Source organism: Bubalus kerabau, chromosome 9 (genome assembly GCF_029407905.1).
Source record: "Bubalus kerabau isolate K-KA32 ecotype Philippines breed swamp buffalo chromosome 9, PCC_UOA_SB_1v2, whole genome shotgun sequence".
Lineage (NCBI taxonomy): Eukaryota > Metazoa > Chordata > Mammalia > Artiodactyla > Bovidae > Bubalus > Bubalus kerabau.
This window is the reverse complement of record NC_073632.1, coordinates 42,034,292-42,104,023: the sequence shown is the minus strand read 5'-3', so window position 1 is coordinate 42,104,023 and position 69,732 is coordinate 42,034,292. Positions and strand designations below refer to the sequence as shown.

The 69,732-nt window shown below is 39.7% G+C and overlaps 3 protein-coding genes across 3 annotated transcripts; 2 read left to right on the top strand and 1 right to left on the bottom strand.

Annotated features, from left to right (window-relative positions):
* Positions 1-11,332: 11,332 nt before the first annotated feature.
* TRAPPC3L (trafficking protein particle complex subunit 3L) lies at positions 11,333-50,543 on the bottom strand. The gene is made up of 5 exons (XM_055535111.1): positions 50,502-50,543; positions 46,583-46,680; positions 43,496-43,595; positions 14,849-15,034; positions 11,333-11,452 (listed from the first exon to the last, which is right to left on the bottom strand). Exons 1-5 carry the CDS (start codon positions 50,541-50,543, stop codon positions 11,333-11,335), a joined length of 546 nt encoding a protein of 181 aa, XP_055391086.1.
* Positions 17,659-28,343, top strand: CALHM5 (calcium homeostasis modulator family member 5). The gene is made up of 2 exons (XM_055535110.1): positions 17,659-18,302; positions 21,712-28,343. Exons 1-2 carry the CDS (start codon positions 17,763-17,765, stop codon positions 22,117-22,119), a joined length of 948 nt encoding a protein of 315 aa, XP_055391085.1. The 5' UTR covers positions 17,659-17,762; the 3' UTR covers positions 22,120-28,343.
* Positions 50,544-60,319: 9,776 nt separating the features above from the next.
* CALHM4 (calcium homeostasis modulator family member 4) lies at positions 60,320-65,621 on the top strand. Its single transcript, XM_055591467.1, has 2 exons — positions 60,320-60,877; positions 65,235-65,621. Exons 1-2 carry the CDS (start codon positions 60,320-60,322, stop codon positions 65,619-65,621), a joined length of 945 nt encoding a protein of 314 aa, XP_055447442.1.
* Positions 65,622-69,732: the final 4,111 nt, after the last annotated feature.

Sequence of the window (69,732 nt, the reverse complement as noted above, 5' to 3'; positions counted from 1 at the left end):
AATGAAATGACACATCTTGAGATTCACATTTAAGTTCCCCAACTGGCCCTACTGCCAGGGTGGCAGGCAGCTGGGACAACTAACACCAGGTCTGCAGTCTAAGTGGCAAGCCCACCAATTCCCTGGGGTGCTTTTAGCACACCAATTTAAAAATGCAAAATCCTTTAAGAATTGATTTTTTTCTCTTTCTGTCTTCCCCACCTTCTAAAGAAGGGCTGTGTATCTCACTTATCATTCCTGCCCCTCTATGAGCCTGAGTTTTAGTGCCAGGGCTCTCACACAAATCCAGTTTCACATCCTGAGTGGAATATAATTTCACAGGAATATCATTCTGGAATGATCTCACATCCAGCAGAGGCTGTGAACAAACTTCAGGCTTGTTCACTCACACCCAGAACCAAGGAGAATGCAGACCCCTCTCCCTTAAACAGAGAATGTGGTTGGGGCTCACAGCAAAGTCTACCAGCTGCCCATGGATATTATCCTGCCCACAGCCACCTGTCTGCTTGCAGACTGAAGCCTGGGCCCAGAACGGCCACCACCTCAAATTACTCTGCACGGTATGAGGAGAGACTCAAGAGAGCATCTGAGCAAACAGGCCTTGCCTCATAGACACTCCCTGTGTTCCACGGGAGAGATCTGGGTCAGGAAACACCAGCAGAAATGATTAACACTCCCCTACACAGTCCCATGAGAGAGAAGGATGTCCAGAAGCCAAATGTTAAGGATCCCTCCTGTACCTGCCTGCCATCCTTAACTCTCTCAGTTGCTATCCAACTCTATTGACAGAGTCAGAAAGCAGGCTATTTAACTCTGAAACTCAATGTCAAAGCCAGGTCTAGCTCAGTCCATCAGGGCTGAGATAAAGTGGGACCAGAGAAGAAATAATGTGCTTTCAGAAGCTTTCTAAAATCCTAGCTGAAAAATCACCAGGTTGTAATTTTTGGGAAAAAGTCCTTACTCCAATCTGTACCCCACTCCCAATGAATCTTCATAAAATGATCCAGAAGAGGAGAAAACAAATGAGTGGCCTGCAGGGTTATAAATCTAAAGCTACTTTAAAGTAAAATGTTTACTAAAATTAAAAAATGATAAAATAAAATCTTTCAGTTTGTTATTCTATGTTGAAGCCCATAATCTGCAAGTTCCACCAAAGTTCATATTTTATTCAATATGAGCAGAAAACCAAGGAGCTCCAGTGATTTGAGAAAAGTATGAAAGAAATCAAAACAAATGGAAAAAGTTACTGGAGGATGCAAACTGCACTTTGAAGAAAACTTAAAAAAAATCTTCCATTATAGATTTTAGAGATATAAGAGGAGACGCGACATATATGAGATGAGAACAGAATTGTATTAAAAACATTTAAAGACAAAGGAATTCTTGTGAATTAACAGCATGATAGCAGAAATTAAAAACTGCAATGGGAAGTTTGGAAGATAAACTTGAGGAAATCTCCCAGGAAGTAAACTATTAAGATAAAGAGATGGAAAGGAGAGAAAATAAAAATAGAGAACCAGTCTAGAATATCTAACATCCTACTAATAAGAGTCTAGGGGGAAACAGGAAAAATGGATAGAATAGGATAAGAAATCATCAAAGAAATAATTTGATATGTATTTAACCAAATAGATGATAGGTTTCTATATTGAAGAGTTCATCAGATGATCAGCACATTGGAAGGACACAGACCCAGCATGAGATGCATCATGGCACAATTTTGGAACAATGAGAATAAGAAGATCCTAAAGTTTTCCAGAGAAATAACAGACCAAGAATCCAAAATCAAATGGCACTGAATTTCTGAAAAACAGTTGGAAGCTTAATGATCATGTTTTCACAGACTTTGTCCCCTATTCAGTCTTTATCATGAAGCCCCTAAGGTATGCAGTTTCAGAAGAGGGAGGATTCTAAGAAAGGAAAGTCATAGGATCAAGGAAACAAGGGGTCTCATAGAAGATGGAGGACAAGGAAATCTTTATGACAGTGAGAGGAAAAGGCAAAAATTATGGTAAAATTAGCCCCTGATAATAAGATTAGCTAGCCCTGAGATTAGTTGAGGGCTAGAGAGGAAGTTGAATCATGCAAAGATGCCGGGATTCTTGGCCCCCAGAGGAGAAAATTTCAATCCGGGGCCAGAGACAAGGCTTGATCGCTTAGAGCTTTTGTGTAATAAAGTTTTATTAAAGTATAAAGGAGATAGAGAAAGCTTCTGACATAGGCATCAGAAGGGGGCAGAAAGAGTAACGCTGGCTCTGAGAAGGCAATGGCACCCCACTCCAGTACTCTTGCCTGGAAAATCCCATGGACGGAGGAGCCTGGTGGGCTGTGGTCCATGGGGTCGCTAAGAGTCGGACATGACTGAAGCGACTTAGCAGCAGTAGCAGCAGCAGAGAGGAAGTTAAAAACGTAACAAAATTATACCTTCTTGGTATTTTGAAGGAAAACCACTGAGGCATCTTTCAAATAGCATGTGGTGTTTTTAAAACACCTTCCTTGAGGAGATAGAGGTGGTTCATTGGTTAAGACTTTACCCTTCCACCGCAGGGGCATGGATTCGATCCCTGGTCAGGGAACTAAGATCCCACATGCCATGTGAGCAGTCAGAAAGAGAGAGAGAGAGAGAGAGATGAATTCCCTTTATTGATTGTGAGCTGAACTTAGTGACTCATTTCTAACAGATGGGAAAACAGTGGAAGCAATGATACTGGTGTCTTCAGAACTTAGGTCATAAAAATGTGCTGCCGCCTTTTCTCTCTCTCCTAAATTGCTTTCTCTGGTGGAGTTTAGTTGCCAGGTTTTGAGGGTGATGGAGCAGCCAGTGGAGAGGCCCATGTGGTGAGAAATTGAAATTTCCTGCCAGTAACCATGTGAGTGGCCTGTCTTGGAACTAAACCCTCCAGTTTTCATCAGCCTTCGGATGGCTACAGACTCTGCTGACATCCTGATCACAGCTTTGAGAGAAACCTTGAACCAGAATGAACCAGGGTTAAGTGTTAGTCACTCAGTTGTGTCTGACTCTTTGTGACTCTATGGACTGTAGCCCACCAGGCTCCTCTGTCCGTGGGCTTCTCCAGGCGGGAATACTGGAGTGGGTTGCCATTCCCTTCTCCAGGGAATCTTCCCTACCCAGGGACTAAACCTGGGTCTCCTTCATTTGCAGGTGGATTCTTTACCATCTGAACTACTAGAGAAGCCCAGAACGAGTCAGGGTAAGCCGCTACTGAATTCTGGACCCACAGAGACTGTGAGATAGCTAATTGTTATTAGGTAATTATTTTTAATTATATTAACATTTTTGGAAGGAAGAGGAACTAAAGGAGAACAAAAGAGTCTTTGAACCAATAGCCAGCTAAAATGGAGAAGAATCAGGATGGAGAAATTTAAGATATGTATTTTAACAGAGAATTGTCCAGTTTCAAACCTGGCATTCTGTCTTTATTTGGTCTGCAATCACAAAATTTCATAGGTTTAGTGGCTTAAACAACAACAAAAAATTTTTTTTTCTCACAATTCTGGAGGCTGGGAAATTCAGTATCAAAGTGCAGGCAGATTCGGTGTTTCTGAGAGGCCTCCTCCTGGTTTTCAGATGGTTGCCCTGCTGTACCCTCACTGGGCCGGGAGAGAGAGCCATCCTGTGGCTCTCTTCTTAGAAGAGAATTAATCCCATCATGAGGGCCTCACCCTCAAGAACTAATCTAACCCTAATAACCTGCCGAAGATCCCACCTCCAAATATCACACTGGGGTGAGGGCTTCAACCTAAGACATTCTGTGGGAAACCAACATAACCAACATTCAGTTCATAGATTAGTCTTTCTGCTAAATTATTATTTTTTTAAAAGTTTTCCAGTGAACAAATCAAGGAGACATTGGTGGTCTATTAAAGAAGCAGTGTCAAAAATATATTTTTTGTTTTTTTAGGATTGTAGAGACTTGAGCATACTTTTAGGCTAATGAGAAGGAACCATGTGAAGGTGAAGGCAGATAAGTGACTAGGAAAGGTTCCTGAGGAGCTAGTGGGAGCTACAGTGGGCCTGTGTCTCTACAGGCAAATCTATAGACTGGAAATTATTCATTAATTTCTCTTCCTGGGGTCTTCCTCCTGACATCAATATCAAGCTTTCAGGTGTCAGTAACCTTATTAATTTTTTGAAAAGTAGTACTTTCCAAATGGCTCAGTGGTAAAGAATTCACTTGCATTACAGGAGAAGCAGGAGACTTGGGTCTGTTTCCTGGGTCAGAAAGATCCCTTGGAGAAGGAAATGGCAACCCACTCGAGTATTCTTGCCTGAGAAATCCCAGGGGCAGAGGAACCTGGCGGGCTACAGTCCATAAGGTCACATAAGAGTCGGGTATGACTTAGCGACTAAATGATAACAACAAAGGATACTTTAGATAATCTCGAAGACCATGTTTGGTACTCAACTTTTATTTTTATAGCTTTTTCTATAAAATCTACCATCCCAAAGCTGAAATGAACTTTCTGGGTTATCACATGGTCTGCCTCCCTACCACCAAGCCAGATTTGCTGCAGACATTTTTACCTCTAAAAGGTAGCTACCAGGCATATCACTGTGTTCAGGTACATTTAACTTTTGACTATCAACTAGCACAAATCTTTGCCAAGAGATGGTTGGCCCAGTCTGTGCATAGAAACACCATCTTATTCAACTACTGGACCTGGAGAAGTTGAATTCTTGGCAAAAAATTTGCCCCTGGAGCTGTCTAAAGTGAGGCAACTAGTATTGGCCTCCTTTCCCCCATTCATTCATTTTGGTTTGACATCCTTAGGAGAGACCCCACCCAGCGGCTGTTTAGAAAAGTTTAAAGAGGCAATTTCCACCTCTTGAGGGGGTTGAAAGGCACACGGTTCACACCTGGAGCTCTTCCAGACTGTCTGAAATCTTTTAGGCGGCCATATGACAGTTATAGGTTACAAATTTTAGGGACTGCTGATAGTGGGGATGGGGATTTGCTTCTTTCTGTTATTTTTTAAAATTTAACTTTTGTTTTATGTATGGAGCATAGTTGATTTACAATGTTATATTAGTTTCAAGTATACAGCAAAGGGATTCGGTTATACGTATACTCTTTCTGTTAGTTTTAGAGTATCTCTGCAGCAGTAAAATTTATGACCATGGACATTTTTTACTTATTGGATCCAGCTTTCATACAGCTTTTCCTGTTTTTTTTTTTTTTTTTTTTTCCCTAATAGTGGCATTTGTCAGCTTTTTACAGGATTCTGTGTGACCCTTTGGAAAATCTTTCCCAAAGAGAAACTATGCCATTTCTTCTAATCTTTGGTAAAATAGTTTTGGAAGAGTTGGTCATTCAGCTCTGTGACTGTCCATGGCCATCCTCAGCGGTCACTTTTTGGTGTGTACCAACAGCAGTTTCAGAACACAGGGCATTCTGGAGCAACTTTGTAGCCACAGTTCTAATCATCACGAGGAAGAGCTCCTTAAAAGAGCCCACTGCCGAATCGCCCCATCTCCTTCCCAGATGGAGGGAATTTCGCTTATGATCCACGTGGAGTCTGAGGGAAGAGCACCCAGTGAGGCTGTTATAGCCCGGGTGTTGATGCCAGGGTGCAGGATGGTCCGTTAGGGCTCAGGGGAAGAAAAGGTGATCTGTATTTTCCCCTCAGGCTTGTGTACAGTCTTCAAGCTGAAGGTAGGGCGTTTTCTGTTTCTGGGTGTGAGTGCTGAGAGGATGGGCCATGACCTGCCCCAGCAGGTATCTTCATACAGCCTCTGCCCACCTCCATCTCCACAAAGACCTTGCATATTGCTTCAAGGCAAAGACTGAGGCCGGGGGTGACAAGCTGCATCAAGGTCTACCCCTCACGCTACCAATCCCACTCCTGTGTGTGCCCACGCTCACCATCATCACTTTTCTGAGGGGAAGGGTAGTCTTTTTGTTGTTTAGAGTCAAATGTTTTTCTTATGATCTGAATCTTGTCCGTTTCTACCTTCTAACAATCTTATTTTATCAATCCTTCTCTCTCTCCTGTATTTTTATGCCTGCATTCTTTAAAAATAAAAAGGAGAGAGCAAAAGCCCAACTTTATACCAACTATCCTACATCTCTTTCTACTTATGGTCAAGTTCCAAGAATCACCTGTCCTAGCATCTCACCTTGCACTGACCCTTCAACCTACCATAATGAGGCTGCTGCCTTCGTCTTGCCCTGTAGCTACCCTGAGACAAAGACCCTCTCCTCATCAATCCAGTGTCCCTTTTCTGGACTGATTTTCTTGGCTGTTCTATGGCATCTAATCCCTTGACCACTCTCCTCTCCTTGAAACTCTCTTGGCCTCAGTATTACCAGTTTCCCCATCTCCATCTCTGACTGAAGGTCCAGCCTCACCTGTGTTCTTCTTTCTGTGCTACCTCTTGAATGGTGATATTTCTCAAGATTCTATCTTTGCTCCTTGTATTTTGTCTTCTTTCTTTCATCTTTTGGCTGTGTGGTACAGCATGTGGGATCTTAGTTCCCCAACCAGGGATTGAACCCAAGCGCTCTGCTTTGACAGTGTAGAGTCTTAACTACTGGTCCACCAGGAAGTCTTGCTCCTTGTATTTGCTGAGGTCCATGCTCTCCCCGGATGTGGCCATTCTTATCCTCTGCTTTTACTATTGTTCATATACTGATGACTCCAAAGTCCATCTTCAATTCAGACTTCTGAGCTCCTCATATTTTTTGGATGTTTCAAAGGCATCTCAAGACTCAAAATACTCAAAGCTTGTTAGCTTCTTTCCTAAGCTGCCTCCTTTTCTTGCATACCTCACTCAGCCTCTGAAGTCTGATTGCCAACTCTCTTGACTTACTGCTTCCATGAATAATTCACTTAAGGCAGGCACATTTAGACCCTTTGTGGTTTCAGCTCCAGCCCCTTCTCTCTGTTACCGACTTAATACCTCACAGCTTGTTAAGAAAATGAAGTGACATACCACATAATTAACATGCCTAGCACCTGATAGAAATCTTAACTGAATTTTAAACCAAGAAAGCAGCCTTTCCAGGTGTTTCTGTTGTTTGGTATACACGGACCACTGGGAGTTTCAGCACTTCCTTTTTTAAGTCATTAAAATCAATGTGGTTCACAGGCTACACGGAAATAGCAAGTCACTAAATACAGTTTGCTGACTTGAAAGATTTAGGCCACTGGGAGGCTCCAGAAATTAGAAGGTTTTGACTTGGAAATCCTCAGGTGACTCCAGGTGTGATTTAAGTTTCCAGTAGAAATAGTTGAAGCAGCAACTTGAAATGTATGATTTTTTTTTTTTAAAGAGCTACCACTGATTGCAAATGTCTTCTTTCTATGAAATTTCATTTTTCTGGAACCTGTGCCACGTAGACACACACTATAATTCAGGTTCTATTCTCTGTCCTGTAACCTTTTCCTCTCTGTGAGGAAAAGAGCTATTGTCAATTCAAATTTTATTCCACTGAGCAATCAATCACGTAAAAAAAAAAAAGCATTGATAAAGAGTTATTCTCTTTGGTATTCTCCAGTGTGTTGCAAATTGTCTGGCCTATCACATATTTATCATGCCATGAACTTTGCTGCATTATTTTAACAGAAACCCAACTCTGTTTGCTTAAGGAATATAGTACATTTATTGCCTCATGTAACAGACAGGTTTTTTTTTCTTTTCAATCCATTCAGTCTCAACCCTTCCCTATGTCAGCAGTGGTGATTCTGGTCTGGCCAATGCCATGTCCCGATTGGCTTGGAACTAGGTGGGATTTTCACCCAGGAAAAAGCCACTATGCCTAGCTAATAGCAGTGGAGCTGGGGCTGTGGATGACTTACCCTGAAGTAGACACATTGCCTCATAAAATGGGGGGCACCTGAATAGAAGCATGTCGTTCTTTTAAGAGGGGTAAGATACAGTCAGCCAACAAATGTCCATTACATGAAGCATAGTGATCGAGAGAACTTAAAAAGGAAGTAAGGGAGTTGTAGGGACATTTCTTTGGAAGAAAAGGTGCACGCAGTGGCACTAGACCTCCTAGAAGAAAAAGAAAGTGGAAGACAAAAGAGACTGAAAGAAGAAAAGCAAAGAAAGATCTAAGTGGGAAAGACAGAGTCTGGGTATAAGGGAGAAGAAGGAATTATCCTAGGACATTTATTTCTTAACTGTTTTTAGTGAAGTATTTCCAACTGTTCATGTGCTTTGTTTAACCTCTCGTCTCTCTTTTTTTTTGTTTTTGTTTTATTTAACTTTACAATAACCTCTCGTCTCTTAAGGAAACACTTGAAACATAAAATTTTGCTTTTCTGTGGCTATGGCTTTTTTTTTTTTTTTTCAATTTTAGAGCAACTATTGCTGACTGAATAAAGACTACACGTTTCCTTCTCAGATCACAAATAGGTACCTTATACCGACTGCATCTCTCTACTATCTGCTGATTATTTGCCATAGCCACTATAGGATGACCACTAGTCATGTCCAGTTACAGTTCTGGAAGATTCCCAGAATAAGGAAGTACAGCAACTGGACTGATTCTTTAAGGAATATGCAACGAAGTGTAAAGGAAACTCAGCTCTCTTTTTTAAAGAGAGCATCCTTTGTTACACCAGGTTTCTAGGGCTGGGAGGCACCCTCATCAGGGACAGCTTCAGTGTTACTGAGAAGAAATGAATTAGACTCTGTAGCTGGTGGATGAAGCTGTGAACTATCACAACTACCCAGAGTCTATGGTCCCAAGTGGAGAGACACTAAGCAATGAATAATATATCTTTTAGCATTTACTGTATTACTTAACCAGAGAAGGCAAGTACTGGCACCCCGCTCCAGTACTCTTGCCTGGAGAATCCCATGGACGGAGGAGCCTGGTGGGCTGCAGTCCATAGAGTCACTAACAGTCGGACACGACTGAGTGACTTCACTTTCACTTTTCACTTTCATGCATTGGAGAAGGAAATGGCAGCCCACTCCAGTGTTCTTGCCTGGAGAATCCCAGGGACGGGGGAGCCTGGTGGGCTGTAGGAGTTGTAGGGACATTTCTTTGTCTATGAGGTCTCACAGAGTCGGACACGACTGACGCGACTTAGCAGCAGCAGCAGTGTTACTTAACATTGAGCAGATATTGGTTAAAGTGACCTCTTTGGTTATAAAATTTTAATATCATCTTTGCATGTCAAGCATCTGGGTTTCCGAATTTCTACTTTGGTCCTTCATAAACGAGGAGAGGGAACTTTCCACTTATTCTTGATAGTCCATTGTAACTAAAGAGATCCAGGCTTCCAATAACTAGTGGATGAAAGTGAGAGATTTGAGAAGACAATAAATAGATGAGCAGGCTGCTGAGAGACATGTGTCTGATTCCTGGCAGCTTTAAATGGTGAACAGGCAACCAAGGCAGGCCTCCTCGGCAAACAGCTGGGGAACCATTTGACGATGCCATTTGAATAACCCTAAATTACTCCTCTGTCCCAAACCTTTCTTCCCTTTTGGCTTTACCAAGATGATAGAAATCTCTGCATTGATCAAGGTTTGGGGTTCAGAGTGAAAGCTTTTATGAAATAAAGATATTATATAACTCTGTAGTTTATGCTGTGCAGTTTCCATGTTCTTTGTGTAAAGACTCAACTTCACACAAAGGCAATGAAGAGACACTTGGAGCCCAGCAGGTGGTGTGCAACCTTCCTTTACTAAGAAATGTTTCTGTTTTCTTGGATTCCCACTCTGTTTGCAGAGAGACACCATTTCATGAATCTTGGATGTTCTCCCTCCTCACCTTTTATCTTTTCAATTCATCTCTTCTGTCCCTCTCCATGAACCTGGATCCTTCCCACTTATTCTTTATGTTCAAGGTCGATCCCCTTTGACAGAGAATTCTGGACCTGTGTTACATAGTACAGCAACTGAAGCCACATATAGCTATTGAACATTTATAATGTGACTAGTGTGACTGAGGAAATGAATTTTTAATGTAGTTTAATTTTAACTAATTTAGATTTAAAAACTGAAACTATTGAACAACACTAAACACTGTTTTGTTGTTTTGGTAGAACTGCATTTCACTGTAAATTTACACTTTGAAAATTTAGCATTGAATTGAGATGTGCTAAAAGTGTAAAATACACATTAGAGCTCAAAGATTTAGTATAAAAAAGAATGTAATATATCGATAGTAATTTTTATATTAGCTAAATATTAAAATAATATTTTTGATAACTAGTCTAAATGAAATAAATTATTAATGTTACCTATTTCTTTTTATTTTTAATGTAAAGAATTTAATTAGAAAATTTATATATGAGTCTCATAATTCTATTGAATGGCACTTTCTAGATTCTCATTTTTCAGAAAGGAGCAACAATTGAATACAAACAAGCCACTCTCTTGGTTACATGGATCACCTTTTGTAGCATAAATTCAATGCCAAGAGAACTGTCTCCCAGGGTGAGGAAAACAAAAAAGGATAGAAAACAAACCTCATCCTGAAGCTACTACCAGTTTCAACACTCAGTGCCACTGAGAGTATTAGATTAGCTGCCCAACATACTTTGTACAATTATTTTTAAGGGATAAAAATGACCAAAATTTCTAACTGAAAATAAGAAAGTATTCTCAAAGAACATTATGTATCTCTCATTTTATTTCCTGGCCTGACCAACAGCAATATTTCATGAATAAAGGAAGGAATTTAGTTACTACTATCTAAAAATTAAATTAATTAAAATTAAATGTTATTTTAAAATATTTCAGAGTTACCATCCAAATAAATAGGTTGTCTTGATAATTATAAACCAGTAGTAACTTCAGGAGGCTGAAGCTATAAGCCAAGCCAATATATGAGAAAAGTCTATGGCTATAGATATTTAGTCTATATCTACAGCTTCATGAAACTATGGAAAATTGTGGCAATTGATATCATTTCTATAGAGAATGCAATACACAATATCTAGAAACTATCTTTATATAGTGAATTTTATATCTTTTCATCCGTTTTTCCAACAAGAAGAGATAAATACCCCAACTGTGTAGGTGGTATGCTTCTTTTCCATTACCATAAGTAAATGAAATAAACAGACTCTTTTAGACTAGACTATATAATATATAGAATTCATGCTTGCTATCTTACAAGGAGTTATTTGTATGTGAAATCTTGTGGACTTGAGATTGAAAATGTGTGATTTACAAGCAAAGAAAAAACAGCTTTAAATCTTAGTGCCCTGCATTTCAAATTTCTGGCTGATTTATAAGCCTTTTAAATCCCATGCTATTAAGAAATTCAAAATTTATATGGCTATATATATTTAGCTAATATTAACTCCTCAGCCAGCCAGCCTGTGGCATTTTGCATGCTTTTCTTCATTTTTTCCATCTGTATTTTTTCTCATCTAGCTTTTTCAGAAATGTTATTCCTATTTCTGTCACACTGTCGCCTTTTAGTCTGTCTTGCAAGAATGTAACATCAGCCGCCAAATGAACCTAGGGGGGGGAAAAAACAGGCTTATATCATTCAGCTTTTTAAAAAAACTCTTAAATTTTTCTATTTTTCAGTTTGATATACCCCATAAAGAGCTCACTTTCCTTGTGGAATGATAAAAAGGGCTTGTTTTGTGGACGAAGGGCCCTTTACTGTCTGTCCTCCTCTGATGGTCTGGCTGTGGTCAGCTCTGTGTGTGAGTCTGCAAAGAGAAGGGTGGTCCAGGACAGGCTCAAATCATCCTGGTTGATTGTCAGGCAAGCCCAGAATGTGGGCCCATTTTTGCTCACATTATAGGTCTAAACTGTGGATCCATCTCAGGAAGAACACAAATTCCCAACTCAGTGATGGCCTTGACCCAACGTGCCTTGCCAAACAGAACTTCCAAGGATAAATGGCTTCTTAAACGATTCTTCTCCAGCTGACTTGCTATAAGTCATTCTGTCATTAGCTCAATAACATAATCATTTGTCCTAACAACATTTAGCAATCACTTACGGCTTTGAGAACTATGAAACAACACCAACTAAATAAATTATAAGTATAAAATTAAACATTGAGATTGTGGACTTGAATATTTGATACCCAGGCCTTCTTTTCCATGATAAAGCATTTCTCATTTCTCAGACATTGAAGTAAACCCATAGGGCTTACTTCTCTATTCGTTAAAATACTCACAAAAGAGCAGCATATTGCTGACCTACCCTCAACAGAGTGCCTTTTCAGTTATTTTAAGTCACAGAAATACTGCTAAGTCACGTCAGTCGTGTCCGACTCTGTGTGACCCCATAGACGGCAGCCCACCAGGCTCCCCCGTCCCTGGGATTCTCCAGGCAAGAACACTGGAGTGGGTTGCCATTTCCTTCTCCAATGCATGAAAGTGAAAAGTTGAAAGTGAAGTCGCTCAGTCGTGTCTGACTCTTCGCGACCCCATGGACTGTAGCCCACCAGGCTCCTCCGTCCATGGGATTTTCCAGGCAAAAGTACTGGAGTGGGGTGCCATTGCCTTCTCCGAAGTCACAGGAATAAATAAGATAAATAAGCAAAAATACCTAGTAAAAGCAAATAAGTGAAAAAGCCTGGGTCTACTAATTAATATTTATTGAGATCTGACTCATTCCCCTCTCTTACTAAGAATTCCTTGGTCAACCAGCTTGCCTTTGTTAAACCGTAGACGTCGGTGTGCCAAATTATTTGCTATTTGAGTGCAAAAATATACCTTTGTGATGCCCATCACCTGGTAAAAGGATATACACTGCACTTTGAAATAAAAAGCCTCTTGATGAAAGTGAAAGAGGAGAGTGAAAAAGTTGGCTTAAAGCTCAACATTCAGAAAACAAAGAGCATGGCATCTGGTCCCATAATTTCATGGGAAATAGATGGGGAAACAGTGGAAACAGTGTTAGACTTTATTTTTTTGGGCTCCAAAATCACTGCAGATGGTGATTGCAGCCATGAAATTAAAAGACGCTTGCTCCTTGGAAGGAAAATTATGACCAACCTAGATAGCATATTCAAAAACAGAGACATTACTTTGCCAATAAAGGTCTGTCTAGTCAAGGCTATGGTATTTCCAGTGGTCATGTATGGATGTGAGAGTTGGACTGGGAAGAAAGCTGAGTGCCAAAGAATTGATGCTTTTGAAGTGTGGTGTTGGAGAAGACTCTTGAGAGTCACTTGGACTGCAAGGAGATCCAACCAGTCCATCCTAAATGAGATCAGTCCTGGGTGTTCTTTGGAAGGACTGATGCTAAAGCTGAAACTCTAGTACTTTGGCCACCTCATGCAAAGAGTTGACTCCTTGGAAAAGACTCTGATGCTGGGAAGGATTGGGGGCAGGAGGAGAAGGGGACGACAGAGGATGAGATGGCTGGATGACGTTACCGACTCGATGGACATGAGTTTGAGTGAACTCCGGGAGTTGGTGATGGACAAGGAGGCCTGGCGTGCTGCAATTCATGGGGTCGCAGAGTCGAACATGACTGAGCAACTGAACTGAAACTGAACTTGAAATATGGAAGTTAAATGCACTCTCATTTTTTTCTCATAAGATCTTTCTTGTATTTGTCATAATTTAACTGAAAATCAATTAAAATAATAAGAAGACTACATCGAAATTATTTGAGTATATGGGACCACATGAGGTCTGATACATATATGTCATTCAGCGCATATAATCAATTATCTATGAAAATTGAAGAGACTTCTTTATCCTATTTTGGACTTGACTTTTTTTCTCTATCTATATGCAATTGACGCTGAATTAATTCAACTTCTTTGTCCCTTAATGAAACATTTTTTGTATGCTTTAGGACATAGTTCTCCTTTTACCTGGAATATTATTTTCTCCTTCCCCCAAGATCTTGTCTGCTTCTTGATCTTCTAACTGCTTTGTCATCTTTCAGATGTCAGCTCACAGTTTCCCTAGGAAGGCTTCCCTCTCCCCACCCCTGTCCTGCCCCAGATCCTCCCATGATCCTGAGTCATTTGGCTCCTATACTGGACAAAAGACTCTCGAAGGGCAACAACTGTGTCTTGTTCTTCTCTGTATGCTCAACGCTGCTTCACAGAGGCTGATCCCTATCTTAGTTAAATCAATGAATGATTAGATTAGATTTGATTTAACTAAGCCTCCAGCGGCCCCCAGTGACCCCACCTCCTATCATTCAAGTAGTTCCCTCCAAAGTCCAGCAGAATTGACAGCACCTGTGGTGATTAGAGCACTACGGAGACCTATGTGACAAGGAACTTGAGGAAGCCTCTGGCCAGCTGTAAGCAAGGCACTGAGACCAGTGAGTGAGCTTGGAGGTAGATTCCCAGCCTTAGTCAAGTCTTCAGAGACTGCAGCTCCAACCAACTGCTTGACTGCCTGTGCACTGCGCCGTGAAAGGCTTTGAACCATGGCCACCTAGCAAGGCCGTCCCAGGTTTCCAGTCCTCAGAAATTGTGTGAGACAATAAATGTTTGTTGTTTCAAGCAGCTACCTTTGAGGGTAATTAGTTAGCCAGCACTAGATAATGAATGCTGTGCCATGCTTAGTCGCTCAATCATGCCCAACTCTTTTCGATCCCATGGACGGTAGCCTGCTAGGTTTCCCTGTCCATGGGATTCTTCAGGCAAGAATACTGGAGTGGGTTGCCATGCCCTCCTCTAGGGGATCTTCCCAACCCAGGGATTGAACCCAGGTTTCCCACATTGCAGGCAGATTCTTTACCATCTGAGCCACCAGAGAACCCCAAGAATAGTAGAGTGGGTAGCCTATTCCTTCTCCAAGGGATCTTCCCAATCCAGGAATTGAACCAAGGTCTCCTGCATTGCAGGTGGATTCTTTACCAGCTGACTACCAGGGAAGCCCAGATAATGACTGTACACCTGGCAAAATGAAGTATGTGCCTTACCATTTCCAGGGCCCCTCTGATAATCCCACAGAGTAAGTTGCAGTAGCACAGAGAAGACCGCCCAGTGGGGAGCTCTTCCACAAACTCCACCAGAGGATTCTTGTCTAGAATCAGGGAAAATTCATTTCTGCTTGTGTTGTTACAGGTCACACTTGGTGTAATTCCTAAGTACATCTTGAAAGCAACCTAGCAAACAGGAAAAAAAAAATTACAAAACTTGGCCTGGAATAAATAACTATTAGTGGAGAAGGAAATGGCAATCTACTCCAGTATTCTTGCCTGGGAAATGCCCGGGACAGAGGAGCCTGACGGGCTACAGCCCATGGGGTCACACAAGAGATACCACTTAATGACTAAACAATAACAGCAAAGTGGCTGAACTGCGTTGTTGTACAGGAGAAACCAACACAATATTGTAAAGCAGTTTTCCTCTGATTAAAGAATAAATGAATAAAAATAAAGAACTGTTAGTAAGACACCCAAATACCATTCCAGGCACAATTGTTAAGCTTCTGGAGTTCATAGTCAGAAAGCCTGAGTTCACGCTCAGCTTTGAAATTTACTCATCTTACAACTTGTACAATTCTTAAACTCTTTTCATGGAATCTCCTAAAGTATTCATTTTCTGTGGAAACCATATGGTTTATGAAACACAAAGTTAAGGCAATATTTTTGGAAAAAAAATCTTTTTCAAAAAAAATATTCCTTAGAAGGGTAAGAAATTAAAATATTACTCATCAGCAGCATACTAGCATAATATTTGTTACATGAGCCCAGCAAAGTCTTCTGAATTAGAAGGGACCCAAGACACATGTGCCACAACAGGAAAGTGACAGAGTCGGGGACAGAGGGAGTCGAGGAAGATTAAACCCAAGAGTATGCTTTGGGAAGTGGAGGCAGTCATATCACCAAGAATAACGTCTCTGAGAAGGAGCAAGGGCCCGCGGTGGCAGGCACATAAGTGGGTCATAAAGTAGCTTTTCAAGAAAGTCCGCTGTTTTAAAGAGCTTCAAGAATTTTACAAGGTAGAGATAGAGGAAACCTTGGGGACTATTTCTTTTTACCTCCAGCTTCACAAACGAGTAAACTGGGATTCAGAGAAGTAAAACGACATGGCTAAGGTTACACTATAACGTAGCTCCTTGGCTTCTAGTCCAAGTGGCTTTCTTGTCACGAAATATACAGACCTGGAAACTGAGGTTTGTTAATGGAAATTTGTCAGCTTGATCGTTGTTGTCTTTCAAGTGATTTCATTAATTTTCATATTAAAAGCAGTGTATTTCATATTAAAAGCAGTGTAGAAGCGAAGTGAAGACAATTTCCTTAAATTATACATAATTAGAAGTACTAAAAGGTTCATGATTCAGTCATTCATTCAATAGTACACGTTGAGCACTGCCTGTCCAGCACAGTGACTGACACACAGGGGAATTCAACAACTATTTGAAAAACGAATTATTGAACAGGCATGCATTCTGTGTTTGACATCATCTTTACACCCAGAATACAAAATGTATTAAGATGTAGTTCCTGTTTTATAAGAGCTTACAGTTAAAAAGGAGCTGCTGCTGCTGCTGCTGTTAAGTCACTTCAGTCGTGTCCGACTCTGTGCGACCCCATAGACGGCAGCCCACCAGGCCCCGCCGTCCCTGGGATTCTCCAGGCAAGAACACTGGAGTGGGTTGCCGTTTCCTCCTCCAATGCATGAAAGCGAAAAGTGAAAGTGAAGTCGCTCAGTCATGTCTGACTCTTAGCCACCCCATGGACTGCAGCCTACCAGGCTCCTCTGTCCATGGGATTTTCCAGGCAAGAGTACTGGAGTGGGGTGCCATTGCATTCTCCCAAGAAGGAGCTATAGATATTCAATAAATAACTGCAATATTATGATAAGCTCCACAAGTACAATGTTATATATTAGGAAGTAACCCTTGAAATATTTACAGAGGAAGAAGCTTCTACACTGTTTGTGAATACTGAGTGAGTGTTTGCCAGGTAGACAAGGTCAGGTGTGTGTGTGTGGGCATGGGGTGGGGGGTGGGGATATTCCAGATAGAAGGAACATGTCAAGGGCACAGAATACCATGATGAGGTTCAGGTAAAGTTCGCATTTATCAACTTGTGGGCAACAGGGAGCCCCAAAGATGTGAGTAGGCTAGGGAGGAAATGGATTTCTATATTAGAGGGATCTCCTTCGTGTCAGCATAGAGGACGAATTTAAGGTTGAGAATGGGGGCAGGCATGAAGTCAAAGGCAGAAATACCAATCAAGAGGTTACTATGATAGTCTAGGAAAGAAATGATGAGGACCCTTCTCACTTTGTCTTTCACTCAGAACTCAAACTCTCTCTGAACTTTTCCATATAAATTTCAAACAGCTCAAATCCAAAAATATGATAAAGTACAAGAGGATGTAAAATGAAGCTTCCAGATCTTAAGTCAAAGCAGCAAAAGTTTTTAGTAACAAGAGAAAAATACCATCATGAAAGTCTAGGCTAGGAGACTTGATTTGGCTCCCAACCAATTGGCTGAAACCCGATTTCTGCTAATGTTTATTCCTTTGGATGGAAAATTCCTAAACTATTATTATCTGTAATAGTCGGAATTTCTTTCTGATTCTCAATCCAAGCCACATGGAAATAACATAAAAGTGGGGGCTGTTCACTGTGAATTTACTCTTATTCCCAGTGTTTTGGCTCTAGTTTCATGGCCTAACATCCACCAGTAGGAGGCATTATCTGAACACTGTTGGGAAATACTCATTCCTAGGGAATGACATTGTTTCCTTATCTGGCTGAATTCAGTCTGAGAAGGAGGACTGTTGTTTCTAATGAAGAAAGAGCTCCACCCTCGGCCACTGCCACAGCGGCTCTGCCAACAAATAAGAGCAAAGCGTTTTCCCTCTGTGTATCTCCAACATGGATGCTCTTCAGGGGTTTCTAAAATTCATCCTCAACCAGAAAACTGTCATTGGCTACAGCTTCATGGCTCTGCTGACCGTGGGAGGTGAGCGTCTCTTTTCACTCGTGGCTTTCAAGTGTCCCTGCGGCACTGAGAATGTGATCTACGGGCTGGCTTTCCTGTTTGCTCCCGCCTGGGTGTTACTGATCCTGGGATTCTTTCTGAACAACAGATCATGGAGACTCTTCACAGGCTGCTGTGTGAATCCCAGGAAAATCTTCCCCAGGGGCCACAACTGCCGCTTCTTCTCCGTCCTGGGGCAGATCATTCTGAGCTCATTGGTGGCTCCAGTGATGTGGCTGTCTGTGGCTTTGCTCAATGGGACTTTTTATGAATGTGCAATGAGCGGGACCCAAAGTCCAAGACTCCTTGATTTGATTTGCAAAGGCAAGCCTGAAGAGTGCTGGAAAGAACTTTACAAAGTATCTTGTGGAAAAACCAGCATGACCCCCACGGACAATGAAGAACTGAAATTGTCGCTGCAAGCCCAGTCTCAGGTAAGAAGGGACACAGGTGCCTTCCCCCCACACCCCCCTGCCCCCCAGCGTGAGCTTGAAGTATTCTCTCTGTACTTCGTTCAGCCAGGGTAGAGCCTGAATCCTGCCAGAACATTCTGAAACTCTGGAAATTGGAATGTGGTGCAGCGTTAAGACAGTCTCAGGAAAAGCTTTTCCGAGGTTGGATGGCTAATAAAATTGCTGATTGGATTGTCTTTTCCACTTTCGAAAAGAAAATCTCCTCTTGAGTTAGACATCTGTAAACACTTAAGTACTTTAAAACAATCTCTCTGGGTTGACTTTGTAAATGATGCATGACACTAACTCATTATAATGTGTTAATGGCAGAGCTGTAATTAGAAATTACTGCCTTCTATTAATTATTTTCAAACTGGTTTTTCAGAGAAACACACACATACATGCATAGCATATATCCATTAAAATACAGCTGAATCAAGTGAGCTAATACTTTTCAAAGTTGCACATCATATAATCAGTGTAGAGATTCCCTTGCATGATTTCTGGCAACTGCTATCTCTATGTGTAAATATTGTTAAGATGGAAAAGAATTTCCTGTATAAAATGGGGTGTTGGCAGACTTTAAATAGCCTTCAGTGAAACAGGACCATATTCTCCAGGGAGTTTTCCTCCTATGTTCTGTGCTCTATAGCTAAAAAGTTCTTCTTACGTTACTTTAGGAGCTCAAGATTTGGGGCATTGTTTTATTTAACAGAAGGAAATTGTAGCTTTACCTAACTGATACAAGGAAGTAGCTTGTCATTCTTTCAGAGACATGAGCACAAATCCAGATGTGAGCCTGGCCCTGGCCTCAGGAAAAGACTGAATTCCTACTTGTGAGGAGCAGGAATGATATTCCACAAATCAAAACAAGCAATAGGAGTAGATAAACAGGTCCACAGTCTGTCAGGAAGGCTATTTGTTTAAGAATAAATGCGCTGAAAATACTGAGACTTTACTCTTTTTTTTTTTTTCAATATAGACTGGTCTTTTCAACAACACATCAAATCAAAAATTGTGTCCAAACTGGTTGGCAATATATTCAGACTCTCTTTATAAACTAATAAGCCTATAAATGCTCCTCCATAAAACCCTTTGTTTAATGCATAAAGCACATTTTAGACAAAAACATGCCAGGCTGCCAAATATCTTCCTTCTTTTGCTGAAGGAAGGTCTTAATTACAAATGTGATGATGCAATGAGTGATTTATGATTTGTGTCCTGGGGTACCAGGCTCCATTCAGGTAGCAGCGGATCCAAACACTTACCACTGGGTGAGCTTTTCCATCTCTAAATACAGGCATAAGGAAATCATGCCTGTCCTTGCCACAGCTGAGCCTGGGCACGCTGACCTGTTTATTTTTCAGAGGAATGAGAAGGACCCGGGGCTGATTCCTTAAGGGATGATGCATAAGAGATGCGGACAAAGGGAGCTGTATCAGCAGGTGCTGACCGCAGTGCTTCCGATAGGCAGGGGCAGCAAACAGTCTGGACCCACAGCTGGGTATGTGGGTGGGGGTGGAAAAAGTGCCACGGTCCATGGGTGGGGCAGAGGAACGAAATCCAGCTGGGTGGCTTTCCGTCCTTTGGGTAGGTAGAGTAGTGGCAAGAACTCCATCTTGGAGTTGCCTAGCCTTGGGTTTGATCCTGATTCTACTGCTCACCAGGTATGTGACCCAGAGCTACTGTTTGACCCCTGAGAGCCCCAGTGTCCTCATAGTTGGGGGTAATAACACCTACCCTTGAAAGTACAGAGATGATGGACATAAATGGGCATAAAACTGCTGGCACACAGTATTTTAAACTGATGAGAAAAATGCCAAGGTTTGAGGGAGAAGACACATGCAGAATGGTGTATTATTGAGGGCTGGGGTGGGACCATCCATCATGTCTAGTTAGATCCTGGGTACCATGAATTAGTGAAGAACAAGAGGGCTCAGTGCTCAGCACTCACGTGAAAGCAAGTGGATGCTAAGGCCACGCAATGAGGGGAGGAGGGCCTGAAGCTGATCAAACAGTGAATAACTCAGCAGAATTGGTTTAGATACTGAAGTGAGATGGCCTGCAGGAGGATGGGCTGTGTGGAAAAAGATAGAGGTTAGAGAAAAGAGGAAAATCTGATGTAGCCAACCACAAGTGACTAAAGTAAATATAAGTAAATATAAATCGCCTCAGAAAGATACCCTATGTTCAGTAATGCCTTTACATAGACATGGATATGATTGAAAAATAGCAGCCCATGCTAATAGCTGATACTTACTGAGTCATGTGGATTTCTACATCACCTCATTTTAATCCTCTAAATTACATTCTGAGGAGGGTAACCCCTACTTTACAGCTGAGGAATCAGAGGCACAGAGAATACCTGTAAAAAAGTGAAAGCTGAGATTTAAACCCAACCAGTGCCAACCCAGAGCTGGCACTCATGTAGGGTCTGAGATCCTGCACAGTGACCTCCGTAGTCTGAGTCAGAGTTTGGAAACCATTGGTTTCCAAATAAACATTGGAGCTTATTTGTTGTTCTATTATGGTCAGCATGGGTTCATTTGCAGATTGTTATTTTTATGTTCAAATTATGTTCAAATATTTTATGTTCAAATGTTCAAATAGTATTTCTCATCTGCTGAGAAATACTAAGGGCCATTTAACTAAAATATTAAGAGAAACTTGGAAAGAGCTTTTTTAGTTGTTCACATATGAAATTAACTCCAATTATGAAAAATATTGGGTTGGCCAAAAAATTCATTCCGGTTTTGTTTTTTTTTTTACATAATATCCTTTCAATGTGTTATTTTTGAGAACTGATGTCCAAAAGTTCATTTTTTTCCCCTTGGCTTTTACACAAGCTTCTGATTCTTATAACTTCAGTTTCCTTATTGTGTTACATTTGTCTTGCTTTACAGTGAGATAGGATAGGGTAATGAGTGATGCTACTTCTCTCAGGAAGGGTCTGCAGTTCTCTGTAAACAATGTAACGTGGGAAAAATCAGTCACTGGTCATGAATATCCACGTATCAATGCCTGAAGATACTCCACTAAGGAACTGGTAATATGCTCACACACAGAATTCTTTCCTTTAAAGCTAGAACTATATGAGGGCTTGGTTCTTCCAGTTCTTGGATAATCTATATTTTTACTCATTTCCATTTGCCTGCCTTCTGGCTATTTCTTTGCATACCAGCAATAGTGGGTAGGATGGAGTACAGAGGTTAGGTAAACCTTAACTTTGTTAAAAACAAAAACAAAAACAAAAAACAAAACTTGTTAATTAAGATGAAGGATGTCAACTGAGGTCTGCTATTAAATTAGCCATACACTTCCCAATAACATTACCCCGTCTCCTTGAGAAGTGGCTTTGCTTTTGGTATGCTCAATATTTCTTTCTTCTAAGATTCTAGGATGGTTCCTGATTTGTTCCGCATCTTTCTTCTCTCTGCTCACCACGTGTTATGCTCGCTGCCGATCTAAAGTTAGTTACCTTCAGCTGAGTTTTTGGAAGATGTATGCACAGAAGGAGAAGGAGCAGTTGGAAAACACATTCGTGGACTACGCCAAAAAGCTGAGTGACAGAAACCTGAAATGCTTCTTGGAAAACAAGAGGCCAGATGTCTTCCCCATGCCCACCTTTGCAGCCTGGGAGGCTGCTTCGGAGCTCCATTCGTTCCACCAAAATCGGCAACACTACAGCACCCTCCACAGGGTAGTAGAGGAGGGTCTAGACCTTCGTCCAGAGGATGAGGAGACCACAATGATGCTTATGGGTACCGCCCAAAACATGCAGTTCACCCACCATCACTGACTCACGGGGTCCAGACATCTTCCTCCTGCATCAACAGCTACCGGAGTATCTCTGTGTTTTCTTCCATTTAGTATTTCTTAATCAGACAATAACACAAAGGGAAGCAGCTTTTTAGACATGACAAAGGTTTCACATGCTCAAACTGATGCTGAGTGACTGGCCAAAGATGGTTGGGGGTTGGGAGTCGGGCTCAGGGGCTTCAGGTTCTAAGATTTGATGACGGACAGTGAGACTCATGCAAGAAGTTCTGGCACTCTATGTAAATACAGTCACAGAATCCAGGGGGAGCAGTGGTGACTTGTGAGTGAGCGTGGTCCCCTTAACAGACTTCTGTTATTAACAGACTTCCCACTTCCACACAGTGGGATATGCGGTGTAGTTGGTAGAAATCCTCGTAGTAAATCTATCTTACTACCTTCCAAGGATGTAATGAAATGCTACCATTTAAAATTCATTTCCTTGGAATCTGAAGACATCAGTTCTCAAAAATGATACGTTGAAAGGATATGATGCCAAAAATTCAGAGCTTTTCTCATGTTTCCACTATGCATTGAAAATAGACCCCTGGAGTCAGAGCTGTATTATGACTCTTGTGGGCTCTAGGCACTTTTGCCTTCATGGGCTTCTTTCTACATTAAAAAATACACATGTACACATACACACAAGCACACACACACCTATACTTATGACTATTGATATAAGTGAAAGTGAAGTTGCGCAGTCATGTCTGACTCTTTGCAACCCCATGAACTGTAGCCTACCAGGCTCCTCCATCCGTGGGATTCTCCAGGCAAGAGTACTGGAGTGGGTTGCCGTTTCCTTCTCTAAAGGCATATATTAATATTGTATAGGGCTTCCCAGATGGCTCAGTGGTAAAGAATCTGTCTGCAATGCGGGAGGCCCAGGTTCAATCCCTAGGTCAGGAATATCCCCTGGAGAAGTAAATGGCAACCCACTCCAGTATTCTTGCTTGGGAAATCCCATGGACAGAGGAGCCTGGCAGGCTACAGTCCATAGGGTCACAAAAGAGTTGGACATGACTAAACAGCAACAACAGTATTAATATTATACGTTAGAACTTTTTTCAACCTTGAAGTTCATTTATTACCTTGTGACTTTATAAGAAACTAAAAACACTTTAGTGGGCTCCTACAGGATACAAATTTTGTATTCTATTGTATAATATATCCACATTAGTTTAAATATATAGATACATTAGTTCCCTCTAAATCTCTGAATGGAATCAATATTTAAGGAAGAGGTACCATGCTTTATGCTGTGGCTCACATCTTATACCATGGAGGGTCCTTGCCTCCTCATTGGAGAATCCTGGGGCTGAATTCCTTATTATCATGTGGCATTATCCCAAACTGGGGAAAGGATTCTATAGGTATAAGACCTGACACATATCCTTGGGAACCTGGAGGTGCAGAGTCAGGGCGTGTGTGTGTATGTGTGTGTGTGTGTGTTTATGTGTAGGTGGGAGAGTGGGAGGCAGGGGCTGTGAGGTTGCAATATTGTTTGGGTTTTAAACATGGTGTGTGACAAATGTGTAACAATTGGTTCCTGGAAAAAAAAAGTGGTTATTTGAAGTGTTTGCCCATTTCTATGTTGTAATTTCAAGTTACCAGGGTGATGTCACTGAAATCAGAGTTAGGAAGAGACGATATGAGCCAGAACTTTCTAAGAAGATTTTGTGGTGCATTTACTTTCATTCTAGCCAAACTGTCTCTGGTACCACTTTGGTGGATCTGAGTTTCACTGCCATAAGACCTAACCACGGTAGATTAAACATGGCTTAATGGCGCCAATTGAGAGAGAGAGAGTCTTTTACTCTTTTCCTTGAGTCTGACCTTAACGAATCAACAATATGTAGCAGAGGTGAAGCCAGGTTGCAGAATTATTCCAGCTTATGCCTTGGTCTCTGGCAATGATTACTCTGGTAAAAACCAGCCACCATGTAAGAAATGCAATTACCTTAATGAAGAGTCCCAAGCCCTGAAGAAGGCTAAAGTAGCCAAGTGGAGAGAGACTGAGACAAAGAGAGATCATAGCTGGCCAGCTCCAACTGTTTGAATCCTTCTAGGTTGGTTACCAGGCATATGAGTAAAGAAGTCATTTGGACATTCCAGCTTCAGCAGACAAGACATGGAGAAGAACCAGAGGACCCAGCAAACAGCCAGGAAAAAGACCCTAGATCTATGGTCTGAGTGAAGCCACACCAGCCGTGCAGACTTCTCAGCCACACCATCTGCTGCAAATATTATAAAAGGGTCCCCACTGTGTCCTGTCCAAATGCCCTGAGCTTAAATAAATGTTGGTTGTTTGAAGCCAATGAAATTATGGGCATTATGAAGATATCCTGAACACTAATATGTGAAAATCAGAATTTGTTAAATGAGAGATTAGAGGCACATTGAATTTATATATAGATTATGCAAATATCTCCTTATGCATAGATTTTTCTTAATAACATTTACCTCTTGATTTCAGTAAGTAGTGAATGAGCTGTGGAATGATTTGATAGATGCTGAATAGTTACTTCTCCAAACTGGCTCCACCAAAGCCTGAGATTCATTTTTAATGATTTTTTGTTAAATTTGGTTTGAGAGGAACACACTGCTATGAGTTAATTTGGTTTAAAATAAACAAATTACTGAGAAAGTGACATATTTTTAGCATTAATACCCAGAAAAAGATGACAGTGGAAGGCACAGGACAGGCTGGCCTTGAGTAAGTTAGAAACAGATTGGTCTTCTAGCTTTGCTCCTCAAAGTGTTGCATTCAAACCAAAGCATCAGCATCATGAGGGAGCCTGTTAGAAATGCAGAATCAGACTCCATCCCAGACCTGTTGAATCAAGCCGTCCATTAAACGAGATCTTGAGTGATTCTATGCAACTTAAACTTTAGAAGTGCTGGTTCTCAAACTTTAATGTGTGCCAAAAATCATCTGGATGGCTTGTTAAAATGTAGATTGCTGAGCCCAAGTGTCTGATTTGACACGTTGGGGGTAAGAATTTGCATTTCTAACAACTTCTCAGATGCTGCTGCTGCTGGTCTAGGGACCACCTCTTGAGAACAACAGCTGTAAAGCACAAAGCAGGCTACACTGGGGAAGGCAAGACAGAAGTAACTCAGAATCCTGGGCCTCACCCCAGATCTACAGAATTAGACTCTGTGCTATTATCAACCTTTCTGAGAACATGGGGTGACTTTCCATGTATTTTCTCTTTATTCAAGGCTACCTTTCATCACTTAGGGATAATTTTAAAGTTTTCCTCACCTAAGTTTTGCAAATATTGTACATCTTCATTCTTGTTTGCCACTAGTCTAATGTTTTCTTTTTTCCATGGTATTTTCTAAGTGCTAGTTATTTGAGTACATGAAAAAGCTATTACTTAATGAATATATAAAGAAAGATAAGCGCAGAAGAATTGATGCTTTTGAACTGTGGTGTTGGAGAAGACTCTTGAGAGTCCCTTGTACAGCAAGGAGATTCAACCAGTCCATCCTAGAGGAAATCAGTCCTGAATATTCATTGGAAGGACTGATGCTAAAGCTGAAACTCCAAGACTTTGGCCATATGATGCAAACAACTGACTCATTTGTAAAGACCCCGATGCTGGGAATGATTGAAGGCAGGAGGAGAAGGGGACAACACAGGATGAGTTGGTTGGATGGCAACCAACATGCTATTCAGTTCAGTTCAGTTCAGTTCAGTCGCTCAGTTGTGTCCGACTCTTTGCGACCCCATGAATTGCAGCACGCCAGGCCTCCCTGTCCAACATCAACTCCTGGAGTTCACTCAGACTCATGTCCATTGAGTCAGTGATGCCATCCAGCCATCTCATCCTCTGTCGTCCCTTTCTCCTCCTGCCCCCAATCCCTCCCAGCATCAGAGTCTTTTCCAAGGAGTCAACTCTTCGAATGAGGTGGCCAAAGTACTGGAGTTTCAGCTTCAGCATCATTCCTTCCAAAGAAATCCCAGGGCTGATCTCCTTCAGAATGGACTGGTTGGATCTCCTTGCAGTCCAAGGGACTCTCAGGAGTCTTCCCCAACACCACAGTTCAAAAGCATCAATTCTTCGGTGCTCAGCTTTCTTCACAGTCCAACTCTCACATCCATACATGACCACTGGAAAAACCATAGTCTTGACTAGACGGACATTTGTTGGCAAAGTAATGTCTCTGCTTTTGAATATGCCATCTAGGTTGGTCATAACTTTCCTTCCAAGGAGTAAGTGTCTTTTAATTTCATGGCTGCAGTCACCATCTGCAGTGATTTTGGAGCCCCCAAAATAAAGTCTGACACTGTTTCTCCATCTATTTCTCATGAAGTGGTGGGACCAGATTAGGAGGCACATAATATGTGGTAATTCAAGGAATTGTTCATTTTTATGAGCATGATAATAGCATGTTGGTTTGTTCTCCTTTGTTCACTCATGCAACCAGAATAAAGTTAATAGTTGACTTTTTGACATTTGCAGCCCCTTACCTATGACCTAAAGAGCAAGGAGCATTGGATCTGTACATGCTCCTTTTATGTGGCAGCTGCAAGGATGACTATTCTCATTGGTGTGGTTTCAGCCTTGATTGTTATCATGTATTCAACCAATCTGTTCATTCCCCAAAGTTCCCAAGGGAGCCTAGATTGCCCTCGGGAGCTGACACAAGGAAGGATCTGGCTCCAGTTTTAATTGTTTAATGCAGTGGCTTCTTACTAAAACTTAATGAAGCCCTAAATGAGTACTGGGACATAATGAGGTTTTAGGAGAGGTAAGGAGTCAAGCTGAGGTACTGAGGCTGAACTTGAACATGGAGGGTAGCCCCAGAAGGAGGCCTGTGTTACTTGCAGGCAAGGCAAGTGCCAGTGCCTTTGTGCTTACACCTACTGGAGTAGGGTTTTGGTCAAGAGCATTAGGTTAGTTTAATTCATTTTGGAGGCTGGAAGATTCTTCTTACAAATATAAAATGTCATATTTGATTCCGGAAGAAAACTGCTTTTAGGCTGCTTCAAATAATATTTTCAAAGTTCAGTTGTTTGTTAAAATTGAGTTATGCAGAAAGAATATTTGCCTAGACAAATAAAAGGATATTTGTAAGAGAGATTATATTCTAAATTTTGCTACTCCACTAAAGAGGAAAGGGAGAATTAAAATTTGTTAACCAACTATTATGTGTTGGATGTTTTACATATAATTTGTATTTAAAATTTCAAAAGCATACTGGGAAAGATGATTGTTTCTACCTTTATGAATAATATTAAATTTCAAAAAGGTTATGTTTAAGCCACAGGTAAGAGATGGAGCTTAAGTTTGGACCTGAATTGGACCTGAATTAGTGTAATTCAACTTCTGTCACATAAATACTGCTTCATGGTGGTGTATTCTCAAGTGTTCATTTAGTCTTTTAAACTGAATTTCCTCACTTGTAATATTTGAGTGTTGGATTAGTACATCAGAGTTGTTTTCAATTCTGTTGTCCTGAGTCTTAAGGCAGTAGTCCATAAATTCCTAGTCTGTTGTCTTCTGGGTGTACTCTTGGGGATTGATGTCTGTCTCCAAGTTGCTTGGTCTCTATTTGGGCCCTTGGCCTCTTTCCCTTTCTGTACAGTGTTTTTACTTGGGTTTCTAGACATTTGAGATAGTTATGCTTGAACTATGCTTCTCGTTCACCGTATTGATGAGGTGAACCAGAAGCACAGTTAGAACTCAGCATCACTATCATATTTTATTTCCTCAGGTAAAAATTACAATTGATAAAGAAGAAATTTTCAGCAATGGAAAGTTCATAAAAGATTTAGAAGAGTACCCAAACTTTAATATTTTATCTTTGAGAGCACATCTTTCTGTCTGTCTGTATGACCAACTGTCTTTTCACAGTTTTAAATTTCCTGACCCTACAGCCGCATCAGTGCCAGAAAAAAAAAAATCTTTAAAACATTTTAAATTGTAGTGGCTGAGATTAAATTGGGGAAAATGAATTAATTTACTTAATCACATTCTCTAGATCGTTTCAAGGAAGAAGATAAAGTAAGAAAAGTTATTAATTCAGGTGATGTTGAATAATTTTGCTTTAGAAAATACCTCAAAATATACACATCCTTTGGCAGAGTACACAACCTATAAAATGGTTACTAGTTGCATGGTGGTAGTGGTTTAGTCACTAAGTCATGTCTGACTCTTTGCAACCCCATGGACTGTATGCTTTCAGGCAAGAATACTGGAGTGGGTTGCCATTTTCGTCTCCACTCTTTGCATGGTAACAACATTTTATTCTTAGATTTTTAACATAAAAGGATGTGCTTCTGCAATAATAATAATAATTGCTGATGGTATCAACAGATCAGGAAGATTTCTCCCAGGTGTTTTGTTGGTGTTTGTGCCAAGAGACGAAACATGAGAGATAGTAATCAGGGTTTTTAAAAGGCTTGTTTCCTTAAACTATTGGCTAACTATGAGTGAGTTTCTGCTGCTGCTGCTAAGTTGCTTCAGTCGTGTCCGACTCTGTGCGACCCCATAGACGGCAGGCCACCAGGGTCCCCCGTCCCTGGGATTCTCCAGGCAAGAACACTGGAGTGGGTTGCCATTTCCTTCTCCAATGCATGAAAGTGAAAAGTGAAAGTGAAGGCGCTCAGTCGTGTCCGACTCTCAGCGACCCCATGGACTGCAGCCCACCAGGCTCCTCCGTCCATGGGATTTTCCAGGCAAGAGTGCTGGAGTGGGGTGCCATTGCCTTCTCCAAAGAGTGAGTTTCACCTGATACTAAAAAGGAAGTAAAGCAGTTAAAGAAATACGTAGTTGCAAACATACAGTTACAAATTGGTGTTTGATCAGTTTCATCTTCTTTGGAGTGAAGGTCCTGAAAGAAGCAGTTTCTTTCTCTACCTCCTCCCTGATGGGATAAACTAGTTATCCCAACACTGGCGGGCATTGTTTCAATCAAGACTCTCCTTGGTTACATCCCTCTAATGTTTTCCACTTTTTTCCCAATTACATTTTATTTTATTTGAAGCACTTAAAGGAGATAAAAGGGAGTGGTAACTCTGGAAGCATCTGAACTGAGGGAAGGAGGAGTAGCAGTCCCCACATACCACCCCACCTCTGCAGTGATCACCCTGGGGCATCAAGAAAACGGTGCTCTAAAGCAATGTGTGCCATTAAAGATCACATGCGTGTGTGAGTGCATGCTAAGTCACTTCTGTCACATCTGACTCTTTGAGACCCTGTGGCCCATAGTCCACCAGGCTCCTCTGTCCATGGGATTCTCCAGGCAAGACTACTGGAGGGGTTGCCATGCCCCTTTCCAGGGGCTCTTGACCCAGGGATCAAACTCTCTTCTCTTACGTCTCCTGCATTGGGAGACAGGTTCTACAGGCACCACTAGCGCTGCCTGGGAAGTCCAAAGATTACAGAGGGAGCATTTTAAAATTTCTGATGCCTGGGCCTTATTCCCAGAGACTATCATTTAATTGGTCAAAATTAGGGCCTGGGCATCAGAATTTGGGGTTGGGAGGAGCTGATGATTCTTTGAAATAGTCAGGGTCGATAACCATTACTCTGGCACAGCACTGAGAGGTCAGGGCAAATCCGGACAGAATCTTACTTCTGACACAAACTACGAGACACACCAAGCAGGGCTCACCGACCCAGAACGTGGCTGGCCTGCCCACGTGTCTCTGAATCCCCGGGCTCAGGTAGAGCTTGCTTGAGCTTTTGGGGTTTTGTTTCTCAGTGTTTCCTCAACTGTTTTCACCCCCTAGTCAGGAATTTCATGATAAATTTACATTAATGAAATGCTCCCAATGCTATTGCTGTTTTCAACCTGAACACTTAAGTTTGTTTCATAAGTCAGTCTCTTTCAAGAGTTTCTTCCAAATAAGTTAAGCCACAGGAATAAAACCAAGAGTCTCCAATGGAAACTTAAGGACAGCCTGGATTTCATGTGCTGAGATACCTGAAAGATTGAACACTTCCTTCTGGAACATCTTTGGTAATAGTGCTAAGGAGACAAGATGCCTGGAAAGAGCCAGTTTGCCTGTAAGACTTGATCATGAACAGAAGTGGAAGATAGACATTCACAAGTAAGGGGAGGTAACTTGCAGAATTTACTGAGAGTCGAGCCTTAAGAGATACTTCTCTGTGCCTAAAAGAAAAATAACGTTATACAAATGTAGTCTATAAAAAGTTAAAGGGTAGTTTTCCTGCAGGTGCCTTGGCTTCATACTGAGAATCTGCCAAAGCAATTGATGCAGTCCTCTGGGTTAGACCCCCTCAGCCTACAGAATCCGCCGACCTTGTGGTTATGCACACAAGCTTGTTCACAAAGGAAAACTTCCCACGCTTTTTTTCTTTCACCCCTCCCAGAGCTACAAAGGGAACAGAGAGAGTGTGGGGGTGTTTATATAAGTCAGTTCTTGCCTAATCAGAGGGGAAAAATTCAGTCTAAATGGTTATGTTTGCTTAAAAAAGTTTTCTGATTTTTAAGAAACACATTTCTGGACCAAATGGTAAGAATTTTCAAAATATTTTGTGTGTGCCCTTTGCTGTTAATGTTCATCATTTTTAAATATTGAGAATTTTCTGACTATAAAGGATTTTTCTTTCCTTTTAGTTTTTCTGTCTTCTCTGCTCGACAATGTTATGAACTAGGAAAATGGTCTGACATTCAGCTAACTGTGAGACCAGCCTTCCCTGGAATGCTGTGTGGTGCTGTGCTGTGACTTCCATGGAATTTAATCCCTGTTTACTAAGGGCTCCCACTTACGTTAATACCATATGTTGGAAAAAAGTAAAGTAAGTCAGTAGGCCTCTACCACTAGATTATGAGCTAGCCTTTGAAAACTAGCAATTAATAGCAAAGAAAGATGTTCTGTTGAGGCTTAGTCTGATTCACTTCCATTGCTTGACTGCGGGATGAGAGGAAGCAGGAATCCTAGGAAGGAGCTGGGGATGGGCACGTGTGGTGTGTCAGCCCTGAAACCCACATCCACTGTGCTGTGTTAGGAACAGCTCTCTGACTTGCTCTCCAGTTGCCACCCTGTTGGTTGTGAACCTGACCCTCCTGGTCTGCCCAGACGCTTCTGATGAGTGACCCAGGCTTTCACTTGGCTTCTTTCCCACCGCTGCTTCAGTTCCCTGTACGCATCACAGGTAAGGAGTGCCTGCCTCCTGAATGCCAGGTAGATTTCTGAGGACTCACTCCATTGTTCTAGGACCTCAGTTTCCCACTTCAATCTTTTGGGTGCGGATGGGAGCCCATATCATAATGTCTAAATCCTCAAACATCTACTTAAAAATTATTCTAGTATAAAACAGTGGCAAGATACCTAAAAATTCAGGATTGGGGGCTCTTTGTCCCAGAGTCACAATTGTTGGCTGTTAAACAATTTCATGGAGGTGAAATTAGCGGTGGCCCGCTGCACCCTCTCCCTCTTCCCACCCCACAGTGTTAGGATTCCTGGCAGGTTATCCGCATTACGGCTTTGAGTTGCCTGACGTGGAGAGATTTGAGCTGAGTGTGGAGAGCACGTGTTGCAGAAGAAGGAAGGTGTGTTCTCACTGGTGATGCTGACCACTAACTAGGCAGCATCAGAGGCGTGCTCCTGGTCCTGAGGCAGTAAAAGCAGCATGAACGCATTACCAAAAGGATCAGCGAAAACCAGGCCTCCACATCAGTGAGAGACTTTAACGAAGGCCAAGTGTTGCCTAGCCATAAAAATGTTCCAAGGCTCCCTTTATTTTATGCCATTCAGGCTGCATTTCTTTGTCTATCCCTTTAAGTAAGTGGTGTGTAAAAGGCAAGTGTGTGTATCTGTTTATGTGTATCTCTGTGTTGCGGGGGTTGGGGAGGCATCGTGGGAATGGAGGCAACTTTAAAATTGAGATTTAAATTTTTATCCTGGTAAGAGAAAAAAAAAAAAAAACATTTAAAGCACAGAAAAAAAGCCTCCCCCTTTTGTGCACAGAATTAAGGTGTCAACATAATCATGTATGTTGTGCATGGTACTGGGTGCATTCCATTTAGGCTTACACTCAGAATTGGAAGGCAACCCACCCCAGTATCCTTGGGCCTCGCTGGTGGCTCAGTCGGTAAAGAATCCACCTGCAATGTGGGAGACCTTGGTTCAATCCATGGGTTGGGAAGATTTCCTTGGGGGAGGGCATGGCAAACCACTCAAATATTCTTGCTGGGAGAATCCCCATGGACAGAGGAGCCTGACGGGCTACAGTCCATGGGGTTGCAAAGAGTTGGACACAACTGAGTGATTGATTATTACCAAAGAATTGTGAAATATGGTGATTTTCGTGGAAGGTATTTTTTTTTAAAAGATAAAGTATATTGTTAAGAAAACGAAGGAAGCCAAATACAATCAGGAAAAAAAAAAGCAAAAGTAAAATACAGAAGCATAAGGAACAAAACTGTTTGCTTTGTTTTGTTTTTAAGAGGAGAAAAACACCCTAAAATACACTGATGTCTCTGACTTGAATGGCCTGGTTTAAGTTCACTTCACCCAGGCAGTTTCTCTATTCACATAAAAATATCAGGTCATCTCTGGTAACAGTCTCTGAAAAAACAGAATGCCAAGAGAAAGGACTGCAAGGGATTTAGAAAAAGAGAAGCAAAAGCAAAACCCTCATAGGATTAGAGGACCAGAACTTTTATGATTGGTTCTTTTCTTTTATTTTTTTTTTTAATGATTGGTTCTTTTATAAGAAATTGAAAAGAAAAACCAAATACTATCTACTGAAGCACAACATAATTTTTGTCTTAGAAGAACTTGGTTATCTCCCTTCCACCAAAGTATCTCTGAGTTTAGTGTTCTAAGAAATGTCTGCCCCACTCTTGCTAATGGTCTAAAATATTTACTTTGAACTAACAATGTGGTTTCACTTGGACTACTTCCTAGGGGAAACCTTTTCTTTTTTTGGAAAGGTTTGCTTACTTGATTATTGTCTGCAAAATGCATAACAATGACAATTCCCTTCTTCAGTACCTCGTAGCTAGCATGCTAAATGGAGCCTGCTACACTATTGTATACAGGAATTCTGGCGGCTGGAACAAAGGAAAACAAACAGTAGCATCCGTAAGATGAATAAAACAAGTAGAATGTTCACAGGTAAAGTAAGACCCATAAATTACTGCTACCAATTTCCTAGATGGAAAGAATAAGGTTCTTTTTCCTTTTCCCCATTTGGGAAAGTCTCAGGATGTTTTTTGGAGAAGGCAATGACACCCTACTCCAGTACTCTTGCCTGAAAAATCCCATGGACGGAGGAGCCTGGTGGGCTGCAGTCCATGGGGTCACGAAGAGTTGGACATGACTGAGCGACTTCACTTTTACTTTTCACTTTCATGCATTGGAGAAGGACAAGGCAACCCACTCCAGTGTTCTTGCCTGGAGAATCCCAGGGACGGGGGAGCCTGGTGGGCTGCAGTCCATGGGGTCACGAAGAGTTGGACACGACTGAGCGACTTCACTTTTACTTTTCACTTTCATGCATTGGAGAAGGACAAGGCAACCCACTCCAGTGTTCTTGCCTGGAGAATCCCAGGGACGGGGGAGCCTGTGGGCTGCCGTCTATGGGGTCACAAAGAGTCGGCCACGACTGAAGCGGCTTAGCAGCAGCAGCAGACTGTTTTTCATGCCCGAGTTCCCTTTCTGAGGCGTTCCCTCTGATGGCCGTGCTTTATGTTTCATTACCCTGTTGTTTCCCCTGGTGGCTCAGATGGTGAAGAATCTGCCTGCAATGCAGGAGACTTGAGTCTGATCCCTGGGTCAGGAAGATCTCCTGCAGGAAGGCATGGCAACCCACTCCAGTATTCTTGCCTAGAGAGTTCCACAGACAGAGGAACCTGGCAGGCTACAGTCCATGGGGTTGCAAAGAGTCGGACACGACTGAGCACAGTGGACAAGGACAGGCATTTGAAAACCAAGACAGTCAGTCCATAGTTTGGCTATGGGTCTGTGGAAGTGGCTTAGTGTAAAAACTCTACCCAACAGAGGGCTAGTGACTGGCTGTACTGGCTAGAGGCTCTCTTCTTGGGATTTTGAATGTGAGACACACAGAGAGAATCACAGATTAGATGATTGGGCAGAAAGCAAAAAAAATGCCTGGAGTAAATGACTAAGTAGAAATAAAGAGGAGGCCAAAACTGTGAGGCAGCAGAATCACTGAGATGGAGAGAAGATAAAGAAGAATAAAACGATATTAGTAGGTAGCTGCAAGAGCTTAATAACCAGAGTAATTGAGTCACTAAAATGGCAGAAGACTGAAGTAAGGAACCATAAATGCCGGCTACTGAGATGACAAGATAGACTCCATTTCTATTCTTCCATGAGGCCCCGAACATCCTCATAACAGGCCCGTACAATGTGACAACCCAAATGTTAACAACATAAAGTCTCCCTAACACAATTTTGTTCCATGAGGAGTTTTAGGATACATTTCAAACATTTTCCATAATAAATGGGAATGATTTATTTAAATGATCAATTTTGTCTCTAGCTTCTCAAGATTGTAAAACTTAACCATAAGTGTGTTTGGAAAGCATGAGAAATATTTTTCTGTAACTTAGGAGATGTTTCTTAGATCTTAGACCAGAGAAAGGTACAACTGTATTTTCTATTTGCCCTTATAATAAACTGGAAGACATATGAACCCATTAAGTTAAATGAAATGGTATTGGATTACCTCTTTAATGCTTGCATTTTGTAATCACAATTGACATCAATGTAACAAGAATGAATCTTCTCCTGAATATTTCTACACTTCTATAAATCATGGAAAAAATAAACATTTCAGTAAAATTATCAAGATGAGTTCATTGTCTATTATTCAGTGAGAGTCTGGAGAAGGCAATGGCACCCCACTCCAGTACTCTTGCCTGGAAAATCCCATGGACGGAGGAGCCTGGTAATCTGCAGTCCATGGGGTCGCTAAGAGTCGGGCACGACTGAGCGACTTCACTTTCAGTTTTCACTTTCCCCGAATTAGAGAAGGCAATGGCACCCCACTCCAGTACTCTTGCCTGGAGAATCCCAGGGATGGTGGAGCCTGGAGGGCTGCCGTCTATGGGGTCGCACAGAGTCAGACACGACTGAAGTGACTTAGCAACAGCAGCAGCAGCAGCGAAAGCGTTATTTTCCTGTTCAGGATCCTTTTGTAATTCAAATCTTGTTATTGCTGATTTGCTGTGTGAGCAACTAGAGACTTTTAGAGCACTGTATTTTCACCGTAGTAAATATTACTTGAAATAAGGGGGCTTTTGCAGGTAATGAGAGTTACAGTAAGAGAGGAAGAGAGGAGTCTATTTGGCAATGAATACGGCCCACTGCCCTCTTCTGGACAGACTAGGAAGAGCAACAGTGTAGATGTGAAAAAAAAATCTTCAAATACTTTCTAAATTCATTTCAACAATATTTAATGAATGTCTACAATGTGCTGGTTTGCCATGGCATGATGGGCCAAACCCCAAGAATGCCAGAAATTATCCTTCCCTTTGAAAAGCTTACAGACATGACGGGGAAATGAAATTCAATATAATTTTTCTGGATAATCTATTTAAGTATCAAGTCAAATTTTATGTGTATTACCGTAACTCAGGAAAACTTCATATTATTTTCATTCATTGTAAAACAGTCTTGTTCTTGTTGGATGGAGAACAGAAATACATATAAAAGAAGCTGGCCAGCAGCAAATTCTTGGAAGATCAACAGGCATAAAACACAGTGAAACTGTGTGTCATGGCCTGATTAAAAGATTGAACTAAAATAAAGCCTTATGTTGCCCTATTTTCATAATAAAGATGTTCTCAGTAAGGCTGATCATGAGTTCCTTTACCTTTCCAAGGTTTCAACTTATACTATTCAAAGTAAAAGATTTCGCTTTTGCTTTTCAGAATTTATTGCAAGCACAATATATGGAGTTCCAATTTTTTCAGCCTAAGGATCAGAATTTCAAGTTTTATAAGTCTGTTATCTTTTATATATTTTATATCATATTTTTCTCTATTTAAAAATTTCATCTTACTGTGACAACACCAATGATGTGATGTTTATTCTAGAAAACCATAAATTTCGTCTATACCCCTCAGGGCAACCATCATAATGACATTGACCTAACAGTAAAAAGCTTTCCAGGCTTTGATGAACAGAGTTTACACCTGGCCAACTATTTGTAAACACTATCGGTAACGAGAAGGCGCAGATGCTCTGAGAGAGACTTTGGAAGCTACAATCAACATACTCAGCTGTTTATGATTACAGTTCTGTGTCCAGAGTTTAGCTAGGGACAGCAATACCTGAAAATCCGGAAACCACAGCTGGAAGAGGTCTCACCTGATACATGTGGACATTGACCTTTGGACAAGCTGTATGATTTGCTCAGGGTCGCAGAGAGGGAATGTGGCAGAGCAGGATGTGGACTCATATTTAATCTCCTGGATGTGAGAGTTGGACTGTGAAGAAGGCTGAGCGCCAAAGAATTGATGCTTTTGAACCGTGGTGTTGGAGAAGACTCTTGAGAGTCCCTTGGGCTACAAGGAGATCCAACCAGTCCATTCTGAAGGAGATCAGCCCTGGGATTTCTTTGGAGGAAACGATGCTGAAGCTGAGTACTTTGGCCACCTCATGCGAAGAGTTGACTCATTGGAAAAGACTCTGATGCTGGGAGGGATTGGGGGCAGGAGAAGGGGACGACAGAGAATGAGATGGCTGGATGGCATCACTGACTCGATGGACGTGAGTCTTAGTGAACTCCGGGAGTTGGTGTTGGACAGGGAATCTTGGCGTGCTGCGATTCATGGGGTCGCAAAGAGTTGGACACGACTGAGTGACTGAACTGAACTGAACACTGAACTTGGTTAGACTACTGCTCTGAATCTGATGAGGATCGGAGCTCCTCATGTTTAAGCTACTCTTATAGGCAACATTCCAATAATTCTTGTCAGGCCCATCCTTTATTATTATCTTGATTCAATGGTGAAGTTTTTCTCTGATTCAATTCTTCTAATAATAAAATTTTTAACATAAATGTGTTTGGAAACCATGAAGCACATTTTTGTGTAATAAGGAGCTCTCTTTTAGACCTTAGACCAGAGAGAAGTACAATTTTATTTTTGACCTGCTCTTACAATAAACACAGGGATGTATGCCTGTTAAGTTTAAACGCTCCAATATTTCATTACTACAACTAAAATCATCTAGGGTAACTCTACTGCAAATTCTGCATTTTCATTTTTCTCAGAATGGTGGTCATAATAGGAGAAAAATCTTCAAAGGTACATTTTATATTTTTATTGGAGTATAGTTGATTTACATGTATTAGTTTCTGATTCGGTTATATATATATGTGTGTGTGTATATATGTATATTCTATTCAAAGGTCTATTTTAAAGAAACAATTAATTTTTGGAAAAAGCACTGGAACAAAGTCAAAAGAATTAAATTTTAAGCTGGCTTTTTTTCTCTGAAAGCTATACATTTTAAAAATTGAAGTATAGTTGATTTGCACCTTTATATTTGTTTCAGGTGTATAGTAGTGATTTATATTTTTATAGATTATACATATTATTAAAACTATTTTCTATATTTCTTGTGCTGTACATTACATCCATGTGACTTATTGATCTTATGACTGATAGTTTGTACCTCTTAATCCCCTTCAACCATTTCATCCCTCCTCTCAAATCTCCCTGCTCTGGCAAACACTAGTTTGTTCTCTGTATCTGTAAGTCTGTTTCTTTTTTGTTATGTTTGTTCATTTCTTTTGCTTTTTAGATTCCACATATAAGTAAAGCCATACACCATTTGTCTTTCTCTGTCTGACATCTCACTTAGCATAATACACTCTAGGTCCATCCATGTTGTTGCAAATTGCAAGATTTTATTCTTTTTTATGGTTGAGTGTAGTCCATTATATACACACACACATGTGTATGTCTGTGTGTGTGTGCGTGTATTTCACATCTTCTTTATCCATTCATCTATTTAGGGGCACTTAGGTTGCTTCCATATCTTGGCTACTGTAAACAATTCTGCAATGAGCATAAAACTTTTCCAATTAGTGTTTTTATTTTCTTCAGGTAAATACTCGAGTGAAATTGCTAAATTTTATGTTAGTTCTATTTTAACTTTTTTAGGAATCTCCATGAAAATAGTGAATGCATCAATTTAGATTCACATCAACAGTTAAACTGGCTTTTCTTCTTTATGTGTTCGTGGTGACATCATCTAAGTCTTAATTACATTGTCAGTAAAATGAGGCTAATGACAGATGCCTTTGTACTTCACACGGTTCTTGTAATAGAAAAATAGATAATAGGTGGAATTACTTTGAGCTTTTCTGAAGAAAAGCCCTGTATTACTCATGTTTTAAAATATTATATGCTGCTACATATCAGGTTATAATGCTAATTACATATTGTCTTACTTAAAATTTGTAGTTGTATTTTGAAGCAATAATCACAAAAGGTACACTTGTATATGACAAAGTAACATTAGAAATTCATACATGTTTAATGTTTCAGGAAGTTGAGTTCATAATTAGCCTATGTCCTTTTTTCTATAAAATGTAAGGCTGACTATAAAAATTCTTTAGATCAGTGATTTGGTGTCTGGCATGAGATTTCTTCTCACACCACTAGATGGCGCAATTTAAGGGTTCAGTTCAGTTTAGTCAGCCGTGTCCGATTCTGCGACCCCATGGACTGCAGCACGCCAGGCCTCCTTGTTCATCACTAATTCCAGATGTTCATCACTAATTCCCGGAGTGTACTCAAACTCATGTCTATTGAGTCAGTGATGACATCCAACCATCTAATCCTCTGTCATCCCCTTCTTCTCCCGCCTTCAGTCTTTCCCAGCATCAGGGTCTTTTCAAATGAGTCAGTTGTTTGCATCAGGTGGCCAAAGTATTGGAGTTTCAGCTTCAGCATCCTTCCAGTGAATATTCAGGACTGATTTCTTTTAGGATCGACTGGTTGGGTCTCTTCACAGTCCAAGGGACTCTCAAGAGTCTTCTCCAACACCACAGTTCAAAAGCATCAATTCTTTGGCACTCAGCTTTCTTTATAGTCCAACTCTCACATCCATACATGACTACCGGAAAAACCATAACTTTGACTAGATGGACCTTTGTTGGCAAGGTAATGTCTCTGCTTTTTAATAAGCTAAGTTGATAAAGACTGTCAAAAGAATTTGTCAGCAGCCTAGTGACAGAGTGACAATCTGTTGTGTGGAGAAGATGAAGAAAGCTAGAGAGGGGGAAATGTTATTAGTATCCAAAGTCAAATAGTTGTCCCCTCTCAGAGGCAGAGGCATAAAGTCAGGAGACCTGTTCCTACGTGCAGTCTTTCACTAACCAGCTCTTCGGAGAATCACTTCACTCATATGGGCATAGATTTCTTCATCTGGTCAATTTCCTTCAAATGCATCCTCTTTCTCTTTCCTGGTTTGGAGCCAGGACAACAATCATGAATTCTGTGGAAGCCATGACATGTCAGTATACAGTAGGTACTCGGGAAGAATGATGGCGGTGTTCTGTTCAAATGCGTGGTCTGAGAGGGCAGCCAAACGGAAGTCTCACCATTAGGTTCTGTTCCCGATTGTGCTGTGCCCCACGGCAGCACGTGACTAGGTGAACTCCCTCTGACCTTGCCCCACTTCTCTATAACACCAGCTCTGGAACATTTTACACTTGCCTCCTCCAGGAGAGTTTACAAGGGCTAATGAGATAATGCTACGGAAAGCCAAACCTTTTAACAAAAGCTACTAATTATAAGCAAAGCATCAGTGGCTGAGTATAAAGTCTGACCCATCATCTGTGTTAAAATGCTCTTGAACTGGGTGACATCATCCCCACATGTAAAAGAACACTTTGCTGGGGAGGTGGAAATGATCAAGAGGGAGGAAATCAGGTCTTTGAAGGCAAGGGCAAAGGCCAAGAGACAGCCTCTCTGCACAAGAGAAGGGCGAGGTCCTTCTTATTCTTCATTAATAAGGAATCTTGTATGGGAGTGAAAGTGGATTTTTTTCCCAATCACTGAGGATAGGAGGGGCTGACAAGAATTTACATGACATTGGAAAGACCAAAAAGACATAAAATGTTTAGAGAAGAGATATTTGGAAAGTGATGTTGCACATGTTCTTAGTTTTATATCAAACAGACTTGTTTCTTTTAAGTCTTTTTTTACAACAGACCTCTAGAACTTACTTTTTTGGTGGGGGCTGCATGGCATAGCACATGAGATCTTAGTTGCCCAACCAGGGATCAAACCTACATTGGAAGCATCGAGTCTTAACCACTGGACCATCAGAGAAGTCTCATAGAGCTCATTCATCTTGCTTGACTGAAACTTTATGCCTGTTGATTAGCGATTCCTTATTTCTCCCTTCCCTCAGCTGCTGGCAACCATCATTCTACTCTTTGATTCTGTGAATTTGACTATTTTAGATAATTCATATAAGTGGAATCATACCAGATTTGTCATTCTGTAATTGACTTCAACCATGTTGTTGCATATTGCAGAATGTCCTTCTTTTTAAAGACTGAATAGTATGCTATTGTAGTATTGATCACCTTATCTATTCATCAGTCAATCAACTTTCGGGTTGTTTCCTAGAGTACAGGAGTGCTAGTATCTTTTCCAGACCCTGATTTCAATTCTTTCTGGTACATATCCAGAAGAGGCATGGTAGGTCATATGGTAATTGCATTTTTTAATGTTTTAAGGAACTTCCTTACTATTTTCCACAGTGGCTGCATTTTGTATTCCCACTGACAGTATGCAAGGGTTCCAATTTCTGAGCATCTTCAGCAACATTAAAAAAACCACCAGCCATTTTGGCAGTTGTGAGGTTATATCTTATTGTGGTTTTGGTTTGCATTTTCCTGACAGTGACTGTTTTCATATACCTCTTGGCCATTTGTATATTTTCTTTGGAGAAATGTCTACTTAGGTCCTTAACCTATTTCTTAATTAGGTTATTAGTTTGGTTTATTCTTTTTAATTAGAGTTATAGAAATTTCTAATGTATTTTGGAGATTAATTCCTTATCGCATAGGTGGTTTCAAATATTTGCTCTAATTCCATAGGTTATCTTTACACTCTGTTGATTGCTTTCTGTGCAGAACCTTTTTAGTTTGGTGTAATCTCACCTGCTTATTTTGCTTTCGTTGCCTGTGCTGTTGATGTCGTATCCATGAAATCACCAATGTCGTGAGACTTTCCCCTATAGTCTGTTTCAGGAGTTTTAGAGTTTGGGATTTTATGGTTTTTTAAATCCATTTTGAGTTGGTTTTGTGTATGGTATAAGATAAGGGTCCAAGTTCATTGTTCTGTGCTTTCTCAGCACCATTTGTTGAAGAGGTTGTGCTTTTTCCATTGCCTTACTCAATAGTGAAAACTAAGGGCTTGTCTTCTAAGATCAGGAACCAGGTAGGGCTGCCTGCTCTTACTATTTCAACTTGACATAGTACTGGAAATCACAGTAAAAATGATTAGGCAATAAAAAGAAAGAAAACACACCCCAATTGGATAAGAAGTAAAACTCTCTTTTTGCAGATGATATGATCTTATACATAAAAATCCTAACAATCATACAAAAAACTGTTAGAACTAATACATAATTTCAGTAAGCTGCAGAATACAAAATCAACATACAAAAATCAGTACTGTTCTATACACTGACAACGAACTATCTCCCCTCAAAAATAAAAAAGAAAAAGTCCATCTATAGTAGCACTGAAAAAGGATGAAATTCCTAGGACTAAACCTAACTAAGGAGGTAAAAGACTTGTATACTGAAGACTGTAAAACATTAATGAAAAAAAATTAGATAAGACACAAAAAATAGACTTACATTTTATATTCATGGATTGGAGAAACTTGCTATTGTTAAAATGTCCATACTACCAAGCGATCTAATGATGCAATGCAATCCTTATCAAAATCCAAATGGCATTTTTTTTTACAGAAATAGAATACAACCATGCACATTTATACATTTTAAGTATTTACTTTCCATTAAAACAGCTAGTATTCTTGTAGCATTACCCATAGCAGTGATTGAGTGAAAAATTATTTCATTTTTCAAATTACTGCTTCAGTATCTTAGTTACCATCTGCAAATATGGAAAGAGAATTTTTTTAACCTGTTTAGTGGTATTATAAACTGACTACGCTAGGACTGGAAGACCTGGATTTTAATTTCAACTACATGATTCACTAGCCACAAAATAATGAAAGTAATAATAATAATATGTGAAAACATCTTTCATTTGGTTGTGTTTTTTTTGGTATAATTTTTTTCACATATACTATATTCAGTTTTTATCATATTCTTTCTGGAGCTCAAGATTTCTTCACTGTCTACCTCATGGAGATACTTTTAGAATGAAAGACAAAAAGTATGTAAAATTTCACTTAGAATCACAAAGCACTATGTCAAACCATTATCACCACTTAGATGAAGAGTCAGTATGACAACATAGAATTATATTAAGAATGGGAGAAAAGGAAAATGATATGGACTTAACTGGTCAGTTGTGTGAACTGGAGGCAGCTTACTGACTCCATCAATATCTCATGTCCATGCCTGTTTTCTAGGGCTCCCACAAACAGACAGCACCAGGTTAATAGCCATAAGACCTGCAGATTAAATGAATTTTGGCTAAGGATTCAGTTCCTAATCTTATATCCAAGAAATCTGAGCTTGTGCTGGATGATTCAAAGTTATTTCTTATATATAAGGGCTATGAAAGTTCTTAGAGCACATGCTTTTACAGGAAGCTTATTTTTTCCTCTGGGGAAAACATTGTTCTGGGAACAAAATGACTATACCAATATTCTCTGAGCTAACCAAAGGTTACCTCCTTCCGTGTGCTAAAACTGATTATGCAAAGAAATTAGTTTGGGGCGTATGTGTTATATGCACGTTAAGTTGCTTCAGTTATGTCAGACTCTGAGATCCTATATACCATAGCCCACCAGCCTCCTCTGTCCATGGGATTCTCCAGGCAAGAATACTGGAGTGGGTTGCTATCCCCTTCTCCATACCCTTATATGTGTTATAAGGCTGCCTTTTACACTGTCTTTCTGTTTACCTTCTCAAAACATTTTTCCCAGTGTGGGACATACACACCCCACAAGTGGTCAGAAAAATCAATAGATGTTTAAAAGCCTGGCAGCATTTATCTCTGGTCACAGTAGCTTTATCTCTGTGCAGAAATAAAATGCGTTTTGATCAGAATTCCTTCTCTTAGCACCTAGTAACAAAAACAGTTGAAACCCATTCAATTGGAGAAGAAAACCATCAAACAGGACCAATCAAAATTTTTCAAAACATACTGCCAAAGCTAAAATGCACTTACCTGGGCAATTATGTCTGCAATTTCTGAATAACTGTGGCATCTTCTCACACATGATCGAGCCAAAAAGTCTTCTACCAGCCGTGTTCCAATATCGTATCCCCTGTGGAGGAAGGGAAAGAGTGTCCTATGAAAATAATATTTGAGACATCAGTGAAGTCCCTCCATGTTTCAGCATGGAATCATCTGTTAGGACATTTGTAAATAAATAATAAAGTAAACCAAGTTGACAAGTCAAATGGCAATTTGGCAGGGGGGTCCTTATGACCCGGAGAAGGCAGTGGCACCCCACTCCAGTACTCTTGCCTGGAAGATCCCATGGCCGGAGAAGCCTGGTGGGCTGCAGTCCATGGGGTCGCTAAGAGTTGGACACGACTGAGCAACTTCACTTTCACTCACTGGAGAAGGAAATGGCAACCCACTCCAGTGTTCTTGCCTGGAGAATCCCAGGGACAGGGGAGCCTGGTGGGCTGCCGCCTATGGGGTCGCACAGAGTCGGACACGACTGAAGTCACTTAGCAGCAGCAGCCTTATGACCCATAGAGCACAACTCATCCAGGAAATTTTAACTAGTCTCCTTTAAGCAAAAGAGTCTGAGGAGTGAAGGCTGACCCAAACTTGACAGTGTAAATTAAAATTAAAAGAGGTTGGTGTTTGCAGCCTAATGTGTCTCATTGGCAGCTAGTTTTCTCATCACTGGCCATTATCAGAAACAGAATAAGGCTCTAGCTGACTTGGCTGCTACAGGTGTGGTACCTAGATGCTCATCTTTTCTTAGCATAGTTTCCATGGTAGGAGAGCAGGTATGTCTGGGATCGGTTCTGGAAGGAGAGGAAGAAGGGAATGGAGAAATAATTTTTTTTGTGCCATTTAGTTTTCAGCTACACTGAAGTTGGAACACTGGTTTAGTGAGAAGAACAAAAAAAGAAAAGTTCAGAAAGTTCTTTTTTTTTTTTTAATTTTAGGGAAATTAAATGTATGGGACTTGGGAGAAGGTATTTGTATTATGTGTTCACTCTACCTCACAGCAGATGGCTTGAGTGGTACCCAAAGCACAATTCTGCAAGCATTTTATTGAGATGTGATAATATATCTGAGCAGACAGATTCAACAAGACAGACCTAAAACTTTCAATCTACTTGAGGAATTATGAACTTAACAGTGGAAATAAAAGAAAGAAGATTGTTTTTGCTTACCAACTGGCACAAAATCAGTCTTTTAATGTCACAGTCCATGCCGCATGTCCATGACTAGTGAAACGATTTGAACAGGGCAACAGAAAGCTCAACAAGTCAAAAGACATCACAGTCTGTATGGGGCTATATTTGTTCCACAGGCCTTGAAAAGTGTGGGAGTGGATATTCAGTGACCAGTCCACGGGGAGAGGAAGGTGGATTTGATGTCAAAGTGATTTACTAAAAGTTATCTGTTTATATTTCTGAGTAGACAGAAATATTCAGTTTAGCTTACTTGCCTTCCAAGAAAAGTGCTTTGTGATTCTAGGCAGGAAGTTCACGTTGAAAAGACTTTTAAAAAATAGAAACTATAGAAATAGTTGGACCAGGATTTTAGAAAAAAACGTTTCCAGTGTTTTCTATATTATGCATATCTGCAGGCTCAGCTGCTAGGACAGGTAATGGAAAGGCAGAATGTTGTAGTCATTGTAGTATATATCTTGCTTTGGTCAAACGGTATATTTCTGCAAAGCAGATATTTTATATATCAAATTAAAAATGTAAGATGCTGTCAGCAGAAGCTATTAAAGAAATCCAAATGCGAATTATTGTTTTTCTTATGGCAAGGCCTTTCTACAGCCTCTCAAAATGCATTCTTTAAATAATATTTCATTCATGTTTATTAAAATACGCACCCAAGTAGCTACCCATAGGTATTTTTGGGGGGGGGGAGTGTCAAATAAATGAGTGTCTTCATTTTATGCTGCTGTTCTGCAAAACACTGGAAATTTAACAAGTTAAATAATCTGACTTCTGAAAATATTTTATCATGTGTTTAAGAGTGACCTAAATATAAAATAGCTTAAAAAGCTACCACTGTTACAGACAATTTAGCTGAGGAAGTCCTCCTGACTAATTAAGAAATTTTTTAAAAGAATATGTGGACCAAAATGAACAGAACTTATAACAATGAAAGAGAACTTTCTGATAGAAAAAGGATAAGCATATAGAAAGGGAGGAAAGCAAGAGCTCACAAAAAAATCTTTCAAGCTTTTCTTAATGTCTTTTTTCTGTATTTCAATCAAGAATATAATGAGTGTTTTAAAAGAGGTCCAAAATGCTCATCTACACTAAATTTCCTCTTCAAACTTTCTAATGGAACCTTCTAACTAGTACAAATTTTCCAGTCATTGCTGTTAGAAACCTTTTAAGGATCCATAATTAAGAGATTCAAGTATATTTATAGATGTTTTATTGTTAAGCAGTAATGTAATAATCATATAATTGTTCTGAAAATTAAAGGCTGAATTAGTGTAGGAGAAACGTCTATTAATAAAGGAGAATGGACTTTTATTTTAAAAGGAAGGAATGAGTTCTTTATTTAATGTGTTTTTAAGTAAAACAGAGTAATGTTAAAAGTGTTCAGATAATAAGCACACTATGTAAGAAACAGTAAATCTCCCTTCTACCCATAATCTCCTGCCCTTCCCCCCAGTTCTCTCAGGCAACTACTATTAGCAGTTTTTTCACAGATCCTTCCATAGATAGTCTATGCTTACATAAACACACATTTACATTGGAAGAAATTATGCTAGAACAGAAGACTTGAAAAGAAATGTGATGACCCACCGTATTCTTTAAAGAGCAATTTCAGTTTTACCACGTCATTTGCTTACAGAACACTAGCAAATAAATGATTTCTAATAAAAAAGAAAGTGTCACATGATTGATATTCTTGGAATAAAAGCCCCTTCTTATTGCTTTAGGCTTTATGGCAACTTAAATGGCAGTTATTAGAAATTATGTTCCTCTCTAGATGGGATTTGTTGAAATAGAAGAGCAGCTAACATGGAGCAAGACAAGTCAAAAGAGGAAGACCAACTACATTCCACAAGAATAAAAGACGTCTACTCACATTGTATCTAAATATTTATTCACATCTTCATCTTTTTCATAATCCTTACAGAGTTGGGCAACCAGAGCTCCATAGGTGAGGACAAAGAGATCTTTATTCTGGGGAAAAAGAGATAGCTTTATGTTATTGGCAAAGTTATGGGAAATATACTACTGGTCCTTTATAAAAAGTTTTCTAGCCAGAAGCAGCCTTTGAGATCATCTGTTCCTTTCTTCCATCCCCTTCCCCACTAAGTGTGTGTGCTCAGTTGTGTCTGACGACTGCAGTAATTTTCACTCTTGAGAACAAATTGTACCCATATTTGGATACTTTGCTGGGGGAAAAAGAGCTCTGAAATTAATTTCTTAACATGCGAACATCTTTCTATGCATTTGTTTATACAACTTACAATATGTTTTCATGGAGGAAGTTTTTTAAAATGCTAATTGCTAATATAAATTCTTATTGTTCTAGAATGGCCTTTGGTATATTTTGACCATGTTTTCACTTGGAAGGAAAAATTGGGTGAGAAGTCTCATGAGTCTGCACAATCCCTAATACGTTTCAGATCTGCTAAGGAGACCATCAGGCTGAATCCAACTATAGCAACAAATTTAGAGTTTTTCTTTATACTTAGAGAAAAAAGGAGAATTTTTCCTTTTCTTATAGATCTCTAAAATATGTAATATTTTTCAGAATAAATTAAAAATGAAAAGTAAAACTGAGAATAAATTTGGTTTAGTTTACCAAAGATATGTTGAAAATATGGAAAAAAGAAAACACAAAGTTTAATCAATCCCTTTTAAAAAGTTTTTTTGGTTCACTGCAGAACTATTTACAACAGGTAGGACATAGAAGCAACCTAGATATCCATCAACAGATGAATGGATAAAGAAGATGTAGTACGGACATACGATGGAATATTATTCAGCCATAAAAAGGAAAGAATTTGAGTCAGTTGCAGTGAGGTGGATGAACCTAGAGCCTGTTTAGAGGGTGAAGTAAGTCAAAAAGAGAAAAACAAATATTGTACATTAATGCATATATATGGAACCTAGAAAAATTGTACTGATGAACCTATTTGGATGGAGGGATTGGAGACATAGACATAGAGAACAGACTTGTGAAGACAGTGGAGGAAGGAGAGGGTGGGACAAATTAAGAAAGTCAAGAATATCGAAGTGGGTTGCCATGCCTCCTCCAGGGGAACTTCCCAACCCATGAACTGAACTAGAGTCTCCCGCATTGCAGGTGGATTCTTTACCAGCTGATCTACCAGGGAAGCCCCATATATACACTATCATGTGTTAAAAAGATAGCTAGTGGGAAGCTGCTGTATAGCACAGTGGCCCCAGCCTGGCTCTCTGTGATGACCTAGAGGGGTGGATAGAGGGGTGGGAGGTAGGCTCAAGAGAGTGGGGGATATATGTATAATTATGACCGACTCACGTTGTATGGCAGAAACCAACACAACATTATAAAGCAATTATCCTCCAATTAAAAAAAAAGTTTCTTTGTTTTGTATCTGCTATTGAAAACAAAGAAATAGAAGAAGATATCTGAGATAATTTACTACAATTCCCTCAATCTTTTAGAGCAGGGAATGAGGCCTCAGGAGGAATGAGTTACTCGCCCAACTGGCCATGATTGGCAGAGCCCAGGTGGAGTCTGAGACTGCAGGCTCCTCTCTGCTGTAGCAATTTTCTTTGAGGTGCACAAAAGAAGGCACTGCCTGGAGTAGAGGTGAGTGGGAGAGGGAGGTAGGAAGGGGTACCATTGTTAAAAATAATCTTATTTTGTGCATAATCTTATATTTTCATGAAAGATCAAATATGGATTCCAGGTTAGAAGAGGTGTTTTTACCTACAGGCTCAGGTATCTTGTGTAGCACAATATGGAGGGAAAGATAAGGCCTGATAATATGTATTCAATTATTTTTTCTTAAATAAGAAGTAGAAATGACTCAGAAAACCAATAAAATAGTTTATTCAACCAAGTGACTTCTTTGAAACATTATATGATATTGATCCAAATGCTTCCAAAATTGACCCAATACCACCAATGTCCATTCTCTTATGAATAGGTTTATATCACGATAAATATGTTTCTTTAATTGGGTAGAATATTTATTATAACTTTGTAAATTTTAAATTATAATTTAATTATAATTTAAATTTTAAAATTTAAATTATAAATGATAAATCAAAAGAATCCAAATAGTATATGGTGCATAGGGACAAAACTTCTGTTGAAAAGCTAAATCAAAATGTCATAAACATGTGTAGAATATACATTAAATACATTAATTGACATTAAGCACTAATGTACACACGTCAGGCATAGGAAAAAATGAGTACATTAATATTTCTAGTAGGAAACCAATGATGTAAAGCATGTGATTTAAACAAAAATATTTGTTAAGCAAACCACTGAAGGGTCATCATGTATTCAGTTTTAATTCCGTTCTTATTTAAACCTTCCAAGAACCTAATCATAAATCACAAGAACTGCCTGTAAATTATACAGAAAATATCTGCCTTACATATAAGGAGCTACAGCAGAAGATAAATCACTGTTAAAAGCCAATATGACAGTGTAAGAATAAGCCAAGTTGAAGGGGAGATAGAAATGAATGAATGTGGTTGTTGCTGCCAGCAGTAAAACAAAAGAATTTGAAAAATAGAGAACAGGAGATAAAATTATACCTATCTATGTGCCATACCTTCAACATTGTGCCCATTTATAATTAAGGCTAAACTGAAAAAAAAGCATGTTCTTTTCTTTCCTCTCTCTCTCTGGTGGGTGGATACTAACTATGTTTTACTTCTAGCTGAGTTTCAAGCTTGGTGCCCATAAAGGCCAGTGTTCTTCATTTTGTTTCATGGTCAAAGACTGTATCTTGAAACACATGTCCAGAAGGGTCTCAGATTGATCACAAGAGAAATCAACATAAATTTATCATCACAGTTTTGAAAACATAAAAATCAATATTTTTTTACATAAAAAATAGAACACCATTAATTATTTCAGGAGGTTTTGGATATATCAAGATAAAAATGTGTTTTAACTTATATATAAATTAAGTGACTTAGGTATAATATGAAGCACGTACAATATTTTTCAGCATTTGAGGAGTCCCATAAAAAAATGAAGATTCCAGACTGGCATCTACAGCCGTTTCCAACTGGGGTATGCGTGGGTTAGTCATACAATCCTAAGTATTCATGCCCAGAGTTACTTTTATGTAATGCCCTTGAGTCTGCTGAAATAATTAACAGAGTTTTAAACTTAATGATGAATTTTAACATCTGTAACTTCTGAATACCTCTAAACCATAATAAAAGAGAGTTAAAGAACAACACTTATCCAAATCTAATCCTCAAATAGTTTTAAAAATAACTCTGAACTTGGAATATACAGGAAAGATAAGAGCCCACACCAAGTCACAATAATAATCATATTTAAGACTAGAAAATATAGTTTAAAGGCAATCTTTTTAGTATTGAGTTTTTGATAACCTATTCCTACTTAATGTAATATATAATCATCTATTTTGTATATGTTTCATTTCCTATTTCATGAAGTATGAAATACAACCAGTTACAAGTATGAAATACAAAGAACTGCTTAATCTTTTTACTTTTACTATTAGAGATAGAAGAAAAATTTGACACTTCTGTAGATATAATTAGTCAGAAAAGAAGACTTTTTAAAATATGTATAAAGAATTGATTATTCTCTCACAGTATGTAAAAGATCATTGTAACTATTCCCAGAAGTGTCATTTATGTTTCTCTCCACAAAACACTTCCTTTGCTCCACTGAAAAAGTCTACTTAATAGCATCACCTTTCAAAATAATTCAGAAATCACTTGGGAAAACATTTTCTCTAAAGCAGGAAAAAAAAATCTCTGAGAATATATTTATAAAGAGATCTTACTATTTTACGGTATTCTGGTCTTCTGTGTGCAGGACGAGACATTGTGCCTGGCAGGTGACGAAAGTTTACCGATCTTTGTCTTTTCGTATTGCTTCTGTAGTTCCTCCTTGCTCTGAGACACGGGTGCTACTTTTGCACTCTACTGCTTTTGCTCTCTGATGAACTGGAGAGGAAAAGAATCGCAAATAGGACTGTCTTATAGCCAAGTACAGTGCCAGCAATCAAATACTGCTTCACTTGTAGGGACGAGTTGTAAACTAAAGACATAAAAGCTGAGAGTGAAAAGTCAGACCAGAAGCACCAGCTACTGAGAATTCTTTGGCCCAAGGGAGTATAAGAGTGGTGTTTTGATCTCATGCCAAAGCATTGTTTTAAAATCACAAACATAAACCTTCACAATCCAAGATAGATCTAAATGTTAGCATTATTCAGTCTTTGTATTGATTGTTGTGTGGATTCGAGAAAGGATCAGCAATTTATAGACACTAAATCCTGGATTCAAACCTAATCGACAACTCTAATGGGTTTCATTTTATCCCCCAAATAATAAGTATGAAAGATCCCCACTTAGTGTGATTACAAATCCAAATTTGGTAACTTTTTCTTTTTCATAAGCAGCCATTTAAGGTGTGATAGAATTCGGGTGATAATATTTTCTTACAAAACTGTTGGTCAAAATGCATGTTCTACAGGTTAATAATGTATAATGATTCTGGCAGAGAAAACAAGCCCTTAGCTTTCTTTCGAAAGTACCTAATATATTAGCTATTGAAGGCTGTTTTATTTATGCAGAAGTAGAGATACCTCAAGTTAAAAACAAGAAACCTTCTCATCTTGACAACTGCAGGGTTCAGAGGATCAAAACTCTTCCAGAAATAGAAGCATAAAATTCAATTTGAGAAAGTAGTTCCCCATTTCTTACCGCCTGAGTCGATTAGCCTTATGTGTTCTGGAAAATTCTTGCTATATAGTGACAGACTACTGACTACTTTGGAGAACAGTGTGACGTAGTTCTAAGAGCCTAGGAGGCTTTGGAAGGCGAGGCTTAGCTGCGCTTCTACCATTTACTGGCTGTGTCACCATGGGCCAGGCATTTGATTGCTATTTGGATCTGTTTTCACATCTGGAAAATGGCAATAACTGTGCCCACCTCACAGAAGAGTTGTATCAAGGAGATGATGTGTGCTACAAACCAACTCTTGGCGACCCCATGGGCTGTAGCCCACCAGGCTCCTCTGTCCATGGGATTCTCCAGGCAAGAATACTGGAGTGGACTGCCATTTCCTTCTCCATTATCATGTGCTATACAAACATGAATTAGTGTAGATGGTTTTCGTAGGTGATGTATCAACTGGAATGCTGCAATACTGAAGGCATTTCTATTAGTGCTTTTCTTCCAGGATACCATTATCAGGAAGAGCAGTTTTGCTGGGTTGGGAAGTGTGGGACTTTTCAGTAGCAGATTTTAATAACATCTTATGTTTATATAAACTGCACAGTTTACAACCTGTTTTTCATTTTCTTTGGTGGTGGTGGTTGTCATTAAGTCGTGTCTGACTCTTGTGACCCCATGGACTATAGCCTGCCAGACTCCTCTATCCTTGTGATTTCCCAGGCAAGAATACTGGAGTGGATTGCCATTTCCTTCTACAGGGGATCTTCCGACCTAGGAATTGAACTCACATCTCCTGTGTCTCCTGCATTGGCACACTAAGCCATTTGGTCTCATTTTAATTTAATTACACCCTTGAAGTATTCAGTACTGTAATCATGACCATTTTAAAGGGTAGAAATCTAAAAGTCAGAGCTTAAGAAATTTGTTGAAGGTTAGCTGGAGAGTTAAGAAATTTGTTCAAGATTAGCTGATACTGAAGCTGAAGCTCCAATATTTTGGCTACCTGATGTGACGAGCTGACTCATTAGAAAAGACTCTGATGCTGGAAAAGACTGAAAGCAGGAGAAGGGGATGACAGAGAATGAGATGGTTGGATGGCATTACCGACTCAATGCACATGGGTTTGAGCACGCTCTGGGAGCTGGTGATGGACAAGGAAGCCTGGCGTGCTGCAGTCCATATGGTCACAAAGAGTCAGACACGACTGAGTGACTGAACAACAAGCTGGAAAGTGGATAACAAAGAGGAATTTGCACTAAATCTGCTGACTCCAAATCAGCAATGTCTTTTTTTATTTCCACTGCTCATATGCTACTTACGTTAGAGCAAAATATTTTAGAGGTCAACTCACAAAATCTCAGAAGGTATGCTGACAGTATATTGCAGGGCCCAATTTGGGGATAATTCTGGGTTCTAGATGAAAGATCCAGAGAAAAACAGAAAAGGTCTGTGTACTTGGTGGGAGGCAAATTATGATACAGGAACTGATTTCACTAAACCAATGCTGTGGTGACATCAGGGCCGCTGTGAGAATCCAGGACATCCTAGATTCATCAGAAAAAGCCAGGGCTTCCCTAGTGATCCAGTGGATAAGAATCCACCTACCAATGAAGGGCACTCAGGTTCAATCCCTGGTCTGGAAAGATTCCAGATGCCAAGGAGCAACTAAAGCCTATGTGCTACAATTCCCCCAATCCCCGCCGCCCATCACCTCCACCCCCAGAGGATGCTCCACACAAGAGAAGCCGCCATAAAGGGAACCCACTGAAAAGAAGAGTAGCCCCTGCTTGCAGAAACTGGAGAAAGCCCGTGAGCAGCGATGAAGACCCAGAGCAACTAAAAATAAAGAAAGAAAGAAAGAAAACCCCAGCTCTTTCCCAGATGGTTGGGTCTCCCCCGTCTCCCTCCCCTGCAGCCAGGACCACGGGGCTTAAGATAGGAGCCCCTGCCTGGCGGGCCTGTGCAAAAACACAACTGACTCAAGCACAGCTCTGGTGTTCAGACCATGAAATCTACTTGCCTTTAGTAGCTCTTCTGATCGGAGCGAGCCTTGCATTCCCCAGGCTCTTTCTTTTTTATGTAAAACCATCCTTCACTTAAATAGAGAGGGAGGCACAGAGATTGTGTTTCAAACAGGTTGTTGTTGTTTAGTCCCTAAGTCGGCTCAGACTCTTTGACGACCCCCTGGACTGTATGATTTTACTTTTCTGCCTTGGCAGCAAATTAGGAAGATGAATCATTTCAAAATAATGCAGGAGAGGAAAGTTTCCCTCTTTCGTTAAGTATTTTTTCTGTAACTGAGGACTGAATTTGGAGCCTGGGTTGGAAAAATGACACATTCATCAATCTCATCTTATCTGCACAGCAGCCAATCACCACAAGTAAGTGGTGAACTTACTTGTTCACCAAGTAAGGCCACCCCCTATACGGGCCTTTGAAGAATTCCCCGGGCAGCTGAGTCGAGAACTGAGGAGATGCAAAGAGGAGGACACCTACTGATTTGTCAGCAGAATGTTTACTATCTGAGCTCATCCACAAACTCTCAGACAAGGCAAAGCCACTTCCAAATACTATAACATCTGGTCCGGGGGCTTGTTATCTTTTTGCAGCTTCTTTTTCTATTTAAGCCTGCTTCTGGTGTTTAAGTGAATTTCTTTATGTAAAATCAGTGTTAATTTGCTCAGCATCCCTACGCCTCTGAGAACAGCGCTGTCTCTCAGACCTGATTCCCCACACCGGTGTTACCAGTGTGTGCTCTGTGAATGAGCTAGGGTATTCCTGCCAAGGGGTAGATGCTTTACGTTGGCTAGACCGGCAATGGGATTCCCTGTGGCTTAGATGGTAAAGAATCTGCCTGCAATGCAGGAGACCTGGGTTCGATCCCTGGGTTGAAAAGATACCCTGGAGAAGGAAATGGCAATCCACTGCAATATTCTTGCCTGGAGAATCCCATGGACAGAAGAGCTGGGCAGGCTACAGTCCATGGGGTCGCAAAGAGTCAGACATGACTGAAACGTTAACACATTCACTTTCATTCAGACAGGCAACAGCAGACTAACAAGGACACCATTTGGCTATAAAGCCCCAAAGAAAATTATTATCCATGGATGTGACCATTCATGATCATTGACAAGGTATGTGCTGGTACTGCAGACAGAGTCAGTTCTTTCAATAGTAAATGCAAATAAATATTTAAGAATCTGTAATCAACACATTTCTTTACAGCAAGTCTTTGACTCTTCAATAATGACTTCTAATCAATGTTCCTTGAAAGAGTGGCCTACAATTTCCTTCTCCACTTTCTTACCATATAGTCTATTAAATGGAGTTTTAAAACATTATATTATAAACATAAGGAAGATGTAGTACTTACTACCAAGCTCTACTGAACAAGTTGCTATATATAATTCAGTTTTTGTTTTAAGCATTAAAGCAATACTGATACAGTTGAAATATTCTGTACCCTTCTTAATCTTATTCTTTCCTCCTCAGTGGTCACCACTACTGAAACTTGATATTTGTTATTTCTGTACATGTTTCTAAATTCTACAGATGTCAGTAACCACAAAGAATATATAATATTATTTTATTTTAAAACTTACAGAATGTAACATGCTGCAGGTATCATACAGCTTGCATTCTGAAAAATTATTGAAGCTTTATCTCTATTCATACCATTCATTCTAGTTTACTTATTTTTCACAGAGGCTCAGCAAACTTCTTCTATAAAAGGCTGGATAGTAAACATTTTCAGTTTTAAGGCCACACAGACTCTTGTCACAAACTACTCAACTCTGCTCAGGTGGTGGGAAAGCAGCTAGACAATTAGGAACCAGTGTGGATACGTGCTAATAAAACTTTATAAACACTCAGATTTGGATTTCACGTAGTTTTCACACGTCACAAAATACTGAAAAAAATTCAAACCATTAAAAAAAATTATTATTGGTTTAAAAGCTTACAAAGCAGGCAGTGGGTCAGTTTGGTCCCTGAATTATATATAGGTTGCCAACTCCTACTCTATAGTGTTCTTTTACCATGGTTTCTCAACTTGTTTCCTTGTTATTAGACATTAATGCTGAAATTTCCTTTGTGATCTTGTGTATGATCAGTATGTTTTAGCAAGTGATTTATAGAGAACTTATAAAAATAGTGCATTCTCTATTTTTAGGGTATGGAATACTAGATGTTAGACAAAGCTCACTAATTTTGTTCTTCCATATCTTTTATATCCTTTCAATGTTTATCTCCTAATGTTTATTTGATCACTTCTAATATGTTAAAAATCTCTTTGATTATAAGAATTTCTCCTTATAATTTGATATTTTTGCTTTATATATTTCAGTAATACAGTCATAGACAAGTTGATGACTGTCATATCTCATAATGGATCATTCCTTTCTTATGATTGAGTCTTCAAAATTAGCCCTTTTAACACTTTTTTGCCTTTAGCTCACTTTTACAAGCAACAGTTAGAACTGGACATGGAACAACAGACTGGTTCCAAATAGGAAAAGGAGTATGTCAAGGCTGTATATTGTCACCCTGCTTATTTAACTTCTATGCAGAGTACATCATGAGAAATGCTGGGCTGGAAGAAGCACAAGCTGGAATCAAGTTTGCTGGGAGAAATATCAATAACCTCAGATATGCAGATGACATCACCCTTATGGCAGAAAGTGAAGAGGAACTAAAAAGCCTCTTGATGAAGGTGAAAGAGGAGAGTGAAAAAGTTGGCTTAAAACTCAACATTCAGAAAACGAAGATCATGGCATCTGGTCCCATCACTTCATGGCAAATAGATGGGGAAACAGTGGAAACAGTGTCAGACTTTATTTTGGGGGGCTCCAAAATCACTGCAGATGGTGACTGCAGCCATGAGATTAAAAGACGCTTACTCCTTGGAAGGAAAATTATGACCAACCTAGACAGCATATTGAAAAGCAGAGACATTACTTTGCCAACAAAGGTCTGTCTAGTCAAGGCTATGGTTTTTCCAGTGGTCATGTATGGATGTGAGATTTGGACTGTGAAGAAAGCTGAGCCCCGAAGAATTGATGCTTTTGAACTGTGTTGTTGGAGAAGACTCTTGAGAGTCCCTTGGACTGCAAGGAGATCCAGCCAGTCCATTCTGAAGGAGATCAGCCCTGGGATTTCTTTGGAAGGAATGATGCTAAAGCTGAAACTCCAGTAGGCTGGCCACCTCATGTGAAGAGTTGACTCATTGGAAAAGACTCTGATGCTGGGAGGGATTAGGGGCAGGAGGAGAAGAGGATGACAGAGGATGAGACGGCTGGATGGCATCACTGACTTGATAGACTTGAGTCTGAGTGAACTCCGGAAGTTGGTGATGGACAGGGAGGCCTGGTGTGCTGCAATTCATGAGGTCGCAAAGAGTCAGACACGACTGTGTGACTGAACTGAACTGAACTGAATGTTATTTCCAAGGGTATACATTTCAGCACCTTTAGTTTTCAAGCTTTGTGTGTTTTAGGGGTGTCACTTGTGAGTGGCATGACTCTATTTTTTAATCTCTGTAGATGCATTTACCCCAGCTCTGGTGTGGTAGTTAAAGGCATGTGCCAAACCACCTGAGTCCTGGTCCTGGCCCTTTCCCTCATCTCTGCATGGCCCTGTGCAATTTCCTTTATCTCTCCACAGTACACTTTTCTCATCTGTAAAGAAGCTGAGGATAATATTAGTACCTCATCATAGGATTATTATGGAAATTAAATAAGATAATGTTCTTACCTGGCATGTAGTGAGCACTCAATAATTGTTAGCTATTTTAAAATGTTGTATGTGTGATTATTGTATGTGTTTGGTCTCATATCTACCATTATTTTCTGTTTTCTGATTACCATCCTTTTTCCTCTATTTACTATTTCTTTTCCTATCATTAGTCTTTTTTTATTTCCCTTTTTTCTGAGTGATCTATGCACTGTGTTTCTATTGTTTAATAATTATACTTAAGATTGTTACTGCTTTATTAAGACGTAAGTGATTTTGCAGTTTGATGAGTTTTGACATATGTATACACCCCTGAAGCCATCAAATTAATCACCATAATTAATATATCCATCACTCCGGTTTTATAACTGTGTTTTCTTTGATTTTTTGTCTAATTTGCATCCATTAACTGCACAGCCAATTTAACAGCTAAATAGTTTGTATCTCCTGCGTGACCCAGAGTCCGTACTCCGACCCACCTTCTTATCTAACTCTCATACACCAAGCCAATATTTCCTCTGCTGTTAATCAACCCAGGACCACGTATCAGACAAATAGCAACATCCCCCATGCCCTGAAGGCCACCAGAATCATTTAAATTAGCCAGTTCTAAGCTCTTTCCCTTCACCTGCCTTGACTTTCCCACAGAAACCCCAGGGAACGCTCTGGCTTCGGCTTCCCCTCCTCCTTTTCTGCCTCCAGCCCAACCTGGTGCTTCCCCAAGTGGCCCTGCATGGACTGGCATGCCCCTTTCTCTTGATGAATGTAAGTAATAAATTTTCCTTTTGATGGCATTGGCCTCTCTGTCATTACTCAGTCACCTCCACAAATTAAAATCGTGGTTCAAATTTATACATTCCCCCACAGTCTTCCCATGCCCCTGGCAACCCCTTTGTTCTTATTTCTTCTCCACCATTCTCTAGGTGAGCACTAGTTTGCTTTCTATCAGTAGAGGTTAATTAACACTTTCAAGGATTTTATATAAATGTCATACATTATGTATTCTTTTGCCTGAATTCTTCCCTTTATAAAATTATTTTTAATTCTTGTTTTCATTCTTGTTACTGTATATATTAATAGCTTATTCCTCATATTTTTCTGAGTAGCTTTCCCTTACATGGATATAGAACAGCCTATGGATGGCTTCTGTGTTGTTTCCAGTTTGCAGCTATTGTAAATAAAACTTGTGTCATTCATGTACAGGTTTTCGTGTGGACGTACGCTTTCATTTCTCTTGAGTAAATAACTAGGAAGTAAGTTATGTTGTATGGCAGGTATATACAGGTAACTTTTAAGGAAACTGACAATTTTCAAAAGTGATTGTTTCATTTTACATTCCTAACATGAGTGTAAGAGTGTATATGAGTTAGTTGCTCTACAATCCTTACCAACATTTGGTATGGAGTACCTTTTTAATTTTTGCCATTATATCAGATATGTAGTGATATCTTACTATAACCATGGATTATCTTATTTGTATCTTTCGAAATAAAATGTAGTTATTTATAGAAATAACTAATAAATAAAGGAACTTTTAAAATATAGTTGTACTCATCATTATTTTTTGCTCCTATGTCTTTCCTTAGAGTTTATTTTTCTCCTTGCTGAAACATATCCTTTAATAATCCTCTTAAAGAGGTTCTATGGGTGGTAAATTCCCTTAATCTCTGCGTGCTGTCTTTATTTTGCTCTATTTCAAATGATGGTTTAGCTGGTACTAAGAACTCTGAAGACATTGTCTTCTGGTCTCTATTGTTACTGATGAGAGGTGTGCTGTCAATATATTGCCACTTTTTGATAGGTTATCTATCTTTTATTTTTGACAGCTTTTAAGACTTTCTGTTTTTCACACTGTGCGGTTTTAATATGATGTGTCCAGTGTGAATTTATCTTTAGTGAAACTATTTAAAATAGACAACACTTTCCTGATGTGAGGACTTTCTTTGATTCTGCAAAATTCTCAGTTATTTCTCTTCAAATATTGTCTATTCCTTCATTTTTCCCTCCAGAACTCCTATTAGACAGGTCATGGAGTTGCTTAATCTGTTTTCTATTCCCTTCAACTGCTTTTTAAAATATACTCTTTTATTTCTTTATCTTTTTATACTGCACTTTGGGTCAGCTCCTCAGCATTATGTTTCAATTCACTGATAATATATTTAACCAAGGCCAGCTGAGATTTATTTAAGAGGAATTTGTATCTTATTCATTTTTATAAGCCAAAGCAATATGGTTTTAAAAAGCCACTCTTTAAACAAAAAGCATTTGATGATTAAATATAGACATTTTATGTGTTATCATATAATTTCTTATCTGTATGTATATAACTTTATTAATTACTCAAATATATTTTCACATAACAAATGATAGCATATTAACAAATTTGCAACTTAACTTTTAAGACAACACATTATTATATTATGTTCTGTCAACACAAACATATTTTTATGCAAAGGTAGAATGTTTTTGTTGTGATTTGACTTTATGGGTACCTAGGTCTTGATCGTCTCTTTTGGGAAAACTTTTGGAATCTATATGGAAGAACTCTGAAATTATGGATGCTCCAGACAGACCTAAATTTCTATTGTTCTAGTATTAGATAACTTCCATGATTCCTTATGCTATAATTTTATAGTAACAAAATCTTGGACTAGTACAAAGGTAAGAATGTTCTGATTTTCTTCAATACTGTATTTGCTGGTGCTAAGCATTTTGTGTCACACAAAGGAACACATAGAAAGATGGCAGCAAGTTTGCTTTGCAATCAAGTCATCCTCTTTTTAGTAGAAAGATATACTGAAGATGGAGAAGGAAATGGCACCCCACTCCAGTACTCTTGCCTGGAGAATCCCATGGACAGAGGAGCCTGGTGGGCTACAGTCCATGGGGTTGCAAAGAGTTGGGCACGACTGAGCGACCTTACTTTACTTTACTATACTGAAGAAGTTTTCCCTGTTACTCAAGCCAGATGAAACTCTCCCTCAGGTCCCTCCGGCTGTACTCTGAAGTTCATTTATTAGCTCAGGATTCACAAAGTACACAAGGAAAGATGCTAGAATCCTTTAAACATGTAAGGATGTTGGGTCGTCTGACACAACCAGTTAAACCAGTAAGATCCCATAAAATGGTTATAGCTGGTGGAGTCTAATGATCAGAAAGGGCTACGAGCTGATTTGTGAAGGAGCTTCTCAAGATGAGCCCAGCTCTCTGGGACATTGTATCTTCTCTGCAGAGAAGTGGAACATTTATCAACACTTTAATTGCTGCTTTGACTATCTGTGGGCAACAACTCTTCTCCTCTTTCACATTCAATTGTCCCTGTCAGGTTGGGAAAAATTTCTACTATGGTTCTGCTTTTCTGATCATTCCTGCCTTAATCCTTCTGGTTGCCGGCTTTGCTCTGAGAAGCCAGACGTGGACAATCACCAGTGAATACTGCTGCAGCTGTGTCCCTCAGCTCCGGAGAATCAGCCTCCTGGAGCGCAAGCTGGCTTGCCTTCGCTTCTTCAGCATCACCGGAAGGGCACTTGTTGCTCCATTAACGTGGCTGGCGATGACCCTGCTGACAGGCACGTACTACGAATGTGCAGCAAGTGAATTCGCATCTGTGGACCGTTACCGAGCGTTTGACAATATTAGTGCCGGCGAACAGCAGGAGATCCTAGCCGGGTTTCCATGCTGCAGATCAGTTCCATCCAATATGATCCCGGTCAGAGATGAAGTAGCTCTTCTACACAAATACCAGTCACAGGTAAGTTCTTGCTTTTTATTTTCAGCTCTGCTATCCTGTATTAACTGGTGCTTCCCTGGGGGCTCTATGCTAAAGAATCTGCCTGCAGTGCAGGAGATGCATGTTTGATCCCTGGGTAGGGAAGATCCCCTGGAGGAAGAAATGGCAGCCCACTCCAGTTCTTGCCTGGGAAGTCCCAAGAACAGAGGAGCCCGGCAGGCTGTAATCCATGGGGTCGCAAAAGAACTGAATAGGACTTAGCCACTGAACAACAGCAATCTCATGTTAACTACAATCATTGGAAATATTTTCCATTTCTGCTGCTTCTCATATTGTCTGATTATAGAACACAAACTGGATGCCACTCATCAGTTAGATTTCTACTGAGCGGCTGCATAAATATGGTTAGGATGTTGGGCTTTGGAGTGAGCAGACCTGCATTTGAGGCTTGCTTTACCATGTATTAACCTGCAAAACCTTAAGCAAGTTATTTAACTTATCCATGCTTCACTTTTCTCAGCTGTAAAATGGAGATATTGTTAATATGATCTGTCATATAGGGTTGGAGTGAGTAATAAACAAGTTAATGCATCTAAAGCACTCAGTACTGTGTTCAGAATCTATTATATATTAAAAACAAGGAATTTTCAGTTAAGTCTCTCAGTTGTGTCTGACTCTGCGAACCCATGGACTGCAGCACTCCAGGCTTCCCTGTCCATCACCAATGCCCAGAGATTGCTCAAACTCGTGTCCATTGAGTCAGGGATGCCATCCAACCATCTCATCTTCTGTCATCCCCTTCTCCTCCTGCCTTCAGTCTTTCCCAGTATCAGGGTCTTTTCCAATGAGTCAGTTCTTCGCATCAGGTGGCCAAACTATTGGAGTTTCAGCTTCAGCATCAGTCCTTCCAATGAATATTCAGGACTGATTTCCTTTAGGATGGGCTGGTTTGATCTCCTTGCAGTCCAAGGGACTCTCAACAGTCTTCATCAATACCACAGTTCAAAAGCATTAGTTCTTTGGCATTCGGCTTTCATTATGGTCCAACTCTCACACCCATACATGACTACTGGAAAAACCATAGCTTTGACTAGATGGACCTTTGTTGGCAAAATAATGTCTCTGCTTTTTAATATGCTGTCTAGGTTGGTCATAACTTTTCTTCAACAGGGAATTTTAGATATTGTTATTAAAAATATTATTACTAAATCCCATCTTTCTGCATGTATATTCTTAAATATGCATTCTTATATATTTAAATCACATCTAAAATTACAAGAGGCTTAATTATAATTAAAAATAAACACTGATGATAGTTGTAAATTTCGTGTCATTAGATAGGTTTGTGGGAGGGAGTGGAGTCAAGTGACGGGAAGGCCTAAACCTACTAGGTTTATATGTTGAATCTAAAGATGTAAAAGTACATTTTTGTCAGTACAGAAAGAATCATTGGTGTTCATCAGTTTCTCCCAGGGATTTGGGAGAAAAACACGTTTCAAATCACTGCAATGCCGTAAGAACAGATTCATGTTTTTTAATTTACTTTTTATTTTATATTGCAGCATAGTTGATTTACAATGTTGTGTTAGTTTCAAGTATACAACAAAGTGATTCAGTTATACATACCCGTCTATCTATGCTTTTATTGTTTTTCAGATTATTTTCCCATATAGGTTATTATTGAATATTGAGAAAAACACATTAATTTTTAAACTACTTATTGCAAAGGCCTCTCTTGACCCATCACTTTTCAGTTATTGAAATTTAAAAGTGCTGATGATATTTAGTTGAAAAAATTACTGTCAACACAACAATATTGAATTGTTATGTATGGACCAGTTGAAACAAAATTAGAAATCTTATTAAGAAAGGATTTGTCTGAACCTATTTATACTGGCCTTAAATGTCAAGCAGAGGAGCTGTGAAAAGTGAAAAAATCAGTGGGACAATTTTGATGTTAAAAAATGTTCTTGCTTTAAAAAATTAAGGTATAATACACAATGGTAAGATGTTCTTAAGGTCAAAATAAAACATCTTGTCTCATGATACACAGACTTCTGTGAAAAGACAGTTTTATAACTCTGAGTACCATGAGCAAGTGGATTTTTTGATTTAGTGACAACACCACCAATATTTGGGCTTCCCTGGTGGCTCAGACAGGAAAGAATCTGCCTGCAATGCAGGAGACCAGGGTTCGATCCCTGGGTTGGGAATATCCCCTGGAAAAGGGAATGGCAACCCCCTCCAGTATTCTTGCCTGGAGTATTCCATGTACAGAGGAGCCTGGTGGGCTACAGTCCATGGAGTCGCAGAGTTGGACACAACTAAGTGATATTTATTGACCACTAATATTTATTGAGATGCTTATCCTATAGTGTACGAATACATTATATCTTAATTCTAATCTTCATAATCCTAAGAGGTAGGTATAATCAACCCCATTTTACGGATGAGGAAACTGAAACTCAAAGAGTTTATAACTTTCATAAGTTTATAGAGCTAATAAATGGCTTATCAAGCTAGCCAAAGACCATGGGCTGTTTCTATTTGCCCTCCCACCTTCTACAGTTACCTCATACTCCAATCTCATTTGAGGAATATGTACTATCTTTCTGTCGGATAATTCTGGGTTAACCACCAGATCAAATTAAGTTTAAATCCTGTCTCTGCCTGTACCTTCTGGACATTTATTTCATCCCATTTCAATACCTTCTATACCCATGCCCAAATCATCTAACTGCAAATTGAATGATGAACCCTCCCTCTACCCCTGCTCCATGCACTGTCACCCATATAAAGTCCTTCAGTGATTTTTTACCAGCCTAAGCACAAATCCAGATTCTTGACCTGACATACAATATCCTTCAATATGTGGCCCCTGACCATTTCCCCATATGATTCCTATGACCTTGTGAATTTAACTTCTTGGGGTTTTTCCAGCTCTTCACATGCTTCTTCTTCTGACTTCTTCCCTAATTGGAATTCTCCTCAACCTCTTGCCTCTGGTGAACTTGTCTTTAATAAGTTAAGTTTGAGCCTCATCATCTCTCCTGGGAAGTGCTCCCTGACACTCTTCTCTTTAAACAAGTTCATGTGTCTTCATTGTCCTTCCTTGGGCTTTGTGTTTACACCTATCAAAACTACCCCATTTTACTTGGGGTTTACTTCTTGGCTTTATATTTTGTCTCCCTCTTTAGGCTTAAAGATTTGGAAAGAGAGACTGTATCTAAAATTATCTGGATCTGTGTCCCAGGAACCAAGCAGTATGTACAGCACATGGTGGGAGGTCAACCTCGGGCTCAGTAAATGATAGCTGATGAATTAATGGGCATCTGCGATGACCTTTCCTCAACCATGCTGGCCTCTAATAAGTTAAATCATGACATGATGAGTATCACTTTGTAGGCTTCAGCCTCTCTAGAGTGAAGCTATCTTGCTGTGCACACACTGGTGATTCCAGGCCTGTTGGTGAATCACAAGCTGTGGAACAGATCTTCACCATTTAGATTCTGGCTGCATACTGGTGGTTTTCCTAAATGTGTGCAGCCCATCTGTCTCACTCTACATAACAACCACTAAATATTGAAAAAAGAATAATGAAAAGAAAAAAAAAAGATTCTAAGCATAGAAAACAGTTATTTGTTATTTGTCAGTCTTTAAAAGTGGAAACTAAATAGTTGCAAATAAAATCTAGTTGACTTTCCTTTCAAAGTGTATTTCAAAAACCAACCATAAAACTGGCCAGCAAAAGATTATTTGAAGGGAGAGGAAGATGAAAAGGAAAACAATAGGTGGTGCACATTTAAGGGCATGAGAGTCTGCTCATTAACTTTCTTCAGTCACAAAAAAATAAAAGGAAATAGTAATTTGGGAAGAAATGTCAGTGAATACTTGCTGGAACATCATTGAGCTTGGTAGCTTATAAAACTACCATTATCTATTATATCATGATTTTCATCACTATCATTATTAAATATTTATTAAGTGTCCAAAGAAATGTATGAGCCTACGCCTGATGCTTAAACTAAAATAAAAAATGTGGTTTATGTCCCTTATGCAAAGATAATAGGCAGGTTATAATGTTTGCCACTTCCAGGACAGTATCTAGAACCCAACTCAAAATCTTTGGAAATTTCCCAAATCCAAAAATCCTTGGTAATCCCAAAGCCAAGTTGAAAATGGTTGGGCCTATATCCTGTGTCACACCTGCACCCAGGATCAAATGAATAGCACCTGTCAATATGCTAAAGACTAGAAAAGCAAATTTCTTACCCATATTTTAGTTCTCAGATTTGTGGGGATCCCTCCCATCATGGTTGTTTCTTGAATATTTAATATATTGATGCTTTCTGTTTTTCTTTTGAATAATTATGTGAAGATGCTGGGCTGGATTCTGATCACCTTGGCAACCATCACTGCCCTAGTCTCCTACTCTTTGGCGAGGTGCTGCTCACCCCTCACCTCCCTGCAGCACCGCTACTGGACCAACCACCTCCACAATGAGAGGGAGCTGTTTGAACAAGCCGCGGCACAGCATTCACGGCTCCTCATCCTGCAGCGTATAAAGAAGCTATTTGGCGTCATTCCTGGAAATGAAGATGTCAGACACATCCATATTCCTTCATGTCGGGACTGGAGAGAGATGTCAGTCCCCAGCTTTCTCTGCATGGGTAATGACGTGCAAGGTAACTACAGCTTCCTTGGAGGCAGGGTGGATGAAGATAATGAGGAAGGCAGATCAGGAGGTATTGAATTAAAACCTTAATCATAGCACCTTTCACAATTCAAATATTTTATTTTTATAAGGACAAAATTTCCATGTAATCCCTTCATCTTTTTCTCTCTCTTCTGATATTTGTTTATGTCAGTCCATCTGAAATGCTATTTCCGAAATCAATTTATCTGATCATGGTAACAATTTCTCGTTTTGAAATTTCACTGATGGTCTTGTAGTGCATATATTAGCCTGATTTTTTTTTTTTACAAATATGAAAATTGTAGTCATATCAAAATTTGGATCCTAGTTTTGTTACTTAGTAGCTGTGCAAAAATGAATACCTTTGAGTGCTATTTTGTATCTGCATTCAGATAGCAGCTACTTCTGAGATTTGTAAGGACACATATGACAATTAAATATGATAATACAAGCTAAGTACTCAGCACAGTGCCTTTCATAAAATAAGTGCTCATAAATGTTATTTTTGCCCTTCCTCTTTGCACCGCTTGTCTTTTATCATTATTTTCACCATTTCTAAGTTTTGTTTTTAAAATTTTCTCCCTCTGTATAATACCCAGGGACTTTTCACTGCTTCTTCCTCTTTCTTCAAGCTTAAATATCTGATCTTTTGGGAATCAAGATTAAAAAAAAAACAAAACTTTATAAATTGTTACCATGTAGGGGGGAAGCCCAGGCAAGAAGGTCTTGAGTCATCTTGCCATGCCCAAGGAAAGATGGACACATATTGTATCCTCATTGGTGTTATAAATGTTATTTGTGGCATGTCCATAGTGGAAACATTTTTACAGCTATGATATAGAAAGTTTATTCTAGAAAGTTCCCCCTGTGTTCCACTACCAGGACAGCATCTATGTCTTTTTGTTATCACACCTTTGTACTCAAAACCCATTTTAGGAAGGAAGGCTGTAAGCTATATTTGTAGATCTATTATCTAAACTCTAAAAGGGAAGACCTACCTAAATTTTCACTTCTAAAATTTGACAGTTTTCTATTTTATCCTCATTATTTCTGATATATATATAGTCTCATGCCTGATTTTTGCCACATTCACTTGAACAACTGGTTCATTGGTCAAAATAAGCAAAGTGAGGGTTTTTCTTTATCTTTTAAGCAAAATAATGGCTACTTACTGGGCAATGGACCAACTGCCAGTAGTTCAAGGTGACTTTCAAGGAGACCAGAGAATCTGACCATCTAAAATGCAGTCGCTTACCTGGTAATCTTACAATCATGGAAGAGTCCATTTCGTGTGAAATTATGGGTCTTTCAAATTTAATAGAAACAATAAAGATGAATATTAAGAAGACTATTTTTTTTTTTAACCAATAAGAGATACATATTATAGTAGTTTGCCAGGACAGGAGACCTGTTCCTCCCTCTCCATCACTTACTGGGCAAATTGGTTAGTCTTTCTGGAATACAACTGTTGCATCTGTAGATTGGGATAGTGATACCTTATCTGCTGGAAGGGAAGGGACTGAACCAAATCAATTCTTGAGATCCTTTCTAAGTCTAATAAGATGTTTATACGTATACAGGTGAATAAGTGTACAATCTTCTAGAGCGCTAGTAGCTTAGGTTGTCTCTATTGAAAGGAAAATATCACCAAGCTTGCTTCTGAGCTTTCCTCTCTAGACATTCACTGGCATTCTACTTTAAAAAAATGTTAGTGTACTGATTTTTTCAAGTGGCTGAGAAAAGTTATTCCACTTATCTAATTCTGTATACAATTCTGATATGACATGACAAGAGGGATCTTTAAAAAATGGAAGTAGGTATGGAAGTAGGGTCTTGGTCTGCTCTGATATAAATGAGCTGTGTAATTATGGAATTGATGCTTTCAAACGGTGGTGTTGGAGAAGAGTCTTCTTGAGGGTCCCTTGGGCTGCAAGGAGATCAAACCAGTCAATCCTAAAGGAAATCAATCCTGAATATTCATTAGAAGTACTGATGCTGAAGCTCTGATACTTTGGCCACCTGATGTGAAGAGCTGACTCATTAGAAAAGACCCTGATACTGGGAAAGATTGAAGGCAGGAGGAGAAGGGGACGAGATGATTGGATGGCATCACCCCATCAATGGACATGAGTTTGAGCAAGCTCCAGGAGACGGTGAAGGACAGGGGAGCCTGGTATGCTGCAGTCCATGGGGTCACAAAGAGTCAGACATGACTAAGCGACTGAACAACAACACATTATGGAAAGCCACCTCCACTTTGTTCTCTGGTGTCTTCTCCAGCTCCAAATCCCATGGCTCTGAGAATCTTTGAAGTTTTTTTGTATTGGGATACACTAGTTAAAGTAACATTTTATACCATGATCCGAGTTATTTTATTAGTTTTCAGGAAATATACTCTGATAGAATAATATACAGAAATTAGAATAAATACTCTAGTAAGATTTTCAGTTATCTAAATCAGAGTGTATGAGGTTAAAGCTTTATATTATCAGAAAGAATAGTTGTTCCTATACTGACACCAGGAAAGTTTCTTTCCACTAAATTCTAGAAGCACTTTCTAAATCAAGCTGTTTCAGAGTATTGCATACAATTTATCTTTTGGACCACTTTATCATGATCTTTCACTTTTGGTCAAAGGATTGTAAGTATTTTGAAGCTCTTCTGTATAGCTTCAAAGGGTTTTATAGCATCTGTATGAACATTTAAAGGATAGTACACATTCTTGAGTTTTATTGTATCTTATCTATTTCAAATTAAATTAAATTGCCAATTTTTTTTTTTTTTTGGTCAAAGAATATTCTTCTGTTCCATAGCCAGTTGGACAAAACTTTTCCATTAAGAAGATTGTGCTTCCTCTCCTTTATGCTTAATGGATTTATGTAAGTTTAAAACATATAATTAAAATCAATTATGTGCTAATATTACCTTATATTTTGCTACCAAGTGGTTTTGGATACTACATCAAATGCTGTGGCTTGGCATAAATACAGACTTGCTCATTTCTTACCTTCATCAGCTCCCACATCTGCATCCCATAATCCAAGCTGCCTCCTTCCCAGGAGACAAATACAATCCCAATGTTTAGACATGTTTTACTCTGCTTATTTATGCTTTCCAAAGCTGAACTGCAGAATCATACTTATACTCGTCATCTTTGTCTTCTTTCTCTGTTTTCAGTCTCCAGTTCCATTAAAAAAATTCTAGCATGTGATTGTAATGCTGCTGCTAGGTCACTTCAGTCATGTCCAACTCTGTGCGACCCCATAGACAGCAGCCCACCAGCCCCCCCCCCCCCCCCACCGTCCTTGGGATTCTCCAGGCAAGAACACTGGAGTGGGTTGCCATTTCCTTCTCCAATGCATGAAATTGAAAAGTGAAAGTGAAGTCGCTCAGTCGTGTCTTACTCTTAGCGACCCCATGGACTGCAGCTTACCAGGCTCCTCCGTCCATGGGATTTTTCAGGCAAGAGTACTAGAGTGGGTTGCCATTGCCTTCTCCGATGATTGTAATAAGAAACAACAATCTGATTTTACAAATTTTTTTTGCATTCTGTTTGTAGCACAAGAGGAAATCACATTAACCTTAAAACCTTGAAATATCACAACCAATCAGAGGCCTTCCAAATGCAAGACTCAGCAGCTATTTGCTACTTCAAAATATATGGTTTAGAGTTTGCATTTTAGCTTCTAAACAAACCTACCAAAATTTGGCATAATTTTGGTTACTAAAGGAGTAGATGTTGGCAAGCTGTCCTTAGAGTAGACAGCTACACAATTCGCTCTGTGAGCTGTGGGGCACAGTTATAAATGTGACCTCTGGACCAAGGAGCAATGATGGTACTTTCAGAGAGACAAATTTCATTGTCCCTGACCCTGAATTACTCTTCCGTTCAGTTCAGTTCAGTCGCTCAGTCGTGTTGGCGTCTTTGCGACCTCATAGACTCAGCATGGACTCAGTCTCAGCATGCCAGGCTTCCCTGTCCATCACCAAATCCTGGAGCTTACTCAAACTCAAACCACCAAGCACAATTAAACTCTAGTCTCAGTACACTGCTGCTGCTGCTGCTGCTGCTAAGTCGCTTCCGTCGTGTCCGACTCACTAGAACGTCAGAAATGTTTTTCAAGTTTTGTTTCCTCTGCTGCCCTCTTGTGGTATAGACAGATAGCTGCACTCAAGCAGA

What these genes read in the sequence shown, in the direction of transcription:
- CALHM5 (XM_055535110.1), top strand. Translation starts at nt 17,763, where the DNA reads ATGGATGCTCTTCAGGGGTTTCTAAAATTCATCCTCAACCAGAAAACT. An exon ending in CGCTGCAAGCCCAGTCTCAG is followed by an intron (nt 18,303 to 21,711) that starts GTAAGAAGGGAC and finishes CTTTCTTCTAAG; the next exon opens with ATTCTAGGATGGTTCCTGAT.
- TRAPPC3L (XM_055535111.1), bottom strand. Translation starts at nt 50,543, where the DNA reads ATGTCTCGTCCTGCACACAGAAGACCAGAATACCGTAAAATA. An exon ending in AATAAATATTTAGATACAAT is followed by an intron (nt 43,596 to 46,582) that starts GTGAGTAGACGT and finishes CTTCCTCCACAG; the next exon opens with GGGATACGATATTGGAACAC. An exon ending in TTGCAGACATAATTGCCCAG is followed by an intron (nt 15,035 to 43,495) that starts GTAAGTGCATTT and finishes CCTGTTTGCTAG; the next exon opens with GTTGCTTTCAAGATGTACTT.
- CALHM4 (XM_055591467.1), top strand. Translation starts at nt 60,320, where the DNA reads ATGAGCCCAGCTCTCTGGGACATTGTATCTTCTCTGCAGAGAAGTGGA. An exon ending in TACACAAATACCAGTCACAG is followed by an intron (nt 60,878 to 65,234) that starts GTAAGTTCTTGC and finishes AATTATGTGAAG; the next exon opens with ATGCTGGGCTGGATTCTGAT.